Source organism: Macrobrachium rosenbergii, chromosome 44, assembly GCF_040412425.1.
Source record: "Macrobrachium rosenbergii isolate ZJJX-2024 chromosome 44, ASM4041242v1, whole genome shotgun sequence".
Taxonomy (NCBI): domain Eukaryota; kingdom Metazoa; phylum Arthropoda; class Malacostraca; order Decapoda; family Palaemonidae; genus Macrobrachium; species Macrobrachium rosenbergii.
The window spans coordinates 28,455,980-28,528,068 of record NC_089784.1 but is presented as its reverse complement, the minus strand read 5'-3'; the positions used below and the strand labels follow the sequence as shown (position 1 = coordinate 28,528,068).

General features: G+C 37.4%; 2 protein-coding genes across 7 annotated transcripts in view; both read right to left on the bottom strand.

Annotated features, from left to right (window-relative positions):
• Positions 1-19,073: 19,073 nt before the first annotated feature.
• LOC136829468 (protein starmaker-like) lies at positions 19,074-46,574 on the bottom strand. Of its 6 annotated transcripts, none has more exons than XM_067088174.1 (4): positions 46,473-46,574; positions 38,733-40,061; positions 26,406-26,727; positions 19,074-21,188 (listed from the first exon to the last, which is right to left on the bottom strand). In XM_067088174.1, exons 1-4 carry the CDS (start codon positions 46,479-46,481, stop codon positions 20,749-20,751), a joined length of 2,100 nt encoding a protein of 699 aa, XP_066944275.1. In that variant the 5' UTR covers positions 46,482-46,574; the 3' UTR covers positions 19,074-20,748. The 6 variants fall into 6 exon arrangements, with proteins under 6 accessions (XP_066944275.1, XP_066944276.1, XP_066944277.1 ...); XM_067088175.1 differs by having other exon boundaries at positions 26,406-26,709; positions 46,473-46,573; XM_067088176.1 differs by having other exon boundaries at positions 46,252-46,553.
• Positions 46,575-55,610: 9,036 nt separating this feature from the next.
• The window catches only part of LOC136829467 (uncharacterized), a 19,746-nt gene continuing 3,267 nt past the window's right edge, over positions 55,611-72,089 (bottom strand). The window contains exons 2-7 of the mRNA XM_067088173.1: positions 65,227-65,697; positions 63,642-63,914; positions 62,281-62,457; positions 59,403-59,535; positions 56,891-57,960; positions 55,611-56,802 (exon numbers count right to left, since the gene is read on the bottom strand). Of these exons, the coding sequence (XP_066944274.1) occupies positions 57,831-57,960; positions 59,403-59,535; positions 62,281-62,457; positions 63,642-63,914; positions 65,227-65,461 (948 nt within the window). The 5' untranslated portion in view covers positions 65,462-65,697 and the 3' untranslated portion in view covers positions 55,611-56,802; positions 56,891-57,830. The remainder of the gene's footprint in view (positions 56,803-56,890; positions 57,961-59,402; positions 59,536-62,280; positions 62,458-63,641; positions 63,915-65,226; positions 65,698-72,089) is intronic.

Below are 72,089 nucleotides of genomic sequence, written 5' to 3'. Positions count from 1 at the left end.
GCTTTATTGTCAAGTGCCAACTGCTGCATCGTTTTTATTGCTGTTAAAGTCCTGTATAGTCCTGCCTATTTTCTTTTACGTTTCTTCGTCGAAGCTTCCCTTATGAACGAACTTAGCGTTTGTTGTTGCCTATCTATTTGTGCCTACCAATCTGTCTCTCTGTTCAGTTTTCATGTACAGGAATTCTATTCACTGGACTCTTGTTTGATAAGTTAATGGTCTTTTGGAATATGTAAGGGAAAAATAATTATGAATGTTAAGAGAAGGTTAATTAACAACCAAGTGGTTCTTACAGCTTCAAAGTTAGAAAAATGTTTGGGGTCAAATGGAAACTAAGAATGACTTGTAAACGTTAGTTTGGATGACCGAAATATGAAGGCCGATTTGGTAGTAAATGAAATGCATAAGCGCAAACGGCCCACTCAATTCAAGTCTCTATAACAAATTAAAACTGATGCGAATGACTCTTCTCCAGAGACAATATTTGCCGAACATTTCAATGAACTGCAATGTTCTAATCGTACTCTCAACAACAATAAACAAGTAAAAAATGCGCCTTAGTTTCTTCGGCGCAATCGAGTTTTCTGAGATCTATCTTTCGGTGGTTTCGGTATAATGCTGTATGAGCGGCGGCCCATGAAACTTTAACCATGGGCCGGTGGTGGCTTGTCCGGTAACGTTGCCAGATGCACGATTATGGCTGAATTTGACCTAAAAAAAATAAAAACCAATAAGGCTAGATGGCTGCAATTTGGTATGTTTGATGATTGGAGGGTGGATGATCAACATACCAATTTGCAGCCCTCTAGCCTCAGTAGTTTTTAAGATCTGAGGGCGAACAGAAAAAGTGCGGACGGACAGACAAAGCCGGCACAACAGTTTTCTTTTACAGAAAACTAAAATGGAATTGCATATGGGTCATTTTTCTTTAATGTGATCACTTTGTTTCTGCGATTAACTTAGGACGACGGTACGTGAAGACCACCGGGTCTCCTATAGCTGAATAAAATGGAATTACATATTCAAGTTCATACGAGAGCGATATATATATATATATAGAGAGAGAGAGAGAGACCACCAAGGTATGACTGTGTAAAGTTTGCTCCTAAAATGAGGCCCTTTTATTGACTCCGCCAGTCATTTTTTCATGACCTGAAGTGACCCACACTCATAAATCTAAAACTGTAACAAATGACTGCGTGAGAGCTGAGAAAACTAACATATATCACTTTACCGGGTGTCAAGTTTCATATCCCCAGCAGATAACTTTCTTACACATACAACTCTGAATTCGGCGGAACAAGACGACTTACAAAACGTGAACATAGATTCACGTCAGCTGTATCAAAGAAAAGAAGACACGGCAATTCGTTCAACTTTTACCTCGGGATCTGCTTATTAAAGCGAGGGAACTATAAGTGATTTGTAGCGCAACATGTACAATCAATTTCGACACGCACTTTCAGTTAGTGCTAGTTCTTCACTGGATGGGTCGATATCGTACTCGCCTAGCACTCTCCTGGGCCCGCGTTCGATTCGCCAGCCGGCCAGTGAAGGATTAGAGGAATTTATTTCTGGTGATAGAAATTCATTTCTCGGTATAATGTGGTTCGGATTCCACAATAAGCTGTAGGTCCCGTTGCTAGATAACCAATTGGTTCTTAGCCACGTAAAATAAGTCTAATCCTTCGGGCCAGCCCTACGAGAGCTGTTAATCAGCTCAGTGGTCTGGTTAAACTAAGGTATACCTTTTTTTTCAGTTAGTGCTGATATATACGAGGTCCTTGGATATCTACATACAGCGCACGAACGCTCACCAAATACTTAATATTAGGAATTGAACATAAGTACTCGTCTACCCATGTTCTTGAGGATTTCGCGGACTCTATTAAAATTGAATCTTCTCGAAAATAAAAATTTCTAATTCTATTCTATTCTATGAATGGTAGATAAATGGTAGGTGAATGGAGAATCTCCAACTGGGGGTTGCTTAGATGATAAGCTATAATACTTCAATACACAATTTCAAATCATTGCAAACACTACGGGTCAATTTCTGAAAAAATACTATTCAAGAATACAAATGATTACAGGATACACATATCATTTGGACTCTCTCAAGATTATCTGATTTCCTACCGAACTTCGATCTGCGAATATGACCTTGACCCTTACTTTCGCCATATTGTATACTGAATCCCTATCACCCAAAATTAATGCCCGAAGTCAATTACTAGATGTCTCAAGGTGATAAAGCGGGATAATAAAAAACGTTGACAGTGAAAAGATAAAGCGATGTTATTCAAGGTATAATATATTTGAGGCCAGTTTCCCAATCGAAATTTGAATTAAAAGCCTAAAGGACAAATCAGAGGCGTTTACCCAAAGTAATGAGAGGATTGAAGAAAACGTTAGAAGTACTGACGACAAGAGTAACGTATGCTGAAAGGGAAAGAAACTAGATGAATGGCTAAAAACGAACGAAAGGAAACGACTGGTTAAAATCTACAGAGATTTTAGGATACGTGATGAAGATGGAAGGCGCTGACATAAGCGGATACACTGAATACAGAATTTAGGCCAAAGGCCAAGCACTGGGACCTATGAGGCCATTCAGCGCTGAAACGGAAATTGACAGTAAAAGGCTTGAAATGTGCAACAGGAGGAAAACCTCGCAGTTGCGCTATGAATCAATTGTTAGGAGGGTGGAAAGTAAGACTGAAGAAAGAAAAATATGAAAGGAGGTACAGTAAAAGAAACGAAAGGGGTGCAGCTAGGGGCCGAGGGGACGCTGCAAAGAACCTTCAGTAATGCCTACAGGGCACAGCATGAAGTGCACTAACGGCACTACCCCCGATACGGGGGATACAGCGGATGCAGAATGCTGAAGGGGGGGGAGGGAATATAAACAAATCTGACAATGCAAGCTAACTGGCGGGGGAAAAAGACGTCGATAGGAATAGAAGTGTTGGAAGAATAAGAGCGCCCGGAAAATACAAGAAATACTTTGACTGGAAGGGTGGTAGCAAGAGTATCAACTGAAAGGGAGAACTATGACATCTGATGAAGGAAACTGATTAGACAAGATCCTTCTTATGCTTGGAGAGGCGCGAAATGTCGCAGAATGAAAAGTCCCAGTTAAGTATACCTTAGTTTTACCAGACCACTGAGCTGATTAACAGCTCTCCTACAGCTGGTCCTAGGGCTGGCCCGAAGGATTAGACTTATTTTACGTGGCTAAGAACCAACTGGTTACCTTGCAACGAGACCTACAGCTTATTGTGGAATCCGAACCACATTATAGCGAGAAATGAATATCTGTCACCAGAAATAAATTCCTCTAATTCTTCATTAGCCGGTCAGAGACTCGAACTCGGGCCTAACGAGTGCTAGCCGACAACTCTACCGACTCGCCCAACGAGGAACTGAAAAGTTCCAGTACCCTTGTTTCTTTTCCCAGCAATACCCTTACCTAGTTTTATTTGTATTCGTCTGACTTATTGTCATTTTCACTACTATATATATATTTTTTTTACTGAACATTATGGATAAAAGACACATTTAAGTACTTTGTGACATCAAGAAAAGAGAGAGGTAAAAGCCATAAGATTCCTAAACACTGGTGTGCGATGACAACAAACTCGTTTAATTAGACATCCAGCCTGTAACTAAACAGGATCATTTGAGTCCCCCACTCTTAAGTGTAGGATTCACTCAAAGAAAAGATTGCTTCTGCCAAATTACAGGACTACACAGAATACGGACTTGATGTTCATCACACTAATTCCGAACTCTCAAAAGGTGTGTGGAGAGAGAGAGAGAGAGAGAGAGAGAGAGAGAGAGAGAGAGAGAGAGAGAGAGAGAGAGAGAGAGATTCATCACACTAATTCCGATCTCTCAAAAGGTGTGTACAGAGAGAGAGAGAGAGAGAGAGAGAGAGAGAGAGAGAGAGAGAGAGAGAGAGAGAGAGAGAGATGCAATCCATATTCGACAACTGCAGTCACCTAACAACAACCAATATAAACAACCGGGAAAAGTATAAAATTTTACAAACCCAATCAAATCTGTATAAGGCTTTAGCTGGAATTACCCCATCCCGGTGAGTGCATATGGAGCTGAAATGCAATAAATCACTATACACTTTTACACGAACTCATTTCCCGGTCCTCATATCACTACCCACCTAACAAATATAGTGTAGCTTTGAAGGGACTCATATCTGTGCTTTTTTTATTATTTACAAAAATTCTCCTTTTATGCAATCTAAAATCAGAAAGTGAAACTTAATAACTGTATTTTCACAGATGGACTGAGTCGGCTCAATTCAAGAGGCACCCTTTGTTCTAGAAGCAATACTGCAACACTACAGTAAGCCCTACACTTGAAGTGTGACAAGAGCACTCACTCCCACCTTTAATTGTAGCTAATTTTTCAATTTGGACTACTTAAATATCATTTACTAACACTATGCCTTCTCACAAGATAAAACTCGAATTGGCACACCAAACACTTGAAGATCAAGTTTGGTTCATCCAAATTACTGAGAGATGCTTTCCCGGTTATCGTAGCGTATACACTCTAAGGTACAAGCAACCATATTTCCAGCTTACCTAATTTTAGTCCCAAAAATAAATTAGAAGGCACATTCGTTTTCCAGGAATTCTAAGATTCACAACATAAATAGAAGTGTCAATATTTTGACCTACAGCTATGTAATACATGGGGTGGCCCAAGATCTTCAAAATTTTAGTCTAGGCTACATGCAAAGTGCCTAAATGTTGGACTCCAAGTTAAGCTGTGATTTAACATGTATAACTGCATACATGATTTTGTCATCGTTTTATTGGCAATAAAATGTTTTGATAATATCCACTGCCGGTCCACAAGTAAAGTGGTTAGTGTCGTGGCATGCTATTCAGATGTCGCGGGTTCGCGTCTCCCCCAGGGCGATGTAAAATCACTGGCTCTGTATAATGATCAGTTACTGCTGCAGTGTGGGGACTGTGGTAGGAGGCTGAAACCAACATTCTTTGGAAGCGTGAATTTCAAGTCAATAGCCCCTGTGTGCTTGTTCCATGTGAATAGGTTTCATCTAGTGAAATAATAATAAAATAAAACTTTACCAATAGGTCGTATTGGCAAACCAACAACGTAGCCTTTTGGGTAACCTCTGTCAACACATTGCTAACATACATCATGACAAGCAGTTTTGTGTCAACACTAATGGCAAATAAATCATCAGCGAGCTGTGCTGTATCACTGTAACATAGCCTAATTAATGTACCATGCACAGCCTAATTAACTAACCGCGTCTGAAAAAGTCCCTTTTCACAACATTAGGATTGTTGTTGTTTTAGATTAAGCCACCAATATACCGGCACGGACTCTTCCTACATGCATAGCCCGTAAGCATGATTAAAATAAACAACAATGTTACGCAATTTTACCCCTCCTAGGTTACATTCCTACAATCCTAACATCGAAATCGCTTACGTAAAATTCCATAAAAATACACACAACGTTCTGCGTAATCGTAATAAATAAATAAAAAAAAAATGCATCGAATTCCGTTGCCGAATGAAACACTAAACGCGAAAGTCAAGGTTATCCATTGTACCCGCAACTCCAGAAATTCATTTAGTCAGCCAACATGTGGATGTTTAACGGCGGACGTTTGTAAGACTAACAAGCTGTTTTAAGATCGCCCATTACCGTCCGCTACAACATGTAGCTACAGCACCCCTGGGATTTCTGCACAACATCCAGTTCAAGTTCCTCCTCTATGGCAACTGGAGTCACGTGACACCCCTCTACGCTACTACCCCACCCTACCAACGCCCCTCCCCCTCCCTAACTTATCCAATCCCCAGACGCCTCACGGTTTTCCAAGCCACTACGAGCCAACGTAAGGTCGATAATCCGGTTGATATATGCGTAATCTCCACTCTCCGGCGTCGATCGCAAAGTTGCGATAGACCAGTGGGATATTTCATACTTAATTTACGGCCGCTTTATATGGTGGCTTGCGATACAAGGGATAATCATTTTTTAATCTATTAATCATTTGGTTTTTAACCCCCGCTACGTAGGCTTAATGGCATCTTGTCCTGACGAACGCGGGTGGATTCATAATGGAATAGAAACGTGCTTCTGTCAATTCAATTTTCCTAACAAAACATTATACAACTCAAGCACAATTTACATAAGAAATAATGTCTTAAGCTTGGTTTGTTAGGTTTTTTTTTTTTTTTGTTTACACCACATTTCAAATAAGTAATACATCACCATTTAACCACAGCCCTTCAATTAAATAACTCCCCAGTTGCAAAACAGGTTACTGCAATCGAAATCAAAATTAAACTTACATACCTTTTTCATAGTCTACTGTTTGTGGTTCTCCTCTAGCTTAACAGCAACAGCAGCATTCTACGAAGAAAGTGAAAAAAATATACGATAAATAGTAATCCCTCGACAAGCAACAAATCACAAAGTGCAACACCTGTCTACTCACCACGCAGCATTCCATTAGGTAAACAATCATTACCCGGTACAATGTAGACTAAAATGATGAGATAAAATATTTATATAATCGCGGCAATTATTATGAAGACACAATAAGTAACTCAAAAGCAAAGGTCCAGTCTTCATACCATTACATAACTTAAGATCTGGAAAACCAATTGGTAAATATGACAACTGGTTCTCAAAATATTGACATCTAGTTCCTTAAAACAATGATTTCTCAGAGAGTGTATTGAAATACACAAAACACACTATTTACACAGTATCTTTAAGTAAATAAACTTTTGACAGAAAACAGTACTTACATATGTTTCAAAATATACTCGGTATATTAATAAAATGCCAGTCAGAATCAGCTGAGAATTACCATTGGTATCTGAAACCGCCAAGAAATGAAGTAAAGATTAATTCAAAAAATATATATGCACAGTTCTATTCACAAACCTAGATTGTTTTCTTAAAAAATACCATTTCACTTCAGTATCAAAAAATCTCTCATAAAATACTAAAATACACCTACAACCTGTTTAAATTCTATGAACTAACTGCCATCTTTCCGGTATTTGCAAGTCTATATATCCATATATACATAAGTCGTTTCTTTCTTTTAATCGACAAACGAAAAATCAACTCACCAGTGACTGTCCCGGTTGGCGTGGAATCGTCGAATTCAGGTGCTACTGAAGATTAAGCCTCTACAAGACCATATACTCCTTTGTAGATTCAAATTATAACGAATCGTAAAATTATATTTTCAGAAAATCCTGCGAAAGTGCTTCCCTTTGGAGCACTTCAATAACGACCAAAAACTAAATTCGACTCGACCTTTCACAATCACTGCCTGAAATCAACTCGAAGGGCAGGACAAAATGAAAGATCCTTTAACTCTTCCAGATTATTGACTAACTGACTGGCTGATAGAATGATGGTATTCGGCATTGTAACATCGAAGGTCACTAATGCCGGTATCACTAATCAAAACCATTTAATTAATTTCCTTGGAACACGAGAAATATAGAGGAGTAGGACCACGACTGACTTCATTTTGAAAGGTTCACTACCCTAACCTAACCTAACTGAGCCGCCAAAGAAACCCACGAATGAACCCCATCTAGTGCATTCTCCTGAAATTCATTCAACTAGAAATTGGGCTAAAAGTAAGCTACAAGTGCTGAAGACGGGAGCCAGTATCGGTGCCTGTTGCTATGTGCATTTATGTTTTTCTGCAGTTACAAACAAATGAGAGAACAGTATTTTGCGTGTAACCTAACGCTAGGCCAATGCAGCAGACGGCATTCTTCTTACTTCCAAAACAAATATATATATTAACACTCACACTCGTGAGACTTTTCAATCATTAATTAGTAAAAGACATTAAATACCATCCGCATACCTTTCTAAGCATACAAACGATGAATATTTGTGAGCTATCAAATATAAAGAAAAAAAAATTGCTTTGCAATATTTTTAATTCGTCTTTAAGGAAAACGTTTACCAGCTATAAATAAAAGATGACACATCTTCACTATTTTCCTTTGCAAAATTTTATATATATTTTGAGACGCTCTCTCTGTCCTTTTCGAGTCAAGCGGCCATTCTAACGTAACAAAAGCAGATCGCACGCTAACTAGAAAAATCCCGCTCGTATTTCACAAAGCAAAGACAAGTATAAAGCATGCAAACAAAGCCAGCGCAACAAGCAGAAAGCCAAAGGCAGATAACAAAGCGTCCGTTAAGGAAGTAACGGCTTTTGGCAAGCGAGAATCTAACGAATTGTACAAAAGCGACGATGAAATGGTATAAAAATCATTTCAAAGCCAAGCGCAGCAATTAGCAATATGTTTTTGAACATGGCGCGGAATGTCAAGGGAAGGTCATATGTTGCAAGGAATCAAGGGAAGGTCATATGTTGCAAGGAAATCTTAGGCTTGTTTTTATCATTTTTCAATACAAAAATATGAACGCGTGCGAGGAGAATCACCTGAACAAAGAATGAGAGCCAAGCCCAAAATTCTACAGCAAAAACATTTACTAACATTTTCTTTACATCCGAGAGGATTTCATATTTATTTTGATAGCCCGCGAGACATTAAACATACTGTCAACTAATACATCAGTATAAACGTAAAGTAATAAAATAAGCAGCGTATGGAAAGTTCCACTACAATAAAAGAAAATAAATTTTTGGCTACTATGGAAACAATTTTTATTGTGGTTTTAACAGCCTTATATGAAAATTGTTACGAAAAGTCATGCAAGCAAAACATGAAGTAAATCCTAAGCACAGTAGAGTAAACGGCCCGGTCATTAGCATACTTCAGATATAGTCCCAGTCTTGGTTCAAGAGTCCTATGGATGATTCACTTACCTTTCTGGAAGGGGACCAACCTGGAAAAAAAATATAAGCATTTGAGAGAAAGAAAATTCTCTTTACCAGTTCCATACAACTTGCTGTAATCGCAGATGAAATCAAACAAATAGGCCCACTTTCGTTTAACCAACTGCTTAATTCTATGAAAATACAGTATACATGAGCAAATGCACTTTCAAATTGCATTCTCTATTGGAAATAAATTACACATACAAACATACATTTATATATATATATATATATATATATATATATATATATATATATATATATATATTAATAATTATCTGTATTTAATTTCGTGACCTTTAAAGTAGCGTAAATGTTTGTTGTTTTGGGCACGAAAAGTTCATTTTGGTTTCTTTCCACCGCGGGATATTTTTTATTTGTAATGTAATGGTACCGCACCTATGAGTTCTGTTTCCTTTTATTTTTCATGTCTGTAAATGGTTGTTTGCGAGTCATCGCCTGTTTGTGTCCTTTATCGCCTGGCTTCCCTGGCTGCATTGGGGTTTTGTGGGGACTTGACTCGCCAGTGTGTATTCAGCTTTTCTGGATTACGAAGACAGCTCTCTCTCTACGGCTTCTCTGGTGGAGTATTTATACTTTTGGAGGCACGTAGTTCCTTGTAAAGGAGCTTTATAACACCTGTGTTGCTTGGTCAACACTTGAGTGTTTTCCTTCTGTCTGTGGGGGCCTTCAACCAGAGGTCTCGTGTGTGGGACTCCTTTCTCACCTGACTGACACGTTTGTGCCTTGCGGACGGCACTCCCTGCCTTACCTCTCGGCAGCTATTGGTGCTGTTAGTCGTCTGACTCTACTATTTTGCCAGTGCCTTGCAGGAGGCACTCCTTACTCCACCTCTTCGGTCTGTGTCCTCGCGTGTGGCGCCCCATCCGTCGCCTCTGCTGCTACTGTTTGGTGTCGTATTGAGATACCTTTCTGCCCCGCCTATCTCTCTGTAGTCTTCTGCTTACACCAGCCGTGCTGTCTTCAGAGTCGTTACTCTGTCTGCTCATTATCCTATTGCTGGTAAGGACCTACTAACTTTCCCATTTTTATGTGGACGTCGCTGGCGCGTCAGCTCTGGAAGCGTACCAGCGCATCAGGCTTTTACTTGTTGACTCGTCAGTAATCTCGTGCTGCTACTGGACAGCCTGTCATTCCTTAAAATTTTTGCTATTTGTTACGGGTGACGGATTTTTGTACTAATTTCTACACTTCAAGTGTTATGTTAAGTGTAATTATCATTGTATTTTTTTTTATTAGGTTTAAGTGTATTGGGATAGATGTTTAGGTATACCTAAGTGTCCATATTTTTGGCAAGAATTAACTTTTCGGGGAGCTTCATCTTGCAGTATTTGTAATATATTAATTTTGAAACTTTAGTGTATTTTTACACCCCTTGGTATACTTTGGTATACTATTTGGGTCGGAGATTGTTTCACATATGGTTCCACTTTCTGCATTGAGGTTCCAGCCACTTTACAGAGGATAAAAGGATCTTAAAGATAATTAAAGGTAATGACAAAAGTAGTCGCTACCATATAATGCTTACACTTTCATATTTTTCATAACCTAAATAAGCCTTGGGAGCATCTTCCTCTTCTCCCCTGGTCTCTTCATACTCCACTAAGTACTCTTATTCGAGCTCCACCAATTCATTGGTGATTCGCCTGTTATGATTATATAACAACTTGGCAACTTCCTCTTCAACCACCTCCTCAAATCTGACCATTTTTCAACAGCCTCATGATATCCTTGCAAATTATCTCAAAAGGAGGGAAACTTCAAATCTTGGACAAATACCGTCTATCAGATAGAGTTCGACATAGAGACTGAACTTTACAAATTATCTCAAAAGGAGGGAAACTTCAAATCTTGGACAAATACCGTCTATCAGATAGAGTTCGACATAAAGACTGAACTTTATTCTAAGTATCAATGATGAAGGATAATTCATCCTCAACACTGAAGTTCCTCCAGTAATTCATAACTGTACTATCGGGGCAAACATTAAGAAACTAGTCCAAACTCTTCATCATACACCACTCTTGAGGGCCTTAGACATCATAATATCCCTTGCGCCCCGTGGGCTACAAGAGATAGGAAATGTTGGGAGGCAAAGTCAACGCTTCAGTGCTGAGGCACCAGTCTTCCATGGTTCTGAATTGAGTCAGATCATTATCTATATATAAGGTTGTGGTACCATACTGGATATTGTTCCACTTGGCATACAGCGCAAGGGCTGATGAAACATAACTAACGATGTAGCTATGATTGATTGCTGCTGTCAACCAAGCCTTCTTGCAGAATTCCTTCAATGACCAAAGGTTCTTTGGAGTGGTAAATGGAGAGAACTACCAGTTTCAGATTTCCCGCAGATCAGGATATGTGCAATACTCTTATCTCAGATGACTATAGTCTTGTTAGATCCTCTTTTACTAAAAGCCTATCATTTTAACTATCAGCATTATGACCAATGCTTCAGATCTCCAGCAATATCTTCACAGCCTCTTTGTCAGCACTGACAGTTTTTTCAACGTCATGACAGAAAGAACATAAGCTCATTTCCTATAAGCCCTCTTGCCACCTATAACTCACAACAAATGATATAGCTTTAAATATCATCTGGTAGGATGCATAGGCCCACCTCCATTTCATATCCCTAATGCTCTTGAACAGGAGTCTGTCCATCTCTCCATAACAGGGTCATGTGACCTTGGCAACAGACACCTTCTTACCTGTTGCAACAATGGGATCTTCTTATGAAGAACTGTCAATGCTGTTGATTGCATGAGTGCCTTCACAATGGTGTTGGCACCTTACATTTGATGCTACAATGCAAAATGTCCTATTTTTGCCTCAAAAGCCCATCCCTTGTACACTTTCTTAGGCCTGGAAGCTTCACCATAGAAACTTGCATTTAGCTTAGGAGATGTGTCCAAAACATTAACAATTCTAACAATTTAATACAAATTCAGTGGTCATTTATATACTGTAGTGCGAAACTATACTGTATTCAGAATCTACAGTTCTGTGAAGAAACACACACACAGCTCAGTTGCATATCACCTACAAACAGATAATGTGAACTCTGTTGTTTATAACAATTCAGTCTCTCCCATAATGCCTGGCAAGTAATGTTTTCATATGTTGCAATTGTGGAGATCTTTACAGCAAATTATATTTATAGAGCATTTAATTTTTAACAGTTTTTCCCATGAAGCAAAGGTGTATAGGTAAAAATGTGCATAAACATGAGTACAGTGCTTTTGAAAATTGAGTAACCCTTAACACCTGGACATGGTCAAATCAGGGAACAACCCATTTTAGAAGTCTCTAAGAGAGGCAGTCTTAACACTTCTGTACTGTAATTTATTACCTAATGACCTTATCCTTGTTAAAATGCAGCTGTGAACAGATAATCCCAGAATCACGGTGCACTTAGAAAAACTTATTTCAATATCACCTAATTTCATACTGTTCTGATAAAACAGAATAAGAAGTTTAAGGAGGATGCCTGTTATAATAATGAAATACAAGTACTGTACTATGAAGCCATTTAGTAAATATCTTCAATATGAGCTCCAAATATATCCAATAAGCAACAGTGGCTTAACACATGACTGTCACTGCACATCCACACCTGCCTGAAGGTGGGGGTATTGCATTTACTGTACGTCTCCCCTGATAGGTCAAAAATCAAATTTTTTATTCTGACAATGGTGAAATACCCATTCATCATTTTTAAGAAAATTACTGGGAATGTTTATGCAAAAAGTGCTGAATATTTTTTAAAACTATTCATCCCATTGTGGAAATTCCTATACTAATGCATTGGGTAAATAGCAAAAATGTTTTGATGTGTTTATTCATAATTCATTATTTTTAGTGTGCTGAGCAGAATTAAGCATTGAATTAAGTTTCACTCAACTTTTCATTGAAATTCACAAAAATTTTCAGTTAGATGAACCTCCAATTTCATTCCAATTTCATTGTCTCGCAAGAAGTGAGTCCAGCAATCTTCCCTACTTTTGCAGGTAGGTGCCATAAAGTACACTTGTATCAGAAGTTCCAGTATTTTGACACTTTTAGGCTTGTCAGATTTATTTATACTGTATCTGCATATTATCATAAAAATGTATTAGATTTGAGGCTTCATTGTAAGAGTCCTCAAATTGGAAAAAAAAATATTACATTTAGTTAAGCCACATATCCCTATACTGAACATTTTTGTTTTAATATACTTATTCTACTCGTGCCTATATTTTTATTATACCATTGGTATGTAGTCTAACCCCCTCCTATAATTCATCTTGTATTCTTCCAGTAAGTACATATATACCTATCAACTGCCTATTTTGTCAGTTATGGAGAGCAGTAAAGGTGCAATCTTGGATCACTGTACTCAATGTACTGGATGTGTGCTACAACTGCTTCTATCAGCTTTAAAAAGAAATTATAGCACTGTCAGAACTTGGGGCATATGCCAAAAAAAATACAATGTCTCAATGTAGACAGGGTGCCTTTAAAATTAAAGTAAAAACTGCACTCCAACACTGGAAGACTATCAACACTTTCTATTGCACATTTATAAGTTTAAAATAATATCCTTACATGAGTTTTAATTTGTACATGACAACTCACATAGAAAGGTAATCATGCTCCAAAAACCTTTAAAGAATGCAATAAACAGTATGTATAAGGTATATGGGTGGTGGTGGTGAGGGGGGGACCCTCTGGGCCAGCAAAGGCATGGTGCCCTTGGTTAAGACAAACTGGGGAATTTATGTTAGGTTGTATACCTATAAGCACTACTGGCATAACATTAAAACTAGGTTAAGGAGGGCTGGGAGGGTGAAGCCCTAATGGTCAGGTAGGACAGTGCAACCAAGGTTAGGCTAGGCATGAGAGAGTTAGATGTATCCCTTTAAACATGGTAAGCGATGTTTTATGCAAGATTAAAAGGAGTCCAGAAGGCTAACCCCTAGGCAGATGGGTTGCTGCACCTTACAGCTTAGGCTAAGTTAGTAAGTATTGGTTACTTTAAACCAATGCTAAGATAGTTTAACATGTTTATCATTAAATGCAAAATCCCATAAGCTCAGGTAAACTATCTAGTTCACAAAATTACAGAAGTAGAGAATACAATAGATGAGAGACAAATAAAATAAAGAAAATAAATAGGTTAATTAAGTATTTCTAACAATTCTTCACTTTTCGTCTAAACCATTCACTACAAACGATTAGTAACCACGACACTTGAAGGGTGGGGTGTCTTCCACCACACCTAAATCACCAGTTCCCACTGTGGTTCTGGTTCCCCATAATCGTGGGGTGGGGTCAAGTATCTCAAACAACTAATTTGCTAATGAAATAAGCATCACAATCATTCAAAGTACACATAATAGGAAAATCACATTTTCAACTTTGGAATGTGATTATAGTTTATTAAAGTACAAATTAACCATTTGCAGCTCACCCAACCCAGCACCACACATTCCCATGTCTCCCAATTTGAATGGAGATAAAAAAAACAAATAGTCTGGCTGCAAGTCAAAATCTTAAAATCAGAGTAGGTTGGAGGAGCTAGGGGCTACACAAGTAACTAAGGTGTGTAGTCCAACAATGTTCCTTTATGATTAATGGCACCCTAGGTTACGACTGGTTGGGATGTCTTCGTATCCCGATAGGACATGATCTTGCACCCTAAACAGGGTTAGCCCAGGTCAGGTGAAGATACATTCCTGATAATCACTCATGATTTACAGTACTTGACCGTACACCACGTAGGCTAACGTCTTTGGGTACATCCCTGAAATTCACTGAATTTCGTTTTCTGAACACAAAACGGTGTCAAAAACTAGCCTACCCGGAAAAATGAATCGTTTAATCTTAGTACATTTGAAATACTGACATGAGCAATCGGCTCACAAAAATGTCTATTTCCCAAATTATCACTAAAAAAAACTATGGAGAAAGATATATCTCGTACTTTTATCATAAACACAAACAAAAGCAAATTCCCAACAAAGGCCTATGCAAACAGCCGTGAGAACATTTTGTTGGTGCCAATAATCATTACCAGGCCTAATTAAACTAATTTTTCTTATTATATAGACCGGAGTAAGCTAAATAAAAAGCATATTTTCATGCCAATTACTGTATTAGCAATAACCGAACCTGACAAGGTAACAATAACATGCTGTTACGTTTGAGGATGGTGATAAAATATCAAGCTTGCAATTTACCTTCCAAGGACGATAAAGTTGTTCGGTCTGTTCCACTTGCCATGATAATTTATCTGTCGCCTAAACTTCGCTTCGATATTAACAAACTTCAAGTCTACTTCCACACACTTAATACCCCAAACGTAACCTGTTTACCGAATCACACTTCACAAAATACGGAAACTGAATACACTACAATTAACGTACAGATCGATGGGACCTTTATTAAAAGACGGATGTTACGCGAACTTCCAGTATCACATAGCTAGTCATAACTCATAAGCGCAAATTTATCAGACCGCCACTAGATGGCTCTGCGACGATAGGTAGAGCCATAGAGTTCGCTATAGCAATCTCCTTTATTATACCTGAATTAACAGTATCTTTCTTTCACCTTACTTTCCACCCTCTAGCAATTATTTCATGAAGTGCAACTGCGAAGTTTTCCTCCTGTTGTACCTTTAAAACATTTTTACTCTCAATTTCCCCTTCAGCGATGAATGATGTTGCCAGTGCTTGGCATTTGGCCTAAATTTGAAATTCGTTTCATTTCTAGCTACATGAATCGAAATTTATTGATTTAATAAAGGTTTAGAGGCAGATTACTATACAATTTCAAAGTATTTCACTTTGTCTGAAAACCTTAAGGATGAAAATTTAATTTCATATTGACCTTTTTTCAAGCGTTACCAGCTAACGTAAGGTAATTCGTTTTTATTTTGTAAAAATGCAATTGCACCATTTATAAATTGTCAATTTAAACACAGGAAAATGACATACAAATTCAAATAGGGTTTGCAACCTCTTAATGAAGCAAAGTTGATGTGTTCCAGAACAAATTTTATTTCATTCAATATGGAAGCCCGGCGGTAAGTATCAAATGGCAAGTGTGGGTCAAGGTATCTAGGCCTAATAAAGCAACAAACGGGCATTGGTAGTTTTCGAAATAGATCGATTTTTTCGCGATGTAACCAGGATAGCTTTAAACATACTTTGAAGATATGTCGCCTAATATAAAAAAAAAATGTTCAAAATGAGCGTTAAACAAGTTTACTATCAGCAATAAAACATTGAAAACGAGTATGGCATCAGATGAAAGATATCACTGAAAAGTTCCCAATATAATTTTCACATTCATATAATGTAATCAGAAAATAAAAATACGAGCAATTTGGGCTATGCGATACTGGATCTTAATGTCAGCATTCAGAATTAAAGGATAAAGCTAAGACGAACGGCATACATATTGAACATTGCTTTGAATTTTATAAATATGAAACAAGTTACGAAATCTATGGTTATCATTCACTCATTGGTTAAAAGCTAAATCAATTTTAATACAAATTACAGAATTTGCAGAGCAGCTATTTGCCATTTTACATGGGCCATTCTTCCTGTATGTAGCCTAATGTCATGAAGCATTAAAACCCATTTACCTTATATAGTCAACTTTTTTTTTTTTTGGCGTTTTATAATGTGGAAGTCACAGCTACTCTTCGATTATCATCCTTTTCCGTAAGCATTACGTTTAATCACATTGAGAGTGTTACCCATAGATGTTACCACTGTCTTTATCCGTTCTTTTCTATTGCTATCGGCGATATAAAAGAAAACGAATCCATCTTGAGCAGTCGGGTTTAACTAAAAAAAAAAAGTAGTCTGCCTTTTCTTACAAATTATATCCCATTTGTTGAAATTTCATGCGTGCATTTCTCTTCTACTTTACTACTAGCCATTCGAAAACAACTGCAGTTCTACAGAAAAGGTCCGCGGGACGCCATGTTTAACACCAGTGCTTCGAGATTGAAGTAAAAATATAACCAATAGACGGTAAATCTCACCTGTACATCATATAAACCCTTTTCTATCATTAATAAACTTTATCTCCGTGCAGAGATCTTTCGTAGATTTTTCAAAACACGACTTTTCTAAGCAGGCACTACTACACAGTTATAATGAGTCTAATTAGTTATCCGAATGTTGAACGGTGGTGTGACAAGGTTTGTCGTATAGCCTAGGGTGGTATGGCATCAAAAGAATCACATTTATTTAATGTAAATATAATTTAAGTTGAATTATATAGTGGCTTGTGTATTTATATCATTTATTTCCTTTGAATAAATATTGTAAAGGTGCTCATTTTGAAATATTTCATTCCACTATCACCGGCCACACCCCCTAAGTTAAGTATACCTTAGCTTTACCAGACCACCGAGCTGATTAACAGCTCTCCTAGGGCTGGCCCGAAGGATTAGACTTATCAAAACCACTATTATTAATAATATTGAAGGATGAAGAAAGCATTATGAATATTGACATGGCTTCTTCAGGAATTATAGTCCACCACTATCCCTGATGCAAACTAGTGAAAACACAGTTCTTTGTAGCAACTCGTCAGCTCTAGAATAGAATAGAATAAAGGCTTAAAGTTGTAACAGGAGGAAAACCTTGCAGTTGCACTACGAAACAATTGCTGGGAGAGGGTGGATAGCAAGACGGAAGAGAGAGAAAATGAACAGAGGTACAGTAAAAAGAATGAAAGTGGTTGCAGCTAGTGGCCAAAAGGATGCTGCAAAACACCCTAAGTAGTGCCTACAGTGCACCATGTGAGGTGCACTGACGGTACTACCCCCATACAGGGAAACTTGCCAGCTTCAGCAGCCCTGCATTCTGCCTTGTACTTTTTGTTCATTCCCTTTTCTCTCTCCACCCCTACCTATCACCTTCCAGTTTTACCTTTCTCCGATTTTCAGTTCTCATTTAAGAACATATCCTTTAGAAATGCTGTTATATGATTTTATTAGATTCACAATAATAAATACTGTATATTGTCCAACCTACCATTGCTCGTGCAGTTAAATGTTCTTTTAATTATCAACTTCATATGCAAGATAACAGAGCTCTTGTGAATGAATTGTGATGTAGGCCCTCAACTACAAGTTAGTCCTGGTCTTCCTATATTCCTCATTGACTTATCAGTGTTTTCCCTTTTCTAATTATCAATGTAAATATAACCTGAGTGTATAAGCAATTTATTATGTAGTATTTAGTTCAGGATATTGATTCACATAGTAGTTATACATGGCATAAAAGCAGCTGCCCAAGTATGAATGCACGAAATATGGGCCGTATGGGCCAAGGGTAGTGGGGCCATTCAGCACCTGTGCATGTGCATTGTGCAACACTGTCATTAATATTTGTGGAGCATCACTATCATGTTAAAGTTTGTGGAGCATCTTCTTCAGACAAACCCCGCCCCTTTCTTTTTTTTAAATTTTCATGATCCTTTAAATGTAACTGCCCAATTTCCTAAGAATAACACCTGCAAGTCAGCCATAAATCTCCATAAATATGACTCAAAGTTATGGCTAAATTACTTTAAAATAAAAACCATAACAGCTATAGAGGATTGTAACTACCAAAAATGCACTTTGCCATTCCAGACTAAAATCAACTGTTTTGAATTAAGTTATTAAAGCAATATCCCGACTAAAAATAATTGTGTTAACTAAAACAACCAGCACTGCATAGCTCCATGCCAACCACAGGCTTGCTATGGTCTCATCTTGGGACCTGCATGTACACTGCAATTCTAGACTTGCACAATATTAAGTTCCACAATAAAATATTTAGTGCACTTAATTCACACTGAGCTTTTCAAGCCTAACAGTAGAAAATACTAATAACCAAACTGTACTTACCCCTCAACAATATTATCTTTAGTATATCATAGGCTGCCAGATTTTGCACTTAAATCATTTACCTAATTCCTTTCTCTTCAAGATCAACTGGGGCAGAAGAAATACTGTACACCTAAATAAATGCTCCTGCTATCATCAGAATCACCAACATGACAGGTAACATGTAAGAGGACATTTACTCAATAACACTTGATAACATACGGCAGCTGGCAGATTAATAAAAATGGAAGAGGTTTCAAATTATTATTTCTTTATCTTACAAATATCATATCTTTTATTTAAACAGTGGTTAACAACTTAATGCTAGTAATGAACATCCAAGGGTGATGTCATCACCAAAATTAAATTGCATCATTCTCAGAATATATAGCTGCCAGCTATATACAAAAGTAAAAAGAAAAAATGCAAGAAATAAGCATGGTAATTCATCTTTAAAAATCAGAGTCGGCTTAATACAGACATGAAAAAACTTCATCAGCATCGAAAGTTGAAAATAAGAAATACCTTTAATCCTGAGATAATCTCCATAGATATCAAACTCTCATGACAGTACATATTGCTGGATCACGTAAGTTACATTTGGACAATGGAACAAACCTCAACATAAATATGGAATGTCAGCTATGTACATGTTATGAAATGCACAGGACTTTAAATGGCAATGATAAATCTATACCTGTAATGACAATTTGTTTGTGCATACTTTATAAATTATCAAGTTATCCTGAACATGTTTGAGAGGCATCTACATGCAACACATCACACTCAGGACATAATACTAATATTTTTGGAAGGTATTATTACTGTACATATATTTACAAAGAAATCATTATCTGGCATGAAAGTCACCATTAAGGTAAAGACAGATTTTACCGGAAGGTGCTATTACTACTGTTCAGTATCACCAAGAATTAGACTATGCAGACTCCAGCAGGGAAACTATTCAGTACACAAATCACCACAGAGCTAAGCCTATCTATGTATTAACATTTAAAAAATAATTTCTGCCAATCTACAATGTTTTCAGAGGTATAAAAAAACAAGAGTCAACCCCAAAAATACCAAATGACTGCAATCTTCATCTACTACTTATTTGCGTAACATCTTGAAATGAAGTTTAGAAATACTTGACTTCAAATGTTTACTAACAGAAAAAACAAAAAATTTTTGCAAGGCAATGTTTATGAAATTCTCATTAACTTCAACATTCTGGAAGTAACAATTGCTGTCAAATATAAACTTATGATTGACTGAACTGCAGGTAATCTTATGTAGCCTAACCTTTAGCAATGTCTCCCCCATAACTATCCTGGCAATCAGGCAATTAAAAGTGTAGCAGATACATGCCTTGGAAAACAATATCAATAGATTGTAAAAAACCTTTCAACACCACTACAACCGACACTAGATTAAAATACTATTCTGTTACTTTTGTTCTCAAAGAATAAAGCCTTTCCGTAGTTCTGAATACCAATAGCAAAAGTCTGAACTTTTTCAAGCACATTGGCACAATTCTCAACACATCTGACAGTTATAGTGTCTTTCATCTTGCCTTGCCTCTTTACTCAAACTTTTGTATATCAATTATTAGTTTTTATTTGCATATACTTAAATACTACCTGCAGCATGGAAACAAATGGACGATGAAGTTTTCTTTATTAATTTCACTCCACTTAAACAAATTACAAACAACCACCATGAACGAATTCACTAATTAGGAAGAAGCCTTATCTTCTCTTTTGTGTTCACTATAGGTTTACTGTAAGGTACTTGAAAAGAATATCAACTTTTCACTTATAACCACTGGCAGTTTGCGCTCCAATAATCTGGCCAACTCTTCATCTATGACACTTGATGGGTTGGATTCTTATAAATCTAATTAAATTAGATTTCACTATGTACAACATAAAATAGAACAAAACTAAATGAATAAAGGGTGATACTGCTTTTTTGTTAGCCTTTTACGACATACAGGACACTGCTTACGCTGCTTCACCACCTCTTTTATGCACGCAGAGCAAAACACATGTCCACACACTGTTGAGCACAGACTGCGAGACGAACTGTTTATAGTAGCAACAGAGTCTAAACACACTAAACAGGTAATGGTAGGCTGTTCCATATGTGGAGGACTAGCAGGTGGTCTTGGAGGTGGAATCTGAGCTATCCTGTGGTGATGTCCCTGGGCAACCAAGTGATTAGCATCTAATGGCAGCTGGTTTGGGGCCTCCATTGGTAAAGCCCAGTCATCATCAGGCATAATGTGATTGATCGCATGCACAAGATTGGCTATGTGAGGCTGATTAACTTCTACATCCATTGCAAATAAGACTGGTGATCTGGATCTACTACGGAGCTGACCTACGGACAACAAATACTCAAGGAATTAAATTCAACCAATCAGGAAGATAACATTATCTTGTATATAAATACTGAGTTTATATAAAAAAAACCTTGCCATGTATTATAAAAACTCAGTTTATCATAATCCCATCAATCATAATTGGCACATACTTAAATGGAATTTTGTTAGGAGGCCAAGGTAGGGCCCAGCTTATTCACAAAAGTACTGTATGAAGGGCCTAGGAGTGCACTTACCAAACTGTGGGGAGTGGAAAACTCACAAAATGAAAAGTGCTTGCAAAAAACTGTATGCAGTGGAAAACCCTCAACTTACAATTCATGTGAGACACAGATGCTAATAACCTCAGAAGATTACAATTCTTGTATGGCATGAATGAGAGGATGAGTACTATGTTAAGAGGTAGATGATGAGGAAGTCCCAATATTTTCCCTCAAAGGCAAAACTAAACTTGCTGCAACTACTGCTTCTGATGAGTACATATCCAACCAACTGTGCCTAACACCTCAAGGATAAATTTCAGCAAAACTTGATTAAGTACTGTACTATCAAGAACCTGAAAGGTATACCTGCATTATACTATAAACAAACTGATGGTTTGATAGCCCTAATCTTAACTGGCTAGCTTTGTCATACATTATTATTATTATTATTATTATTATTATTATTATTATTATTATTATTATTATTATCATCATATTATTCAGCAGATGAAACCTATTCATATGGAACAAGCCCACAGGGGCCATTAACTTGAAATTCAAGTTTCCGAAGAATATGGTGTTCATTAGGAAGAAGTAAGAGGAAGAAAAGGGAAATACAAAAAGAAGAGATCACTTATAAAAAAAATTAATAAATCAATAAAAAGATAAAAATGTATTAAAATCCAAGGAGAACAGTATTAGGGGAGTACTGCATTGCATCTCCACTTGAAGTTCTGAAGCTCCAACTGCATGACATCCTCTGGGAGGCTGTTCCCCAGTCCAACAGTGTGAGGAATAAAAGGCCTCTGGAACTGAGAAGTTCAACAGCGTAGCACATTTACTGCATACTGGTGCTGCTGTTCAGCGAATTCGGTTGCTCTTGGCAGATAAAGGGGATCAGGGATCAATTGTGAGTGCGAAAGATCTCTGTTGAAATACAACTTATGAAAAAGTGACAAACAAGAGACCATCCATCCATGGTCCAAGTCACAACTGCTTCTATTAGGACCTACCACCATGAACAAATGCTACCACCAGGAATCTCTGGCACAGCAGACCACCACACCAGAGAACATTATTCTAGTTAAGGAAGGACAAATGACCTAAAACAGGCTGCACTGATTTTATCACTGTCATAAATATATCAAGACTTATGAACAATACCTAATATTCTTGCGGCATTTGCTGAAACTTTCATTAGATGTTTCTCAAAAGTAAATTAGATGCGAGTGAAAAGTTACACCTAGAATAGTTAAAGCTTCAGACTCATTCAGCAAAGTTCCATCCAAATGGGGTTGGAAATCTGTACGAGATCTGCTATTCGTGTTTTCGTTTTACTGGAGTTCAGCATCATACCCCACCAACTACACCATTCCCTCATCCTGTCCATGTCCCGATTAAGGCTGAGGGAAGCTTCATTTCTCATAAGTGGAGACTTTACTACACCCACAAGTGTGCAGTATCGGCATACTGAAAAATCCTGTTTTCCAGGCCAACAACCATATCACTTGTATACACTAAAAATAACAGTGGACCAAGAGCACTGCCCTGTTGAATTCCAGACACAATAGGTCTTGGTTCACCAAATATCCCATCCACAGCTACTCGCTGCTGCTTACCTGCAAAGAAATTTTGAAGTAATCCTAAAACATATCCACCCACTCCAAGATTCTGAAGTTTATAAAAAAGTGCCTTGTGATTTACTAAATGAAAGCAGCACTAAAATCTATTTGAATTACTCTGCACTCAAAACCCCTATCACAGTTCCCTTGCAAATGGCATGTCAAGTCTAAAAGAGCATCGCAGGTACCTAACTGCTTCCTTTATGCGTACTGACTATCAGCTAACAATCCTTTAGATTCCACATACTTTAGTTATATAGTGGCTTAACACTAAGTTTTTCAGCACCTTTGGAGAGCACAGGGAGAATAGAGATTGGCCTGTAGTTACTGCAGTCTGCAGATATGCCACTCTTTGGAACAGGTACTGTATTAATAAGCTTGTGCTCACACACAAAGATACTACGTCAACATTAAAACTTATAGAATCTACTAATCTTGGGAGATAACACATGAGAAACTTTTTTAAAAAACAAGGGAAGGAACCATCAGGCTCTTTTCCACCCCAGCTGTCAAGATTATCCAGAATTTTCTTAACATCCCTAGAGCGAAATGCAAGTTTTGTACAACAGGTGCAGGATGACAAGTATCAGGGAGAGGGACATCCTCAGCTGATTACTTAGCTTCAAAAGCTTGATGAAGCAGTTCAGCCTTTTCCCTAGGGCCAGTAACGACCATACCTACTCTAAAGATGACTTGCTTCAACCAAAACAAAACGTTAATCCTCGATAATTGTTTCATAAAATAGTCTGTACCCATAAGTAGTGACAAATGGCCTTCACTGCACAGAAGGGTCCAGCAAAAGCAGAAGTCATGCAATCATCACTTGGGCATGAAATTTGGGGCAACCAACATGGTGAGGTCCAACAACAAAGTCTTAAAAAGCTTCATACTATCATGGGAAGAGAAGACTTGTGCTAGAGATTAATCCCACTTCAGAAGTGTAACCTTCCTCAAAAAGTGCTAAATTGACTTCACTTCAAATGATGCATCCGCATCTAGGCCTAGAGGTTGAAACTCTTCTGACAGGGCTGGCCTATAAGCCTTAATTGTGGATACAGACAACTTTCCATAGCAATGGATGAAAATAAGTCTGATTTCACAGGACGATAAGGAGTTGATCAGATTAATACCCCTTTCACTACATCAATCAAAAAGTATGCTTAACTTAAATCTTGTACAGGCTGTGGGTTGAGGTCCAGTAAGGCTCAGCAAAGGTTATGGTTGCCTCATATGAAAATCCTCTAGCTTTGATACTCTGCCCAATGACCCCATAAATAGAGCTAAAACATCTTGGAGGAGGAATCCGAACCTACTCCTTTTTCATCATTTCTCTCATCTTCTTCCTCCACTTTCCAAATCAGGGTTCCGAAGGTGGAACAAAGGATCAGACGGCAAACTGAGAATCCTAGGGATGAAGGGAACACTGACTTCTCTTGAAGGTGCATCAACCATGCCTCAGAAATCTTGGTGCAGATGCAGCCAGAGACAGACACCTTGCTCTCCAGAGTATAGAGCCCCAAATCAACCAGACACTGAAGGATGATAGAACTAATTAAAACATGGTAGGACTGAAGAGTCTGTTGGGAAACCTTCCAACCAGCTGTAAAAAGGGAGGGTGCTGGGGCAAGAGAGAAGAGAGGGGTTGAAAAAACAATGCGACAATTAAAACCCTGAGGTTTTTCAGAGCTGGTCAGGCTCCTCCATGACTAACCATGATCCTGAGGTCTCGTGTGTCTTAAATCCCAATAAATATGATTCTCCAAGAATCAGCAAACAATCAGGATGGTTCCTCTATACAGCAAGAGTAGTTAGTAACAGAAAAAAAAATTAAGCTCATATCCTAGCACTGTAATCACTTCTGTAAAGGGACTGTCAGAATTTGGCAAAAAAAAAAAAAAAAAAAAAGGACCATGGGAACACATCTTAGTGCAAAACACAAGGGGAATCAGCAGTCACCTTCCTAAAAGGTGAGTCAACAACCAGAACAGGAACCCACTGCAAGTACAACAGACCCTGCTAAAAAAAATGCAACATTATGGTCAACACCAATCATTAGTAACAACCAAGTCTAGTTCTGTGACTACAGCAGCAAAAGAAATTTCTTAACTTATTTCACAGGCTAAAGAACAGGGGCAGGGTTGACAGTCAAGTGAGCAGACATTAATCTCACCCTCAATTTCCCGTAATTATCTAATCATACCAGATACTAAGAAACTACAAATTTTCATTCTATCAGCCCTTCACTTGCATGGTTAATATGTTTATAGAAGACATGAAAACTGAAAAACCTACACACATAAGCAATCAGGTGAAAACCACTCAACAAGTTACATTCAAGTTAATCTGTTTGCAAGTTACAGTTACAAAAAAAAATTTTAGCAGCTGAGTATGTTACATTTTTACATTTTCCATTCAAGTGTTTTCTTTTGTATAATCTCAATTTCAAGACTTTCTTTTAATTCACTTCTCTATATAACTGACTTTAAAGTTCAATTAATATCAAAATGATTTCATCACTACACTTTAATTTTTGTATTGTCAAAAATAACACCATACTAATGATACAGTGTACATTATAGTATGCAATACAAATAAATATTTGCACAGTACGTTTTCAATGTCTTCACTCATTTTCATGGTATGAATAAATGATGATACACGGTTATCACTACAACAGATTATTTCCATTGTAATACTGTATATATTTTATTAACATTCTAATATGACATATATTAGCAACAAGCAGCTATTCATGGGGGTCTGGGATCTAACTTATACACAAAAGAGGGACTACTGTGTTCATCAGAGAAAGATTTATCAAAGATCATCAAAGAACAGCAGAATTAAGGAACAGGTCACTGGACCTGCACAATGAGCTAGGAACCAAACATACACATGTATGCTCGGCACCTAAGCCCCTCTTCACACCTGTGAGACCTGTGTAAACAAGGGAATGGACAGCGATATTTCAGCAAGCAGACCTATGCACTATTTGAAACTCCCCCATCAGGGCAATAACATTGTGAGTCAATGAAAATCTACCAGACCAGAGCAGGCTTTGAACTAAGAACATCAGCAAAAAGGAAATCCCTTAGTAAGCTTTCAACAAAAGAAGGAATCAAAATCTACAACAGAACCTAGCATAATAAAAACCAAATAAAAATCAATAGTCAAAAACACTTGTTTTTTAACATACTAACCACTGACAGCCTGCAACAGTTAATGACACAATATCAAAGTGTTCTTAATATATTCTACATTTTGATATCGATGAAGGTTGAAATAGGCATTATCATTTGATTAAATCTAATTAAGACAAATTACATGATCTGCAAATTCAAAATTCACATAAAATGGTTTGGAACAGTTACAACAAAATTTTAATACATACGTCTTGATCTACGAAGTTCCCTGATCGGCCTGCGAACTTGTGGTGATCTTGGTGGTTGTACTTGGTTATCATCAACTGTCTCAACATGGGCCTGCTCCAGAAGACTTCCAAATGTCAGATTCGGGTTCTGTAGGTCTATTTCTGGGGAGTTCAAAACTCCCCAAAGGTCTTCATTTCTATCATTCACTGCATTATTATTTGTGTCATCATTAACAATGTCACTATGGTCAGCGTTTATCCCTCCAAAGTCATCGGGATCTGCCACTTGAGGAGCTTGTGATGCACGTCTCCTGCTTCTTCTCCGCTGTTCAGTACCAATAAACTAAAAATATTACCAACAATTACGATACAGTTTGTTGCCACTGAAAAAGCATTAAACTTTTTTAATAGTGAACTTTCAATGGGGCTCCCTACACACTGCAAAAGGTACTAAAGGTTCACTGCAGCATTTCCTCAATTGCATTTGGTCTCTTTCTACCTAACTGTCAAAACTACTTTTTACCAAGATTACCCTAAAAGCAGTATATTTATTATAACCAGTCTCTTAACATATAAAATCAATATACAGTACTGTAATCTTTCACCTGTAAAATATAAATTTTCATAATAAAAGTTATTTTTTGGATACTTACCTACTGTTAAAGATAGCTTATGTCTCTGCACTGATAGGCAAGATGGCATTCAAAGAAAAGAGAAGATCAAATGGCTGCCTGGATGACTGTCCAGTACACCTGTTCTCCACCAGGTGTGTTTTTAAGGTTTTAGCTCTTGTTAGAATTCTCCTTGACAGCCCACTAAGCAGTGGAGAGGTTGGGCAGGGTCTACTTTAACAGAAGTGAAGTATCCAAACAATATATCTTATTATGAAAATTTATATTACAGTCACAACCTGACTTATGAACAAGTTATGTTCCGGACAGCCATTCATATCTTGAATTGTTCATAAGTTGGTTTTTAATATGCAGTGCATAATTTTTGTTGATGTTTACATTCCCGAGAATTACTTTGGATGTTAGAAAGGTACAAAGATGATAAAATGTTGATTCATGCAACATTCAAAATTTGGTATATTTTTTCAATGCTTTGAAAGTTATGAACTTGGAGAGAATTTCACAAGAGTAGTGTCTGACATTGGAAGTTCACAAACTAAACAATCTATTGACAAAAATACGTACTAAACTTCTCCTATGGGGAGAGGAAATATCGAAAATAGGAATTTATCAAAGAATGATGCAATCGGGAAGACAGAAATAAGTAGGAATATTTTACGAGTATAAATGAATGAGTATTCTAATGATTGTAAGAAAAATACATGGTACAGTAGTTAATCACAAGAATACTCAGGATAATCAGAGAAGGGGTTAAAGGAATAGATTCTTTTTCCTCATGTTTTCTGCTCTTTGCAAAAAATTCTTACTAGCAGAATAAGCATGCAGAGAAAAATTTGAACTTATGGGTGGCAAAAGGGGTGCTCCAAACACAATTTTAACGTGTGACCCTGTCTATTCGTATCTGAATGTTCATAACATGAAAGTTTGCAAGTAGGGTGGTGCCTCTTTGGGATGAATCTTTACCTACTGCTGTTAAAGATAGCCAATTCCCACATTGAGAAGAGGATGGTGGGTAGTGCAGCTAGACAAAATGTGCTCGGCCAATAGAGTTAAAGGTTTCTTGTACAAAACCTGAAACATCCTTACCTGATCTGGAATACTTTCTGGATCTAACTGCCACCAGAAGCTGGATTCCATTCAGGGAGCAAGGCTCTTGTATGTATACAGCAAAGAACAGCCTTGCAGAGAAAACCACTTCAATTCAGCCAGAATGAAACAGAAACGGCATGAGGGAACCCCTGTGCCTAGGTCTCAAAAGCCCAAAAATATGAGTCAACTAAAATTAAATACCTTTATGATATACAGGCACACTCCTATACAATATGTGTACCTTCATGCTCCCCAAAATATCAAAACCCAGGATTTGAAACAAATAACTTAAAAGATTGCTCTTTCTTCAGTTCAGGAAAAGACTTTAGCTGCTACTAGTAGAGACTAAGGTTTTACTGTTTTTTGACACAATTCTGCATTCTTAAAAGGTAGTGTGCAGCAAAAACTAATTTGCACTTCTACTGCATCATCAAGCAACAAATTTGTCATAAAACTAAATGAACTAATTTGCACTTCTACTGCATCATCAAGCAACAAATTTGTCATAAAACTAAATGAAGTTGCAACCACTCTTACACTGTGAATGATTACCTTCAATAAAGGTAAAAAGTATGGAGCTCATTCTCATGCGCTAGCCTAACCAAATACATCAGAGAACATCTTGATCTTTGACAAAGACATTTTAGGTTTCTAAAGCTACAAAACAAAAGGTTAACTTTGCCTCTTCCAGGCATAACCTTTGATAAAAGACATTCTAGGTTTTCTAAAACTAAAAAACAAAAGGTTAACTTTGCCTCCTCCTGGCTTAATCACTGACAGACATTCCTGGTTTTCTAAAATCACAAAATAAAAGGTTAACTTAGCCTCTTCTAGGCTTAAGCTTTGGCAAAGACACACTAGGTTTTCCAGGCTTAACCTATTGATAAGTCCGTGAGAAGAGAATGACCCGTTGCATGGTGTCTTTATTGAGTAATAAAAAGCAGGTACACACAGTATGGAGGCAGGTATTTAACTGACTCGTAAAGCCAAATGACTTTGGCCAGGTTGACACTAAACAACAAGCAACCAGCTGTTAAGAAGGCAACAACAATACACAAAACTCCTCCGCACGAACATAAAAAGCACAGAAAGCTTCCATAGCTTGCAACACCATAGTAAAATGAAATACAACACACAGTTTACAATAAGTAAAAAACATCATTCAAGAACTTGTAATTCTATGATAAAAACCTCAAGTATGCGTTAGGAATTTTATTTCTTACATAAATACAAAACGCTTTTTTTTTACAGCATAACTTAAAATAACAGTATCAAGAATACATAAGTCTGTCCGGTGGAAGATGTTCTCTTACTGGGTAATGTCTCTCTCCGGTGATGTCATGAGTTAAAGTTACATGAGCATCCAAAGTCAAAGGCAATGACTCACTTCCTCTCTTGGATGAACTGTCAGAACTGGATTTACTCAACTCCTCAGTTACAGGTCCTTCCAGCAGTGAATGTTTATCTAAACAATAATCTTAAGAAAATTTGTTTTCATATATTTCCTCTGAGCTTAAGCAAGAGTCATCTGTAATGAAACCGTCAGAACTCCTAAATTCAGGAACAGCAGCAAGCTGGTCGATGTGTCGATGCCATACTTTTCCCCAATTCTTATTGTGTGTGAAACTGGACCAGTCTGTTCGCAAATAACACCATTCTCCCACTTACGTGATCCCCGAGCAAAACTTTATGCCTGAACTCGTTGACCACATTTCAGAGTTCTTAATTTATGGTTGGTATCCGAAACCAGTGTGTCACACTTCCTTTTCATTTCAGCTTCTTTATCAGGCTTAAGCAAATCCAATCTCGTTTTGATATGGCATTTTAAAAAAAGCTCAGCTGAAGTATTGCATTAAAAAATGACAAAGCTTCAATTTTAAATTCTCATTCCTTTTACCTTTTTTAAGATTTTGCTTAAAAGTCTGCAATGCCCTCTCGGCTTCTCCATTAGTTGATGGTTTGTATGGCACAGAAAAAATATGAAGTATCCCATAACTTTGGTAAAAATGTTAAACTCTGATGAAGTAAAGGCAGTTCTCTTATCCAAAACTGTTATATCAGGAAAGCCATAGGAAGCAGACTTTTCTCTTAAAACACTAATTATTTTTAAACTACTCATAGAGCTATTGACCTCTACCTCCATCCACTTTGAATAAGCATCAATGATAATAAGATAAAAATTTCCCAAAAAGGGACCTGCAAAATCCAGACGAATTGTTTGCCACTCCCATGGATGAAGAGAAGCAGGACAAGGTTTATTTCTAAGACTTTGACAAGCTGTGCAACCCAGCACCAAGCTCTCCATGTCTTTGTCCATTCCAGGCCACCATACATGCAATCAAGCCAAGGATTTTGTTTTAATAATACCTTGATGTCCAGAATGTAATTCTCTTAAAACTGCCTTACGACATGACAAGGGTACCACTACTCTTCAGCCCCACAGTACCAAACCATCGTCAGGTGTTAATTCCAATTCTTTACTCTTGAATAGCTTCAGCTCTTCCTCAACTAGGTGAGGCCAACCAGATATAACATTCATAAACCTCAGACAAAATAGGTCACTTCTCGTTGCAGAGCATATGTCTCAAGAGTTGACAGGGATTTTATCTAGTTGCTCAATACTGAATACTAAAGACTACTCCTTGACATCCGACCTCCCTGAGTTATTGCAGAGTCTAGACAAGGCGTCTGCATTTGCATGCTTTTGGAATACCTGAAACTCCAGTTCATAAGTGTATGCTGATAAAATAATGGCATAACGTTGCAATCAAGCAGCTGCTAGAGTTGGGAGTCCAACCTTAGGACTCAGTATTGCCAACAAAGGCATATGATCAGTAACCAAGGTAAAATTCCTACCATACAAATACTGTTAAAATATACGACACCATAAACAAGAGAAAGGGGCTCCTTCTGACTAGGAAATATTAACCCAATCAATCAGAATTACAGTTAACCAGTCCCGGCCAAATAAAGATACATTAGAATTAGTAACAATAATTGGCAAAGTACCACAATACTGAACTTGAACTTCCGCTTCTCCAACAACTGCAACACAGCTGCCAGTGTAGGTAGTGAAGGTAGTCACACATGGCCAAATCGTGATACCTGGAAGTATCCCTAGTTCATTTACAGGAAGAATAGAAACTGCTGCTCCATTATCCAACTCCATGCAGATTTTGACATCGTTAATAACAGGGAATAATCTAATGGGTGGTGGAGACACCCTATTTATACAAGCAACATGTAGGACCCCCACATCCAAATTAGCTGTATCCTTAAGGTTGAATTCTGTTGCTGTTGACTGATCAACATCCTTGACACAGTTTTCTGAAACAACATTTACCTTCCTGTCTTGGTCCCCAATTCCATCTGAAGAACTGCAACAGGATGTTCTTGTATGTCCTATGTGACCACATGAAAAGTACTTCAAATGTCTGAACTCATAGTGATTAAGCTTGTGAGAACCTCTGTTGCATTGCCTACACTTAGTTTTGACTTTATATACATTGATTCTCAGCAATTCCCTGCTGCATATTTCTCAAGTGAAGTTCAGCCATCTCCATACTGCATGCAATACCAGCTGCTCTCGTAAAATTCAAATAATTTTCAGACAACAATTTAACTCTAATTTTCTCTGAAGAGATCCCAACAACAAACTGGTCACAAAGCGCTTCTTCCAAGTAACTGCCAAATTCACAACTCCTGGCTCCTTTCTTCAATTCAGCAACATATGCAGCTATATTTTCCCCCTCCTTCTGATAGCGCTAGTGAAATTTGAACCTTTCAGCAGACTTGTTTTTCTTCAGTTCAAAATGGTTAGTCAAAATTTCTTTCAATTGATGATAGCTCTTGGCAGTAGGCACCTCTGGGGATACAAGGTCATGGATGAGGTTATAAGACGACTTCCCAACCAAAGTCAGAAATCTTGTTCAAGTGCAGGAAGCAGTCAAAACGCTCACACCATGCAATAAAGTCTTCTCCCTCTTCAAAAGGTTCAATGTTGCCAATGTGGTTAGTAGCCATCCTCATCGCCAGTGATAAGTCCATGAGAAGAGAAACGACCCATTACATGGTGTCTTTATTGAGTAATAAAAAGCAGGTAAACAAAGATTGGAGGCTGGTATTTAACTGACTCGTAAAGCCAAGTGACTTCAGCCAGGTTGACACTAAACAACAAGCAAACAGCTGTTATGAAGGCAACAACAATACACAACAATTTCAATTGCCACCAACTGGACAGAGAAGTGTTCCCTCTTCTTCCCCACCAGAGATTAAATTTGGAATTCTTATAATTCTCAAAAAACTTAGCCTTAACATCATTTTCAGTTCTAAAGCAAAAAGATAAAATAGCATTCCCTTTACAACAGCCTTAAGGAGAATGCTTGCAATAAAATTATTCTTTTAACTGGTGATAGTGCTAACATAATGAGTTTCATAGTAAATACTTTAATGGAACTCATCCCGGAGACTCAAAAGGATCTGCAGATAAAATTTTAGAACTGCGTATAAATTCCAGAGAGAATGATACTGAGAGTAGGGCTTCAATCTCAACTGATCTTAACACCTTAAGGTGCTTATCATTAGTCAGATCCAATTTCACATGAAGCAATACAAAGGAAAGCATGGAACTATAACCTTGAAAGTAGACAGCAAAAATTTCTTACTATATCTTAGACAACAAAAATCTCACTATATCTAAGATAGCGGAGAAACTTTGATGTCTACAAGGGTACAGGTGCTGAAAATCCTTCTAGAACAGCACCAAGAACAATTCACAAACCACTGCTTCTGATATAAGGTCATGGTTGTTCCCTACTTGATTAAGAATAGACTCCATGATACCACTGAAAATCCCCTTATTGGGAGGAGACGGTTGAGCATCTCCAAGTGGTTAAGTGTGGGATGCGGAAGTTAGTGGAACCGCATGGAATTCAGTAGTTTGAGTCAATTTCGAATGAGAGCGCTAGAAAGTCAGAAAATCATTCCCTGAGCCTTCTTGGGCTCTATGTGAGTGATTGAACAACTCTCATACTCTAAATTTGTCCAATACTTTCCTTAGAGTAGATAAAAGGAGAAGGCAAATGAGTTTCAATCAGGCCAAACTTGAAGAAACGTATCCATCACTCAAGCCTGAGGGCCCTCAAAGGAGAAGTAGTAGACTGGTCATACCTGTTCATCTGCATGCTAATAAGTCCACATTTGAGCACTCTTCCAATCCCACAGCGATTGCCACTCACGGATGTAATGACCACTCTGTAGGCAAGTTTGTCCTTCCTGAAACTTCAGTCACCAAAAACACTGGTCTTCCGCAGAATGAACTAGTAAACCAATATTATGTTGTTCATTTTTGCACACACAAGCAGTCTTTCCACTAAGACTCAGTTTCTGACCTGGTGTTTGCATTGTAGAAACTCATCCATCTAGCCAAGAGTTCTAGCTCTCAGGGATAACCCTACCAAGAATCTTCAAAGGTCTTTCCACCCCCATGACGTCTCTGTAAGGTTTCCCGGGTGTAGTGTTGACCTTCTATGGTGTACTATAGGTCAGTGTAACGACACTTGTCACAACTCTTCACTTTGTATTACAAGACAGAGGGAAAAACCAAACCTCGATGTAGGGTTAAGAATAAGCCTGTTAGCTTGTAGTTTCGGTGTTTCTCCTACAAAACCTGACAACAATGATAGTCCTGAATTTACTTTAAAGTTAAATGAAAATTTGCTGTAAGTTACAATCTGTTATGCCAAGACTGCACAGTAACTATGCCTGATTATTCTGACAAATTCTTCAGTGGGGCCATGTTCCTAACAAAGAAAGCCATTATATACCACACAGGAAGCTTCTTTAAAGGCTAAAATTCTTCAAAAAACAAGAAGTGTTTATTTGTCTTCCGACAGAAAAGCCTGCAAATTGCAAAACTATACCCTACCCTCATCACCAGATAAGAATAGACTGAGGAGGACTTAGGGAAGTCGACTGAAAAGTATAATGCGCAAGACTGAGCCAGGTGAAACAAAAGATCCTTGGCCTTCTGAATGCCACCAACAGAGTTGGCTAACTTGAACCAGTCAACTCAGTAGAAAAGAATCATTGCTCCTATAAGACAACACCATCCACCTATTAGCAACAAACAAATTCCTTGGGAATGCTTGAGGCACTGTACACGAGCCAAAAGAAAGCACCTTGAACAGCAATACCTTCCCTGCATATGCACAACAAAGGAACTTGTGGGACTGAGGATGTACTGGTATGAGGAAAAAGCATCCTGCACGTCCACCAAAATATCCAATTATTCTTTTGGCAAGTCACTAAAACCATCTGGAAAAAACCACCAGGAATGGGGACAGACACAAAGTTGTTCAGTCTCAATACATCCAACACTGGGCACCAATCTCCAGTTGCTTATAGCTCAAGGAAAAAGTCAGATGCAAAATCCCAGTGAATTACTGACACCTACTCCACTGCATTCTCTCTACAATAAAATCCCCCATATTTGAGGGGGATGTGTACCACACCACCCCTGCGAATAGCCAGAGCCAGTGAATACTTAGAACCCTTCTAAAAACACTTAGAACTGCCTATTTTGATAGTTCACACACAAAAAAATCTAAAAATGCTTATACAGGTATTATCCTACTTACAATGGGGTTAGGTTCCAAAAAACCCATTGTTTGTTGGAATAAACATATCTCGATTATAGCCTAGCCTAAACTAGGGCATTTGGTACCATATATACATGTATATGGTAGCCTAGCCTACGCTACAAAGTATACTCTATACATACACAATATAGTAATTATTAATATCAGCTAATTCTGGAGGTTCATGCAGAGTGATTTATGATAATTCAGTACAAATAATTGTATAACAAATAAGAATTAGCTTAGCCTACACTATGGCATATTGTAGGCAAATATGGTAACCTAGCCTACATTATACTGTACTGTATATTCACATATTATAAAAAACATCAACGAATATCCATCTTTTCCATGGATCTTTTAAAATGTTAATTCACTGTATCCAATAATATTGTATACTGTATATTCTTATATTATATTATTCTTGTATTATAAATTGCGATAATAGTGATCAATGCTTTGGTTTGGAAATGTTTACGAGGTGTTTATTTTGCCGCATTCAACTCAGTTCAGAGTGCTTTTCTTGCTTCTAGTTAGTGTAAATGAATCTCTAGATACTTTATTTATATGGGGCAAGGTTATTTTTTGTTATACTGTACGAAGTGTTTTCAAGTTGAAATATAACTTAAACATGTCTCCTTGTGAAAATAATTTAGCTATATTTTTTTGTTAATAGATGACATTGGCTGTTTGGGGGTGTTTGTTTTATGTCAAAAATCAAGATTTCATTCGCTATTTTCACTTGATTTCATCATAATACAAGATTTACGTATTTATCGTTTATCGGCGTAAAAAGAGCAGTACACGTAATGCGTTCTTTCATGCCCAGTAGTTTTGATTAAAATACTTTCTCTCTACTTTTTAATTACGGTCAAGTTTCATCCATGTTGCCAATGCATGATAACTTATAGTCATTAGCAGCTTGAACATTGCTTTCTCAGCTTCAGCTACAACTTGCAGCATAAATTTAGCAGTATATTTCCTTGCCGATCCTTTATCCATACCAAATAAGGGTATAATGTATGTAAAAATATATCAGTCCTATTCTACTTAACGTCATTTGTACTATAACCTATGGTAATTGTGTATTACCGTACGATGGTTGAAATACAAGCGAAAGGGCTGTTGCTATCCTATTCGGTGATAAACAAAACAACAGTTTCTCAGTCGGTTGTTTATGGCTGTACGCATTTACACAAGAGTATAACGGTACTAACAATATTTTATCATTCTCTGTTACTTTTTTAACTAGAAGATGGGATAAAGAGTTGGAGGAAAAGAAGCTGGACTATTGTAATTTGGTCTCTCTTGCTGCCTGATTGTACGCTGCTGCCTGCGCCCGCACGAAATTTAAAAATATTTTATAAATATTGTTGTATCGGTATTAATTGCTTACCCCACTGCAAAATCAAATTATCATAAGGTGAACTTAATAGTTTAATAGTTTTATTACAAAAAGTGCATTTAGTCATGAAAATGAGATGAAAATACAGTAATTAGTGATTATTTCTCAGTGAAAAATACCGTGAATGGGAGGATTTTCAGCGAATAATGGGTATGTTTGCTCCACAGAGAAATCCGCGAATAGGTGAGTCTGCAAATCGTGAGACTGCGAATACGGGGGTTTACTGTAATTATAACTTCTCCTGAAGAATGAGATACTTCTGCTTGAGAAGACACAAAGGAACAGCTATAGGAGACTAACCCAGTGCAACTGGCCTCATACTGGAACCTGAGAGCTGAACAGATCCCTGAAAGGTAAAAAATACCTGTACAAAAGAGGTATGACATGTATCAATACATTCTCCTTTATTGCCTTAAGAGTTAACTTAGAAGGTGACCAGATGGAGAAACCTAAACAGCTTCCAATTACGAGAGATATGAGCATAAATGTTCTCATTTCTTCAAAAGAGAGCTAGTATAAGCTTGAGAACATTTGCCTGCAGCGTCAGAAATGGTTTTGACCACAAAAGTCAACAACTCTAACACTCTTCCTCCCTAAAATCCCACTGTTGCCATAAACTCCCTATGCTGGTGCCACAAACACACTAAGCTGGTGCCACAAACACACTAAGCTGGTGCCACAAACTCACTAAGCTGGTGCCTCAACCTCTCTAAGCTGGCACAGAGAAGAAACATCATACTGAGAAAAAGTTCAGTGAACAATAAAACTTCAACAATCTACAAAAGAGGTGTAGACAACTAACTCCGTCTCAGAATGTCCAAAGCTCTTGTCAGTCTTGTGCATGTCTCTTCAACGGAATGAGACAGACAAAGAAAACTGAATCTTCAACCAAAGACATTTTAAACATTGGTAAAGCACCTGTATCATAAGAGGTGGTTCTTTGCAACTTCAAAAAACCAGGAAGACAAGCACTGGCAGATTTAAAAGAAGCTTTATACACCAGAGTACGAGAAAAGTTACAAAACACGCTCTGATTAAAGGAGAAAGCGGGGCTTGTCACCTACACAAAGCAATAGAAGCGCTACCGCGAGTTTTGAATTTTTAGGCTGCCGTGGTTGAAAACCTAGAGCCATGTAATTACTTGGTAAGTTACTTATATGAAAAGAAACATTAATAGAGACAGAAGCAAGACATGTGCCGTTAGCCAAAGAAACAGCATATAATGTACCAACAAGTGCATTTCAAGGAGAAAGAGGAATAAGGAAGCAGACAAGAATTTAGAAATGAGAAGTAGATGTAGAAGAAATAGGCTTATCAATCGATTGAGGTCAACGTAGTACCTGTGTCAGAATAAGTAAAAATCACTAAAAGAGACATTACATTAATAACACCGTCTATAGCTAAATAATTAATCCTCTCGGTGCTAACAATTTCATACTAGATGGCAATGGTGGTAGAAGTCAAATATGTTGTGAAGATTAATGTTTACCATAATGGTCTTTCAGCCAAAGCATTAAACGAGACTCAGAGCATAAAAAATGAGAGGCAGGTGCCGGAGGGCACAGAACCACATCACCCCAAAAACCAACCCAATTCCCTGGCAGCAGACTCTTCCAACTGTTGCAAGGCAGTACCAGGCCTGAGCTACATACAGGCAAGGGCACCAACAACTTATCTCTTACAGGGGAATGCAAAAATGACTGAACACTATGGGGGAATCAGGAACAGTTTCCTAACTTAAATTCAAACAAACCTTTTACTGAACAAAATAAGGTTTAAGTCCTGTTCTAATTTCTCAAAATGCTTTCTCTGAACTGAAGGGGAGTGAAAGGCAGAGCTAAAGAGGAAGTTTCATTACTAGCTAAAGCATTAGCAGAGGAAAAAGCTACAGACTGAGTACGGATGAAGGACCTGGAGATTGGGAAGAAATGACAGGTTTATGACCTGACCTAACTATCTGCTTTTATAATCTACCTGCTTCGCTACTCTTCCTATACTAACAAACTTAAGCAGAAAGCCCTTTGAAAATCCCTACTTTCCTTACATCCACTCTCAAGATCACACTTATACATCCGCAGCCAGCAAAAACATTCTCTAACTACCTAAAAAATCAACATCCTGCTAACACAGTAAACATTTCTACAGAACCTGATGTTCTTAGCCTTCATTTCAGTGGAAGGCATCCTAGGAAAAATACATGTACAGTACTATGAAAGCAGCAGAGAGACAAAACCATGAAATACAAACGAGCACCTATACGCAATGCCAACAAAAAGAATTCTGCCATGAGCAAAAACATTCAAAACACACCTGGTGGAGAACAGATTTACTAGACAGTCATCCAGTCAGCCATTAGATTTTTTCTTTTGTTTGAATGCCTACTCATCTATCGGCACAGACATAAGCTATACTTAACAGTAGGTAAGATTCATCTCAAATAAATACAAACACAATACTGTATCATGTATGATACAACATATTGTAGTTAACTAACATTCCATGATTATGCAAAACTAAAACTGCACAGTCCCTGCTGAATCATATGAATGAAAACTCAGACATAAAAGAAAAATTTCATACTTACTATGACAGGTTCCACAACAGCTACAACATCAACATCATCTTCTTCCTCACATGTTAAATCCACAACACAGGGCTGATATGATTCCACATCAACCACTTCTTGCTCTGGGGAGTCGGGTGTGTTAGTAGACATATTGCCCTCTGTGGTAGCTGTAACATTAATGATTTCTTCAGTTTCTGCCTCACTTACATTTATTACATCTGTGGATTCATCTGCACGCAATTCCATGTCACTAACTGAAGTGACAGTGTCATTACTTCCACTTAAGTTGCTTGCGTGATTCACATGCCTGACAACATCATTATCTACTGGAGTACATACAGGATTGCTAGAAACTTCTAAATTACTGGAAACATTTCTGCCGGGACTTGTAACATTCAAGTGACCATTTTCAGTGTTATTTTCAGCTGCTTCACAATTTCCTGGATTATCATATTCATCACTTGTTTCAATTTCTGTCTTCACTGACAAAGCACTAACATTTTCTGGTCCAGCTGATGCACTATCTTCAATTTCAACCTTAACAGAAGCATTAGTAATACCTGCACTTAGAGAGCAACCAGGTTCTTCATCTTGACTAAAAGGAGGCTGGTTACTATTTTTATTTTGAGACTTTGAAGATAAATTCAAAACAATCTTTTCGTTACAGGAAGTATGATGCATTGTTTTACTACCCTCACCTTCACCCACAAGTCTGTCACTACCTTCGTCTCCATCCACAGCTCTGTTGCTACCCTCATCTTCATCCATAGCTCTGTTATTACTATCCTCATCTTCATCCAAAGCTCTATTACTGTCCTCATCTTCATCCAAAGCTCTATTACTGTCCTCATCTTCATCCAAAGCTCTATTACTTTCCTCATCTTCATCCAAAGCTCTATTACTTTCCTCATCTTCATCCAAAGCTCTATTACTATCCTCATCTTCATCCAAAGCTCTATTACTATCCTCATCTTCATCCAAAGCTCTGTTACTACCCTTATCTAGATTCACAGCTCTATTACTGTCCTGATCTTCATCCATTGCTCTGTTACTACCCTCATCTTCATCCACAGCTTTATTATAATCACAACCTGATGATTCGCTCATAAAGCCATCTTCATGAGACTGTTTTACATTCCAGTCACTTCTATGCATAGGAATGTCAAGTGTGCAATTATTGGTGTCCTCCTCTTTCATGGGGGAACTATTTTCAGAAACATTCCATGTATCAGAAATTTCCTTCATCATTACTGAGTTCTCGTTCTCGGCAGATTGGTGCAGTCCACAACTCTGAAAAAGAATGGGGCTTCTTGGAGGTTCTGATGGCTCCAACTTCGAGATTACAGTCTGAAATGAAAATAAAGTATTAATTTTACTTGAAACAAAGTAATACACAAAATTCTATGTAAATGGAAGGGTCTATGCCTTTTTCTAAATGACTTGATAAACTTTATGCAACTTTCATATCTACTTCTTGTAAATGGAAAGTAAAAAAATAACCTACTGTGTCAGTGTTACAAACCCATTTGTTATTTTTACAATACCAAAGTTTTCCAATTTCTTGAGAGGTATCTTATGGGTGCAGTGCTTTGTGTATGTGTATGATGCAGTACAGTATATATCGTCAATGACTGAAGGGTCTAAATGGAGTTAATGAACAAATATAACAATCAAGTAATAATGTGTTTCTTGATACTTTTCAAGCTATCCTTTCACAATAGCATCAACATTGCTAGGTGAGCTATAAATGATAATTGTCAGGAATGCAATCATTTAAAAAGAAACAAATCTAAAATAGTATTTATATGTATGGCATGATAAAAAAAAAACTCCATTTACCAAAAAATGCAATTATTTTTAAATAAATTATTTTTTTCACACAAATCCTTTACATTAGGTGTCCACTTTATGTCTTGAAATGTCCCACACAAAAATCCTCTATACGAAGAGAACTGCTGCAGTGTAGGTATACTGAACATGCCTCATATTTTGTCTTGTTGCATATCTGACAGCAAGAATGTGAAAAAACTACATTTGTTTTACAAAATTGGGGGAATCAGATGGGTTATCCGAACATAAGGATGACAGATTCAATTACCTAGAACCCTACACAGAAAAAGGGACACCTTGTCCTGCTGTTGCTACATGGCTAATGAATAAGAATCTAACAATTTTAGGATAATATCCTTAGGAAAATTTGTGGATGTTGTTTTGCACTTCCACAAGCCTCGCCTTTACGACCACGTTCATATCAAGATAACACTTAAGAGATAAAAGATGTGGAGAAAGAGCTAATCTTTTGCACACTCAACTTCTTACATGAAAGGACCTAACTCACCATCTATCGCATTATCACATGCTTCTAAAATAAAGCTCCTGAATTAACATGATGTACCTTATCTGGAGTTTTAGTACTGTGGAGGTACAGGAGACTTTGTTACTCTGATCATAGCTTAAAACTGATAGTATTCATGATGCTTCATTGCAGCTCCTCATTCATTAATAATGAATATATCTGGAAAATGGAAACTGGACCTCTATATGAGATACATACAGTACAGTATATAGGCCATTAAATTAAACTACTGTACTAGTCTGTTGTACTTGAAGGATTTTTTTTTTTATCAGATCAGATATTATTAGCTAAATAAATGACAATAATCCCCAAGTACGCAGACAAAAGTCAAAAGGATAAAAAATCACTCTTAAATGCTACAACATATGGCTAATGAAAACTTACTTTACACAAAACTGATTTTCCACAACTTCTATTTCATAACTGACTCTGGCTTTAGATCTGAATATTAATATATACACAAAACTACAGCAAATATCAAAGTACAGTAATACATTACCATAAACAGGTCACCTTTTTGAGGGTCTCCTGACACCAATAAAATTCAAATCATTGGTGTTTTATATGTTTCAAACAAAACACCTGTATAAGAATATAGTGACTTACCACAGATATCACTTTTTAGCATTGTTTTGTGTTTTTTCAGGACTTAGGAGAATTTGTCTTGCATTGTAAAATGCAACTGATATATTTTAGTATTAAGGATATTTCAAGTATAGGCTTATAAATGGAGCTGGTGGGTAACCAACAGGTTAAACATCACAGGTTGAGATTATATAATTAAAGTGTCTGGTATGACTGATGGTTTACTACTCATAACTAGGCTGATATAGGCCTGAATGGTAGGCTATCTATTAAAATTTATTTCAAGTAAATCAAAACCTTTAATTTCTGCGTTATCTAGCAGCAGCTGGCTGGAGTTTAATTTTTACTATCAGCAACTTTTGATGTGCAAAACATCAATTCCCAGAACATAAAAATACTTAGTAGACTGCCCTATGTTAACGTTCATAACGCACATCAATATTTAATCTGATAATGAGATGCTGATCTACTGATTAGTATCAATTGTCTCCTAACGTACATATTGCTGTATAGGTGTTTCATAATGTTTCACCTGGAATACATAAAAAGCCAGCTTTCTGGAAGTTTCAACGCGCTGTACCAAGACCTCGATTTCGTATGGCACACAGACATTTCTGGGATTCCCACAATTAAATCTGAAATCCACCACGGTAATTCTAAGGAAGAGCTCCACATGGAGATATTGTTTATTAATGAAATTTTTTGACTGAACAGTATAACAAATGGTGTACTATATGATGCAGTACAGATGAGATGACTCGAAAATTTTACAAAAATATGAGAAACTTACTGCCTTTTGTTCATGTTTCTACAAAGAAAAGCTTCACAGGACACCACATTTAGTACCAGGCTCCCAGGGATGAGCATAAAAACATAAACAAAAGACAGTAAATTTCTCACACTATTCAGTTACATTTCTCAAGTTATCTCACCTGCACTGCATCTTAAGTACCCTTCTCCATACTGTTCAGTCAAAGAATTTCATTAACAAACCATACCTCTGTGCAGGGATCTTCCTTAGAATTACCACCACTGCAACATGAGGAGCTAATTAAAATGCCCTCTAAAACTGCAATGGGATGGTTGGTTGGCACTTAGGAAGGTTTTGTATCAGTGACATGAGGTGGTGGAAAGTGATATGCTAAACCTAAGGCTACTACTGCTCCCCTCCAATTCGGTAACAACTGTTTACATGCAAAATGGGCACTATGTTTAGTACCAGCCCCTTGGGGATGAACGTAAACATATAAAAAAATTGTAAATGTCATAAACATAAACAAAAGACACAAGCATTAAAAAAAAACAAAAAGCGTTAAATACTCGAAATGGCGACTGGAAGGAGCCAGGCCACATTAGTAGTCTTTAGTTTTACTGAAAGTTTGTATTTCTCTGCTAGTCATATGGCAATATGTTTAACTTGTTCCTGGATTCTTATCAGCGCTTTGCTTTACCCCTATATCTATCAATTTGGGATGGATTTTTGTATGAAACAGGGGTAATCCTACAGTTTAGGGTTCCAAATTCACTGCAATATGTAGTCAAGATCAGCAGACATATTTATAAAATATTTATTGAATCATGGAAAACAATAAAAAAAATGAGTAGTTTATTTGCATACAGAAGCAGTGTAAAAAAAAGGGGGAATAAAGGGTGAATGTAAATCAATAAAAACAAGTCTTAGGGGATACAGAGCCACAGAATTTTGAGAAAATCGTAAATCTCTGCTTCTGTAAGGAGATAAACTACCCATTTTTTCAGATTTATCAAAAAATGGCTGCTGAAGAGCACGAGCCTGTGCCAGGTTCCTAAGCCCTCACTCCACACAGTTGTGGGCACACTACACTACTCGCGTGAGGTGCAGAGCCTTATTCCCTTTCCTTTTTTTTACAAGCTCTGCTTCTGTAAGCAGATAAACTGCTCATTTTTTACCAAATATACTTCTGCTTGCAGAATGTCATAAGAAGAAATTGAAAATAAGAAAGAAAACTTAAACACATACAAATGAGCAATGAATTTGGACCCCTAAACTGTAGGATTGCTGAAACGGGATTTTTGGATATCTCCGGTGAATAATCTAGTCAATGGTGTCAACAGTAATGGAATATAGAGTTTAGGCCAAAGGCCAAGCACTGGGACCTATGAGGTCATTCAGCGCTGGAAAGGAAATTGAGAGCAGGTAGATTTGAAAGGTGGGTTTAGTTGCACGGCCTGATTCCTGCCAGTCGCCACCCGGGACAGGTTATGTATGAGGAACCTTTCCCGGTCGAAGACTGGCGGAAATCAGGCTGCGCAAGTAAAGTAAAGGGTAGATCTAAGTAGTGGCTCCGCGGCGGCAATTTCCTTCTAACTTGACTTTTTCTAGTTTTTTGGTTGCTAATTATGGATTTACCTTCAATTTTTGTCGCACGAATGTAATTAACCTGTAATTAACCTCTGAAGTCCATCCAACAATGGGTTTTCATACGCGATCTTCATAAGACAGAGCACAGGTATATACGTCTCTCTGGAACAGTTCATATCCCATCCGGCAAGTGCAATAACTTAACATATGGGTACTGGGTTTTCATACGCGATCTTCACAAGACAGAGCACGGGTATATACGTCTCTTTGGGACAGTTCATATCCCGTCCGGCAAGTGCAATAACTTAAAGTATGGGTACCGGCCCCCCACCCCCCGGCCCAGTACTAAACACGGCGAAGGGACATTCCATTTGGCCGACAAAACAAATGCACCACCAGTATCAGAAGCCCTAAAAGTATAGAAAAAACCAGTTTCCAAGGCAAAAACAGGCGCAGAGCTAATACCTAGGTAGATCTAAGCCGGCTGTCCACGGCGAGCTAGGGTATGGCAGTTGACATTTTTCTACAGAACTTTACCTCCTGAACAAGAATTTAAAGTAATATTTTGTTGCTCGGCTGTAATTACACTGTAAATTATCTTAGAACTGGTGTGGTTAAACCCTTTTGAGAATAGCTAACAGTAAAGGAGACCTGTTGGGAATTTGGGTTTTTTGGTGGGGTAAATAACTTGGGAAAAGGTTTCAGTACCTTATTGTTGTATTTCCTGTTCTATATGTCATTTGGAACACGAAAAACAAGCGTAAAAAGAAGGGCAAATAAATCGATAGTGGGAGCCGTTCCAAAGGCACTTTTCATTCATTACTAGTACTACTGATTCTAAGCCTTAATACCATGCGCGAGCTTTTGGTTCACCAATCACCAGTTGCTGGTTTTCTGCACTTAGCGAGAACTGCGAGAGACTGGCAATTGACGTTTTCCTATGTTATTTTACTTGCTGAACAAGAATTTAAAGTAATTACCCCTTGCCAGAACATACGAGCTTGCAGAAATCTTTAAAAATGCAGATAAGGCGCGCAGCACCGTTCTGCTACGGCGACCTATAGAGGCCACCCAAGTTGAAAGCGGAAATGGTAATGTTTTGTTTCCCGTCAATGAGAGCTTCGAATAGTGTGTAGTAGAGCTATACTATGGCAATTGACGTTTTTCTATGTTATTTTACTTGCTTTACAGGAGTTTAAGATAATATTTTGCCGGTCGGCTGCTGCTGAACTGTAACTTAACCTTGAGCTGTGTGCGACCCACTGGTGGTTCTCTCTGCCCACTGGTACAGACGTGCAGTTTTCAAGGGTCAATTACATTTTAGTTAAAGCCGACCGACAAAATATTATTCTAAATTCTTGTTCAGCAGGTAAAATAACATAGGAAGACATCAATTGTCATAGGCTAGCTCACCGCAGAAAGCCGGCTTATAATTACCAATACTTAGAATTACCAAGTAAAGTTTTACTGAAAGGCGTAACAGGAAGTAAACCTAGCAGCTGCACTATAAAATAATAGCCTAGTTAGGAGAGGGCGCCTAGCAAGATGGAAGAAAGATATGAATGGAGGTACAGTAAAAGGAAGAGAATGGGTTGCTGCTAGGGGTCGAAAGGACGCTGCAAAAGAACCTTTAGTGATGCCTACAGTGCAGCCCATGAGGTGCACTGACGGCACTAACCCCAGACTGTCACTCGATGGGCCGGAGTTCAATTCCCGTAGCCGGCTGATGAAGAGTTAGAGGAATATATTTCTGGTGATAGAAATTAATTTCTCGCTATAATGTGGTTCAGATTCCACAATAAGCTGTAGGTCCTGTTGCTAAGTAACCAATTGGTTCTTAGCCACGTAAAATAAGGCTAATCCTTCGGGCCAGCCCTAGGAGAGCTGTTAATCAGCTCAGTGGTCTGGTAAAACTAAGGTATACTTAACTTAACCTACAGGATCAATAATTCGGCTGAAGAGTCAGGCTGAGTGTTTGGGAAATTTCAAGTCAAGTTTAAGCAGGTTGAAATCTTACATCAGCGTCTATCCGTATTATACGACAAAAAGACACCATCATCGGAAACACGACATATATACGTCATGCATGTCTGGTAAAAGGTATCTGGACCAGGGCTATTGGCCTAGGATATCTACGGATCACCTACTTATCTACCCTGTACAAAATGGCTTTAAACAAATGTATATGTTAACTAGGTGAACAAAATATAAGTTCTCTTATTTCTATCATAACTGAGGTCTAATGTAGTATTTACAGCGATCTGAAGACAATGCAGTACCAGATACTCTGGTCAATTAGCGTTTGTCAATTGCAAACGCTTCCATAGCCTACGACCCTTCAGGCCATGGCCGATGGCATCACAAGCTTATTTAAATAACCTTCCACTTATTCACATGACTTCTCCCACGGAGAGTACGCTTTAAGTGTACAACGTTACTTAAAGGTTCTGGCGGATGTAAACTCCGTGATATTTACCGTACTCATAGTTCGAGTGACGTTACTGACGTATTACATCGAAAACAGCATTAACGTATCTGACAACAGCTGATTGAATACGATGTTGACATAACCTCGACTAGGAGGGCCATTTCAATGTTTTTTATTTTCAATTTTGAAACATATCCTCTTTCTGTTAATCATATGATGGAAATCTATCTAAAATATTATGTTATAAAATATATTCATAGGTAAATTTACTTTGCTTTCAAAAATCCTTCGCAAAAGTCGTAGTTTTGTGTGATGCCAATAAGGATAGGATACTATAAACAAAACAGTGTGGTCTAGTGACGTCACGAATGTAAATATTCAAAGGTAAAACATTAATTCTGTTCTCCCCATAAATGAACACATTCCAGTACTTCAAGCATTGGTCACATGTGTAAAAAACCAGGTATTTATCAAATTAACGGGTATTTTACACAAAAATAAATGTAGATTTCACCTGTAGCTCTTGATGGACTTGTTACCTCTAATTTTCTCATTTTTTACCCCGAGTAGTGCGGCAAACGCAAAAAATTATAAATACTCCCAACAGTTTTGTGGATCATATTTAGAATGACATTAAAAATATAAACAGATCGAAACGTCTCCGCCATAAGCTGTGAAAACAAGCTAAAACTTCTGTTAGAATTTGAAGATTTTCTCATTTCTCTCTTTGAAATTAACAGCTTGGATACTTGAAGTTGTTTGAAAGTTGAGAATAGCTACTACAGAACAATTAATACTTTATCTGTAATGTAATATATATATATATATATATATATATATATATATATATATATATATATATATATATATATCAAATGGGAAGGTAGAGAGGAATACTCTTGAATAGTCATTTGATTACATGTTTATTCCCAACGTTTCATAATCCATGATTACATCATCAGGGGTTCTAGAATTAAAAAAAAACAAAAAGCATTGACAATAAAAATTACAGAAAAAATATATAGGCCTATATGTGTCACACTGACAGGTTGGCTCCATACCCTTAGTCACTTTTATTTGTTTATCTATTTGTTTTCTTAATGTGATTTTAAATTTTAGTGTTTTAAAACATAAATATTTTAAATATGATTATTTTTTACTTCTTTTATACATTCTATTTGTTTTAATTAATTTATCGGTGTTTTGCCTGTTCCTCGGTGTCCTTTGTGTAAAAAATTTCCTTTTTAAGTCGATTGTTTTTTTTTTATGTTCTGACTTTGCCTTTGTACATTTTTTCTGTAATTTTTAATGTCAATGCTTTTTGTTTTTTTAATTCTAGAACCCCTGATGATGTAATCATGGATTATGAAATGTTGGGAGTAAACATGTAATCAAATGACTATTCAAGAGTATTCTTGTCCGCCTTCCCGTTTAATGTCTATATTTGGGCATTCCTGTCCCTTGCTCATTGATACATATATTTTATATATATATATATATATATATATATATATATATATATATATATATATATATACACTGTATAGTGCAGGAGTAGAACTGAGTACATAACATGTACCTTCAAATTCCAGTAGCTGTAGAAACAAGTTATGTACTATTTGTGTACTGGGAATGTGTGTGTGTGTGTGTGTGAAGAGTTAAAGATCAATGGGGGAACTGTAGGAATTATTGGTATACTTTATATACCAGGAAGGTATACAGAGGATTTTGAATGAGAAAGTAAGACGTGTTAACAAGACTGATAAAGCATTGTGGATTTAGAAAATGAAGAGAATGTGTGGGACAATTTTTGAAACACTTCCGTGAGAAGTTTGAAAGTAGTGAAAAAACTTTATAATCTCACAGGTAATGTGGAGCATCTTGTGGATATAATAATATATATTGCATGGACCAAGGCCAAGAGAGACAAGGTCTACCCAGTTGGATGGGGTCGCCTCCCACCTGAGGTAACTACGTAGGCGATGACGTATCTTAGAGGTACAGTACCAGCTCATTACGGCAATTCACCTGCTGACGCAATAAGGAGGTAGACAAAACTCCGCCTGTATGGGGATTTGGGCAGGGCTGCCATGCATACGATAATTATTGTGCATGTACGATTGAACTGCCTCTGGTATGGTACCTTCTCCAACTACGTACGTTTTATACGATAATTCTGGGATTTAAGCTTTTTTAAGACTATTGATCAAAAAGCATTTTCATCATGATTAAATGTTTTCTACTGATAATGATTATCTACAAAACGAGAAGTCATAATTTTCAGTCTTATAAAACAATGATCACAGTGGTGCACGACAAAGTATGCATGCTTTATAGGAAAAGAAAGTGCATCATAAATGCAGATCTTGAACAGTTTGATCCTTCTAGGCAAGTTAAGTGGCTTAGGGGTAGTGAGATGTATCTTGGACTCGGGTACGTAAAGAACTTGACAAGATAAATCCAAATGAAAATAAATCTTAAGCGACTGATTTTTATAAACGCTGTAGGGACCTTCTTAGTAGTAAATGTGAGGAGATCAAGAAAAGCTTTGATTTTAAGGACAGTGTGATCTCCAATCTGTGCTGCCTGACTCCTGAAAATGCCCTGTCTAATTTTTTTTGGGGGGGGAAATCAACCCCCTTTTCATACTCTCTCATATAACTCCCTTTAATTGCGTCACCAGAGAATTGTTCACTAACACAAAAAATTGATCAGTGGTGAATTTTGCCAGTGCTCAGAAATGCACTGAATATTGACGATGAATTGCCAGCAGATAAATTCTGGGTAGAAGTTTTACAGAGTAGGGATAACTTGGTTGAACGAGCAAACTTTGCTGTGTGTGGTCAGTCTTCCCCATTCTAATGCTGAATGTGAAAGTGTTTAGCAAAATCAATCTGTTTAAGACAAAAATAAGAAGTAGCTTAAACACAGATACTGTTAATGGGGCTTTGCTGGCTTCTGAGTGTATTAAATCCCATATGTCTTGTGTTAAGTTTACACCGTCCAAAGACATGCTCGACCGTTTAAAAAACAGTTCACAGCTGTATGACAATGAATGTAGCCTATAGTTGGATGAAGTAGCAATGTAGAAAACTATTCCTTTAGTCTCGGTATATCTTTGTACTATGCACAGTGTAGGGTTTCAGTTTCCGTTTCATGTCTTTTTTTCCTGCAGAATGTTACATTTTTTATTTTCATAATGAGAAAAGAACAGTTAAGTTCAAACTATTTTTTGCTTCATCATAATAAATGTATAAAAGATGCACATATATTTATTTTGATACCAAGAAATGTTGTGTTGATAAAGATTCCGCCATTTATTATATACCACCATGATATTACTGTAGAGCATAGTGTAAGGGTAAAATATACGATAATTTTCACAAGAATACGATAATTTTGGTAGAGAAACAATAATTATGAAGTATCAGTACGATAACTTAGTCAGAAAATCTGGCAGCCCTGGATTGTGGGGGGAGTGAGCAGACTTTGTCTTTCTCTTGGCCTTGGCTCAGAGTAAAGGGTGAGCAAGATTACAGTGAGTCCAAGAAACCATAAAGACGGAATAATGAATATTGATATGCAAGGCGGAAGACTTCAGCAGTTCATTTGGTTATGTATTCTGAATGGTACTGAGTCGTGGAGCAGGTAAGGCAGCAGTATGCAAGCCAAAGATGGGAAGATGTGGGGCCTAAGGAAGCCAAGGTTGAGATGCATGAAGTAACCGTCAAGCTTCACTTTGCTGTGTGCTAGTCATATATTTTCATTATATTGATGGGTTTATACATTTCAGATTTCAGTAGGGTGTCGGAATATTTAAGGGAAGAGATGAAAAGCCAAGACTGATGTTTTACCTTGATGAATATTGTTTAACTACTGAAATAAATGAACTCCGTGTGTACAAAACTTTCACAATAAAAGCTGCTTCATACACTTACACAGAAGGCTCATTAGGTGTGCGGTGAATTCTCCTATGCACTATACCATACCCCTCTGTCTCTACTACTGTCTCACGCCTCCTGATATTAAAGGCTGTTCCTCTCCCCTCCTTGGATTTCCGAACTATACACCATTCTCTCAGACCTGTCCTACTCCATTCTTTCCAGATGACTGAACCATCTCAAGTTATTGATCCATCATTTTTACCACTTCTGTGTATCTCTTAATTTCTCACCCTTATCATTTTTCTTCTACCACATATGCTGTGCTGACGATTCGTCGCAACAGCATTAACCTTGTTTTTCCTTTTATTTACATTCAACAACCACACGTCACTTATGAAAATGAAGTGTGGATGTTGATTTTAAATAAAAAGAAGAACAAGGTTAATGTGATGAAAGGAAAATTGAACAGGTGTGAAGTTTGGATATACATAAAAGAAGAGGTAAAAAGGCGAGAGTCTGTCAAACGATGGCTCACTGTGTTGAGCTGGTTCAGTAATGTGGAAAGAGTCGGGTGGAATAGGTTGGCTAAAAGATCGTAGAATTCGGAACGGTCAGAAGGAATGGGAAACAGAAACAGCCTTTATACCAAGAAGTGTGATACAGCAGGGATGAAAGAAGGGTATGGCACTGACACTGTATTTAAGAACTCCATGTACTGCAAATGGACCTTCTTCCGAGGTGTATGAAGCGGCGATTGCTGTGGAAGTTTTGTACACAGGGAGTTCATAAACTTCTGCTGTTAGACAATAGTCAACAAGACATGACATAATTCTTAGAGTTTTATTTCTTGACTTACCATATTCTGGCAGTCAATCGAAATGTATCAACCCAACAATATAGCGAAAACATTTGACAACCACAAAGCAAAGTAATCGATGGCAGGTGTGTTTCAGTCTGTCAATTCTACTGTTTTATTTCAAGTTGCCTCATCTTTCTAATTTCCCCAATTCACTTTTAGCAGACAACGTTTAACTTTACACGAAAGGATGGAATTGCATGAAGCATCAACATCAGGACGTCAAAATGAGTGGTTTGCAGACCTATTCAAACGTGACAGGATCTATACCCGTCAGGGGTGCTGAAAATGTTGCAGGCTGGTTCGTTAACTAAGGGCGCCTCCACACTACGGTAAAACAAGTTATAAACACATGTAGGCAACTATCGCACACTCTGAGTGAGTCGGAGGGCCCTGCTCATCCAGCATTTGTTAAAGATTCGTTCTCTATTTGTTTTTAACCTGTTTGTGATATGCATGCAGTAGGTTTCGACCTGTGTTAATAACAAGTTTTACTGTTGTTTGGATACACAAATGAATCGGAATTGTTGGATGCTGCTGAGTCTATGCAGTCTTATAGAAGTTGAGGCAGCATAGCGAAGTCCCCTGTCACACAATCTGTGAACTTCATTTGATGATTATTCTGTTTGTATAATGTAACGTAATTTTATCGTTCTTTTAACACTTCCGGCAGATGGGGACAAAATATGAGAATTAACAAATGGGGAAAAAATATAGGAATTAACAGATGGGGACAAAATATAAGAATTAACAGATGGGGACAAAATATGAGAATTAACAGATGGGGACAAAATATAGGAATTAACAGATGGGGATAAAATATACGAATTGACAGATGGGGACAAATAAGAGAATTAACAGATGGGGACAAAATATAAGAATTAACAGATGGGGACAAAATATAAGAATTAACAGATGGGGCCAAAATATGAGAATTAACAGATGGGGACAAAATATAGGAATTAATAGATGGGGACAAAATATAGGAATTAGCAGATGGGGGACAAAATATAAGAATTAACAGATGGGGACAAAATAAGAGAATTAACAGATGGGGACAAAATATAAGAATTAACAGATGGGGACAAAATATAAGAATTGGCAGATGGGGACAAAATATAAGAATTAACAAATGGAGGCAAAATATAAGAATTAGCAGATGGGGACAAGATAAGAGAATTTACAGATGGAGACAAAATATAAGAATTAACAGATTGGGACAAAATATAAGAATTAACAGCTTGGGACAAAACATGAGAATTAACAGATGGGGACGAAATATAGGATTTAACAGATGGGGACAAAATATAAGAATTAAAATCCTCCTGAATTATGTTCGCGTTTCGAATTTCAAGGGCATCTTTGAAAATAATGCTACTATGTGGAGTTGGAAGCTTCCAGTCTTACGATTTATGGCATACATTCATCGACGGGTAAACGAAGGCCGGTAGACAGAAACTTGTAATTTTTTATAGTGGTGATTTTAGATTCCCTAGTCAGCGTACAAAGGGCAGACCTTTATAAATGAAGTCTAAATACCTTAAATGGAATACAACATCAATGAAATATATTTTTGAACGTTCATAAGTTTTCCCGTAATAAGGGAAAAACAGCTCAACAGGCACTGTCGAGTTCACATTTTAACTGCTGAATCGTTGACGAACTCCCAAGAGCAGATAACATCATTACCTTATTCTTCCTCACATTACTCTCAACCATACACCTACCAATCTCTGAGATGTTGGGTCTCAAATCTCTTTCTGCCAGTTCCCAAATCTCATTTCTCTAAGTTGAGGTCTCTCCACTCATATCTGATTAGCCCTTTATTTACTGAATGTGCAAAACTGGCCGGTGTATTGTCTAAGAAAAGCTGTGCTCTTGCAACTTGAGGTCTCTCCGCCAATATTTGATTACCCATTTATTTGCTGAATGTGCAAAACTGGTCAGTGTATTGCCTCAGGAAAGCTGTGCTCTTGTAAAAGTGATGATAGCTTTTAAGAACTGTTTTAATTCTCACAAGAGGCAAAAAATTCAGAAAGCTGTCCCCACAGATGTGGTGAATAGCTGCGGGTTTCCAGACAGTGAAAGGTCGTGAACTGAGCTTCTCTCCAACTGAATATAGATTATAGAATTTAGGCCAAAGGCAAAGCAATGGGACCTATGAGGTCATTCAGCGCTGAAACGGAAATTGCCAGTAAAAGGTTTAAAAGGTGTAACAGGAGGAAAACCTCGCAGTTGTACTATGAATCAATTGTTAGGAGAGGGTGGAAAGTACGGTGGAAGAAAGAGAATATGAAAGGAGGTACAGTAAAAGGAACGAAAGGGGTTGCAGCTAAGGGCCGAAGGCACGCTGCAAAGAACTTTAAGTAATGCCTACATTGCACCGCATGAGGTGCACTGACGGCACTAACCCCCTTTTACTTCAATGCCTGCTTCAAGGCCCTATCTCCGAAGTTCTTCTCTCCGAATAAGAATGGTATCCCAATCGTTGATTAATTATACAAACCAGTATTGAACTTCTACAATCAATTTGCAGGGCAGCAAATGACTCATCTTGAGCAAGAATATTGTTATACCCACCAGCAGCTGCCCACCTTTATTAAGTAAGTTACCCTCTGAGTAACATGTTAGGGCGTAAATGGAATGGATTCACTTCGAGTACTGGGAATTAAATCACCCACTGCCCCCTTTTCTGCATATATTACAATATTAAGCGCAGTTATTTTACAGAAATAATTAACATCTCTTATTGTCTTGTCAAAGGTAAATCTATTCTAAAGTACATCCTTGATTAACCTTAAAATTTATTAGGTGAAAATATTTGCATTTAATCTTCAGGAGTCAACAATAAGTTTCCCGTAAGAGTGAAAGATTCTAAACATCTCAAGGCTGTCCACCCTTGTTCCACTGAGACAGTGAAATCCTTAGCCTTCTTGTTAGGTAGAGCACTTTGTCTCTGGATAAAGGAAAGAACAACCAAACTTTTGTCTCCCTTTACTGAAAAGCAACTGATAGGACTTATTTTACTCCCCACTGGCGGTATTTTCACCAAATTATTTATTGGTACGTTAGGATGATCGGTTTCTGACTGTCCAATACACAGCAGAGACCACAGGCATCAGTGCTAGCTCGCTGCATATATATAAAATGACTTACAACAGAACCGAAGTTAACTTCAGTGAAAACTTCCCGGACACTTTTGACTCCGACAGTTTATACAAGAGAATTAGTGGGGCAGGATGAAACATGGGCTCACAGCTTTCAACCTGAATAAAAATGTCTAAGGAGACCATGGAAACCACGAAAGTTTTTCCCACGACCCAGATAATTAAATCAAGAGAAGGCTGTCAGCAAGGTGTTGGTCTCAGTGCTGTGAGATTTTCAGGGTTTTATCATAACCAGGGTTTTATCATAACTGACAGTTTGGATTCACTTTCGAACTATAGTACAGTTTTCATTTCCTCTTTCGTTAGAATTGGTCTTTGGAAGTATCTTTATCCAGATGCTCCTAAGAGGCTGAACAAGGGTGCGTCCACACTGCAGTAAAACATTTCATAAACACACGTTGGCAACTTATCGCATATGTATCGCCAGGTTGGAAACAAGTCAACAACTGTCAGTGGAAAACAAAGCTTCGGCAAATACTGGCTAGTAGTATGAAGCAATGGTTTGAACTATAAGTCGTTGAACTGTATACAACCAGTTTGTGATGCGTGTGCAATGAGTTGGCGAAGTGTTCATTGCATGCTTTACTGTAGCGTGGACGCACCCTAAGACTACAGAAATACTGTTTAAAACACAATTGTTGCACTTGTGCTTCATGATTTCTAGGTTCAGCCTGACAGTCGATAAACAAAATCTACGAATAATCTGAGAAAATACAATATTTTTGAATGAAAAGACCGGCATGAAAAATCATACACACAGCAATGAGATACTTCATAAAAAAATATACATATTCTAAAATTCATCTAGATAAAAGCTGACAGTTGTCAACAAATTTTAAACAAACAATTTTGGATCATGTCAAGTATTAGCGAACCCACTCACAGCAAGGTTCGCTATTCTTTACAAGAAGATTATTGGGTTCGTTATTCTTTACATGGGAATAGTCGGGTTCGCTGTTCTGGATATGAGCACTTCGCTACCAGACATTTGATCCCACAAGGGCTAGTACTAAACAAACGAAATACATTTGACACTCGCTGGGTCTAGTACTAAACACGGCGAAACAGTGTAGATGAATCAGTTTCGCCGTGTTTAGTACTAGCCCTCGTGTGGAATTGGAGTTCGGACCGGAAAGGGTTGGCCATTCTTTACATGGGGATTATTGGGTTCGCTGTTCTTGACATGCAGATGTTGGGTTCGCTAATCTTGACATGATACCAAATTTTACTTCGAAAAGCGCACCTTCTAACATAATTGGGTAGTAACTGATTCCGACAATTTAATCATTAAAATTTTTATTTTTTCCTTAGTATTACGAAGTAATGCCTTAATACTCATAAAGATTGCGTGAGACTACTAAAAATCTACATGATGATACACAGACGGATACACATGAAATAAAGAAAAATACATTTTGTTCCGTATATACACTTACAACCACTGGCTTGCTTAAGAATCTATGGGAGCCTTATGCAACACTTAACAGTACAAGTAGGGTTTCTAGGCACACTAGGCTACGAAGAACGTAGCCTTGTCTCACTGAGTAAGTCGACATAAAACACATACATGGCAACAGAATTATTATAATGTACAAGTGGAAGAGCTACACAAAGTGACATATACAACTCACAGTGTATTAACGCTTTAATCATGAAAGCTGTCCTGTGTTTTCTGGGGCCTGATGACGTCACGTGGTTGACACGCTATCTAACAATGGCTCATAGGTAAACAAAAAAGGGAAAATTACCTTCTGCGTTCACAATCTATGGCCTAGCTTCTTTGAACTTGATGAAAATGGTGAGCTAGTTCTAGAATAACACCACAGACAGGATACTGGTTAAAAATAATGGTCACTAAACATGCCGACGTTCCTCTTATGAACGGCAGACGCGGACTGGTTCCCTTCCCCTAGGCGTAGACTTATATTCAAGGAAAATTCAAAATAATTTACAAGAACGTTACCGACCAAGCCCATTCAAATTACTGTTCGAGAACGTATTTCATGACATTTTAATTTTGCATTTAGCTCTCCTTCAGCATTTAATCAGCAGTATTTATGATTTCCTCGCTGAAATATAACGCTAAATGACGGCAGGGAAACAATGATAATCTAGTGTTACGGTTAATTTTTTAGATGATTTTTACAGGCCCTTATTAAGCGTTCACACATTCGCAAATCCCATTAAGTCTTTACAAATGCACACACAAATTAGCAAAATATTTGCAGGACTTACAGCTTTCTTAACATACCTTAAAATACGTAAATTATATACAATATGCACCATCGTCATGTAACAAACATTGATACCAACCACGACATGTCTGCAGAGGAGTTTATTGGTCAGAGGAAACATGTATTGAAAGGGGTTGGAAACTACGTAATCCTTTTCATATTTAGAAAATAAACAGAGCTTAGGGGGAAAATGTGTTCTCTCTGTGGTGATAAATTAATTATCTTTTTATCATATATGTGTATATATATAATATATATATATATATATATATATATATATATATATATATATATATATATAATATATATATATATATAGGTGTATATATATTATATATATGTATAATTTGAAGATCACCTTTTAAAAAATAATCATCTTTTAATGAATTTTATACAGCAAAAGATTGCTGCAGCTAAACTGAAAAATGCTTGTAACAGCTGAATCATTAGAGAGAGAGAGAGAGAGAGAGAGAGAGAGAGAGAGAGAGAGAGAGAGAGAGAGAGAGAGAGAGAGAGAGAGAGAGTACATTCACGTCGTGTTAGTTTGAAAACGCCCTCTTACGGGAAATTTCCTTCATAAATACGCACCATAAACGCTGTTCCTGAAGAAATAATAAAGAAATGGATACTAGGTGGGAAGACCATTAAGTCTTTCTGCTTCTTCAGACCCAGAATGCTTATGATAAGATGTTTTGATACGAAACACATTGAAAAAATTAGCATAAGGAAATACTTAGAAGAGTTATGTGGTATATTTATAAGTTCACATTAATATTACAAGGTTATGTACATGGCACTTTGCACCTAATGAAAAGGGGCAAAGGTATCAAAGTCGTCTGGAAAGTGAGTCTTCGCGAAGATAAGTTATACTTTCTTCTCATTTCTTTTAATTATTATTTATCTGGCAGCTTGTGCCGTCATCTTTCTTGTTTAATACTCCTGTTTGTTAATTCTCTAACTTCTGGTAATATTTATATCATTAACAAGACATACTGACGAAAACAAATATGTTTGTGGATACTATACGTATAGACACAGCATTCTACAACAGTTGAAACTAAAAGTAAACAAAATTAACCACAGACAACTGGCAAACGCAATGATTTCCCGCCACAATACGATTCTAGTCGCACTTCCATCTCTCGTGTTTATCTGAGTTTAGTGTTGTTTCTCTTTCAGCATCCTCTGGAGTCTTGTATTGTTTCTCTTTCCACCATCACAGGCTTTCCTTCCCTTCGGTGTACTTCTCTTGGCAAGTTCTTGATTTAATATAACATGAGGTTGACAGACTTTTCTTCCGGTTTCCGAACTTCCTCTTTGGCCTTTCGCTCGTAAGTCCCGACAAATATGATGACGATATTAGCTATATGGACGATTATAGCGACTACCACCAACCTGCAAAACAAGCGGGAATATGTAAACTATGTCAGTGAAAGATTTCACTTAAAACATACACCTAGAACCTTTCAGATCATCAGTGGAACTATTTAAAATAAACACCCAGAATCTTTCAGATTAACAAGAAAACCCTCAAAATATCTGTAAATTTAAAAATAAAATTTATTGTAAGCCAGGTGACGAATATGAAATAAATAAAGAAATCTTCAATCAAATATAAAAGAACATTTGAAAAATTTTTGTTTATCAGATAAAATACCTGACAGCAGTTGTGTACTTCCCAACAGGTACAAAGAACTATCTATACGAATGTTGAAGACATTAACATTATACAGTTGAAGGACTTGTAAGCTGAAAGATTGAAAGCTGGATCAAGTGTGCTTATGGGTCTGCTCCAGCCTGACTCCTCTCCCACTTAATTTCATCTTCAAAGTCTCTCTAAGATTCTCAAATACTTTCTTAACACTTCACGTTAAGTTAAGTATACCTCAGTTTAACCAGACCACTGAGCTGATTAACAGCTCTCCTAGGGCTGGCCCGAAGGATCAGATTTATTTTACGTGGCTAAGAACCAATTGGTTGCCTAGCAACGGGACCTACAGCTTATTGTGGAATCCGAACCACATTATAGCGAGAAATGAATTTCTATCACCAGAAATAAATTCCTCTAATTCTTCATTGGCCGGTCGGAGATTCGAACTCGCGGCCAGCAGAGTGCTAGCTGAGAACGGAACCCACTCGCCCAACGAAGAACTACTTTTCCTCTATACCATCCCAGCTAGGTTAATCTAGCCAAGCATAGTAAGAGTGTATTAAGGAAACTGCAATTCACAGTAGTGATTATATTTTTATGGTTTATGGCAATACAATAAAAACATCAAGTCTTGATACGATAATATTCTCCAACCTGAGAGATGAACTCAGACGAAGGAAGTTAAATACATTTCAATGAACATACTTAAAACATGACTTAAAAAGAGAGAGAGAGAGAGAGAGAGAGAGAGAGAGAGAGAGAGAGAGAGAGAGAGAGAGAGAGAGAGAGATCGTTCTTCACGACAGAAAAGTTATATGTAAAATTTGCTTTGTGATTTTTTATTAATTTTGTTTAAGAGAGAGAGAGAGAGAGAGAGAGAGAGAGAGAGAGAGAGAGAGAGAGAGAGAGAGAGAGAGAGAGAGATTGGAGATTGTTCTTCACGACAGAATAGTTGTAAATATGTAAAATTTGCCTTGTGATTTTTTATTAATTTTTTTTTAAGAGAGAGAGAGAGAGAGAGAGAGAGAGAGAGAGAGAGAGAGAGAGAGAGAGAGATCGTTCTTCACGACAGAATAGTTGTAAATACGTAAAATTTGCCTTGTGATTCTTTATTAATTTTGTTTTATGAGAGAGAGAGAGAGAGAGAGAGAGAGAGAGAGAGAGAGAGAGAGAGAGAGAGAGTTACCAGTAAGAGTATCCGAAGACTTCCATGCCCTTCGTCGTCCATCCTGCGTCAGCATCGTAGAGGAGGACGTTCTTCGTCAGGTGCTGATGGAATTGCACTGCCCACAGTATGACGCAAATCAGGTTGAACAGAGCTGTAAATATGAAGGGAATGAGAATGAGAGTATGTAAATGGAAGCATAAATACTGAAAAAGCTGTGAGAAACAGCGGCTAGCATGTAATAAAACGTATTTATCAAAGAAACAGTTCACAAACTTGTGAATACGGTAACCCACTGTACTGATGGAGGATAAGTTTATCTTACAGCGTACAAGAGATACAACATGATTCATAAAGAAGAAACCAATTATTTTAAACGGAAAATGTCGCCGTTTCTTAAACAGCTTCTGGCAGAAAAATAATTCTCATATCTTCTAAAATCAATTGATCACCCCTATACAATTTTCACTGCAATTTGTAAATATTATTCAAAGAGCCTCAACAATGCTGGAAAAGTTTCTTTTTCTACAGGAAAGCGAATTTTGAGGATGAAACGTACCATTGTACTACAACATGCAGCTCACTTCTAATCTCCCTTCCCCAAAAAAGGAATTAAAACTCCCTCTTTCCCAAAACAAGGAACCAAAAATCTCCCTCACCCAAAAAAAACCTAAAATCTCCCTTACCTAAGAAAAAATCTCTTTCCCAAAAAAGGAACCAAAAATCTCCCTTATCGAAAAAAGAACCAAAAATCTCCCTTTCCCCAAAAATAGGAACCAAAAACCTCCCTTCCCCAAAAAAGGAACCAAAAGTCTCCCTTTTCCAAAAAAGGAACCAAAAATCTCCCTTACCCAAAAAAGGAACCAAAAATCTCCTTTTCCCAAAAAAGGGAACCAAAAATCTCCCTTCCCAACAAAGGAACCAAAAATCTCCCTTTCCCCTCAAAAAAACAAAAATCTCCCTTTCCCCAAAAAAGGAACCAGAAATCTCCCTTTCCAAAAAAAGGAACCAAAAATGTCCCTTTCCCGAAAAGAAACCAAAATTCTCCCTTTCCCCCAAAACAGGAACCAAATATCTCCCTTTCCTCAAAAATAGGAACCTAAAATCTCCCTTCCCCAAAAAAGAAACCAAAACTCTCTCCCTTTCCCAAAAAAGGAACCAAAAATATTCCTTTCCTCAAAAACGGAACCAAATATCTCCCTTTCCCAAATAATGAATGAAATAATCTCCCTTTCCCCAAAAAATTAACCAAGAATCTCCCTTTTCCCCCCAAAAGGAACCAAATATCTCCTTTTTCCAAAAAAGGAAGCAAAATCTAGAGGATTGTTAGCTGACAGTCAATGCACACAGGAAGCAGTTAGGTACCTGCGATGCTCTTTTAGACTTGACATGCCATCTACAAGGGAACCTTGATAGGGGTTTTGAGTGCAGAGTAATTCAAATAGATTTTAGTACTGCTTTCGATCTAGTATATCATAAGGCACTTATTTATAAACTTCAGAATCTTGGAGTGGGTGGATATGTTTTAGGATTACTTCAAGATTTCCTTGCAGGTAGGCAGCAGCCAGTTGCTGTGGACGGGATCTTTAGTGAACCAAGACCTATGGTGTCTGGAGTTCCACAGGGTAGTGTTCTTGGACCACTTATTTTTGGTATATACAAGTGATATGGTTGTTGGCCTGGAAAATAAGATTGTTCAGTATGCCGATGATGCAACTCTTGTAGGTGTAGTAAAGTCTCCACTTATGAGAAATGAAGCTGCCCTCAGCCTTAATCGGGACATGGACGGGATCAGGGAATGGAGTAGTCGATGGGGTATGAGACTGAACTCCAGTAAAACGAAAACACTATTGATTAGCAGATCTCGTACAGATTTCCCACCCCATCCTCCCCTTCAGGTGGGTGGAACTTTGCTGAATGAGCCTGAAGCTTTAACTATTCTAGGTGTAACTTTTGACTCACTTTTGAGAAATGTCTAATGAAAGTTTCAGGAAATGCCGCAAGAAAGTTAGATACTGTTTGCGGGGCTTCATATATTTATAACAGTGATAAACTCAATGCAGCTTGCTTTCGGTCATTTGTCCTTCCTTTACTGGAATACTGTTCTCCGGTGTGGATGTCTGCTCCTGCCAGGGATTCATCTCTTTTAGATAGAGTGGTTCGTGGTGGTAGGTTTCTGTTTCCTAATATTAACAATTATGACTTGGACCATGGATGGATGGTCTCTCGTTTGTCAGTTTTTCACAAGTCGTATTTCAACAGAGATCTTTCACATTCACAATTGATCCCTGATCCTCTTTTCCTGCCGAGAGCGACAAGATTTGCTGAACAGCAGCGCCAATATGCAGTAAACGTGCCTCGCTGTCGAACTTCTAAGTTCCAAAAGTCCGTTATTCCTCACACCGTTGGACTGCGGATCAGTCCTGAGGATATTGTGCAATGGAACCTCAAAAGCTCAAGCAAAGATGCAATGCATTACTATCCTAAAAAAATTTTTTGTATTCTACTTACGTTTTATCTATTAATTTATTAATTTGCTTAATTATTTATTCTTTTCTAATAACTGATCTCTTCTTTCGGTAATTCCTGTTACCTTCTGTTAGTTCTTTCTAATGAACACCATATTCATTGAACGCTTGAATTTCAAGTCATTGACCCCTGTGGGCTTGTTCCATATGAATAGGGTTCATTCTCTGAATAATAATAATAATAATAATAATAATAATAATAATAATAATAATAATAATAATAATAATAATAATAATAATCAAGAACTAAATTAAAAGATTAAATAAATGTTTTAAATGGCAAAGAATTTGAAAAAAGCTAAGGATGAATTAGAAGTTAAATTTTTATAAAAACTAACAAACCGACGCCTCAGATGAAGGCAAAATCTAACCTGCCATGCTGTTCCATATGTACAGGCCCGGTACGCCCGTGATGAACTCCACGGGCGTCGTCGCCGTATTGATGACGGCGAAGAGGGCGCCCACGACGGCGAACACCATGCCGATCGCCAGGCAGGAGATAGTGCCAACCCATAATCCGTAGCTCATGAATTCGGGGCTGGTGGGCACTGTGGGGGCAAAGGAATGAAAACTATAATTCATATCCATAATTTTTCATTATAATGATGATGATAAGACCAGGATAATAATAATAATAATAATAATAATAATAATAATAATAATAATAATAATAATAATAATAATAATAATAATAATAATAAAACACGATAATCGATTTTATCATTACCAACAGCACAAGAATGATAAAATAACTAAAAATGCACATGAAAAGTCTTCGTACTTTATCTACTTCATGAATGTACAAACGACTTTGAAAAGCAACATTCAGAGAATCAGATGAGGAAGAAAAACAGGTTAATCAAACACACAAACAGAAGAAAACATAAATATAAAATCACAAACAGTTTTTGAGTTTATATTTATTCATTTTTTTGCAGTTATGAGAATGAAAATTCGCAGTCTGCAAAAAGTTAATAGTGGCCATAAATAAATAACTATATAAATAAAGCATCTGCGAATGCTCAAAATATAAATATACAAAAAAAGAACGTAAACAAAAAACAAAATTGTCACATCAAACAAAAGAAAAAAATTTAAATTCAAGATAACTGTTCTTAAGGCACCACAAAAATGACAGATATCCCGACTTAAAAAAAAAAAAAAAAAAAAAAGCAAAAATGTCGGTGGCCACCGAAGAACAGACAAGAGTGAAACTGGCGCCAATATTATTCACAAGACAAACAAATTCAAATCAGATAATGCCCACCAAAGCCAAGAGAAAGAGGAGTCTGCTCACTTCCCCCCAAAATCCCCCATGTAGGCGGAGCTTCGTCTACCTCCTTATTGCGTCAACAGGTGAATTGCCGTAATGATGCCAACGAAAAACAGCGAACTTGAATGCGCACTTACCTCTACCTACTAGACCATAGGATTTTCTTTGTTATTTGGAACACATTCATTTTTAAAGGACATTAAGCCCAATAATGTGCTCCACATAAAATGACTATATACAAAACTGAAAACAAGTCCCAATAAAGGCGTACACACGAAAAAAAAGCAAAACCTTTTCCATATAAAAAGGTTCGTTGGGAATAGCCTCCTCTTAGCAGTCTGCGACAGTTTTTACAGTATTAAGGTGCAAGGTATCAAACACAAAACGCCGATGGATAACAGAATAAGCACAGCTGCTCCGTTTTATTCATCTTAGCAAACCCAATTTTTTAAAGTTTACCCTCTTGTGTGGTCGAACTACTCCCGGATTCGGAAGCGAGGAGATCACTTTCCTCTCCTTCCTCTAAAGCTCGTCCACTCAACGTCATGAGGGGAAGCGCCGCCGCCGCAGGGACCTGCGCCCTCAGAGCCCTGTTTGAATCTCCACCGATGACGTCACAGTTCACGGAGACGAAACCATCGGCTGTTCCTTCCTTGACGCGTTTCAGGTGCTCTCGCCGAAGGTCGGCGGTGCGCGCGCAGCTGAACATGCAGTCGCCCCCATCGCAGACGACTGAAATGAAGCGACTTCCGTGTTAATTCGACGTGGACAACATGGCACCCTTGCTTTAGTGCCAGTGGTGGCTGTGTACTCAGGTGTCCAGTAAAGAGGTAAATATATAAATGCACCACAGAACACCTTATCCCACTTGCCTAAGACTCTCTCTCTCTCTCTCTCTCTCTCTCTCTCTCTCTCTCTCTCTCTCTCTCTCTCTCTCTCTCTCTCTCAAGTATAATTTGCTCCACAGCTGAGATTTGCTAGATTTACTAAAATATTTTTCAACATTCACCAGAGAAGGCTATAAATAATTAAACAAAAATCCAGTTAGAACTTGAATAAATTGTCTTAGACTTCACTCGGTAAATGACAGAATATCGTATATTGCATTACTATGGCACTCTGGTGAAGGTCTCTGATGAGATATATACAGTATATACATATGTATATATACAGTATATATATATATATATATATATATATATATATATATATATATATATATATATATATTAAATATATAATATATATATATGAATATAGTGTATGTATATGTATATATATATATATATATATATATATATATATATATATATATATATATATATATATATATGTGTGTGTGTGTGTATACATTCAATTGAGCTACATACCTGCAGTTTCTTCACCTGCCAATTCATTTTATGTCCCATATACTTCACAAACACTTCCTCTCAACAGCTCAGCAGCTTTAGCAATTTTTCTCACATTTCGCATTCAGCATCCACACTTTACTTCCGTAAAGAAGAATTGGCTCAACAATCCCATCTACCGTTTCTGCTACTATTATCCTGTGACTCACCTATACTCTCAACCTACTATACGTATTTCCCCAACATCCACACTAGCGTTCACTGCTTCATTTTACTGGCTTCTATTTACAATAATTACCTTACTCTTGCTCACATTTACTCTCAACTTATCGTTTTTTTTAAGCATCTTTAAACGCTCTTACTGCTTTCTGCAGTATCTCTTTACCATCCCCAATCAACACAGTAACATCCGCAAACATCAGCCATTCTACTATGCTACGTTTCTGGCTTTTCAATAGATAAACCATGCATGCAATAAAATAACAGCAAGCTAAGAAATTCACAACCTCGTGAAAAACAATCTGTGTAATAAAAATCCACATTTATTTATCAAACTATATTACTATGTAAAATATACACCAGACTTTCGATTCCTCATCAGCGTTAACGTTAAAATGAGTATGCATCTCGAAAGCAACGGTTAAAAAAAAAAACTATTTCACTGGCAAGCACAGAAACCGAAGAGAGGAACTTACTCTTCGTGTAGTACTGGGTGGAGCTGAGTTTCGAGAGCGAAGTCTTGCCGGCGAAGAGCCCGAAGTAGACCTGGCTCTTAGAGCTCACCTCCTCTCCGAGTTTGCATCCGGACTGGAACCAGAACTGCGTGGCTATGGACGAGATCATGAGCGAGGTCCCCAGGCAGCACATGATGAAGGAGGCGAAGATGCTGAAGGTCTTGCGCGACCGGTTTTGCGATTTGCCGAAGTCCATCTTCGTCCCTTGGAAAGCGGCGACTTCGTTTCCTCTTTCCTTCTTCTTCTTCTTCTTGTCTGTTTTCCTTTTTCTTAGTTTTATTTCACTTCTTCACTCAAGGTTTCCTATCTGTTTTTGATGAGTCTCTGTAACCCTTTCAAATTGCACTTTGTTTTATATTACTTCTTGTGCTGTTCGCACTGCCCTATTTTCTTGTTCTATAATTGCTAATCTCCTTCGTTTATGCTTACCCTCTTATCAAAATAAAAGACCAAAAACTTAAAAAACAGATAACTCAAAATTACAAGATCCATTGGTGGAAATAAATAGCTTCCAAAGAGTATACCAGAATAGGATTTTGACTGAGAAAGTAAGACAGATAACAGAAGGTTTGACAGGTGACGAACAGTGTGGGTTTCGACTAGGAAAATGGTAGGTGGATCAAGTGCTTCATATAAAACAGTTATGTGAGAAGATGCTATGTAGTTTACATGGACCTATAAAATTTTTAGGATAGAAATGGCAAAGATGAAAGTGGAGGGTGTTGAGGATATGTGGTGTATTAGGTAAATCGTTGGTTTGATTAAAAGTTTCAAAGTTATGAGATAAAACAAGGACAGGGGGGGGAGGTTGTGGAATGGCTGAAGTTAGCACATAATGCAGTACTAATTGGGGGTAGTTGTGAGAAACTGCAAAAGCCAGCAAATAGGTGTGAAAGTGTTAGCAACAGGAGAAAACTGAAGAAAGTAAAATTGAAGGTTAATGTGAGCAAAAGTTAGGTTACTGGATAAAAGAACATAATAATTATTATATAAGATGGAGCAATGAATATTAACGTGACAGTGACAGAAAGGGGAAAATAAACCACACATTCTTCTTATATCTTGACTCCCCCTCCTTTCCAGTAGTGATATTCCAGCAGTCCATCTCACCATCCGAGATGAAGATGGTGGGATGGATTGCTGGAATATCACTACTGGAAAGGAGGGAGAGCCAAGACATAAGAAGAATGCGTGGTATATGTAATGACAAGGAGAAGGCTAAGGAAGCTCGTCTGAAATACTATGGCCATGTAATAAGAGGAGAGGAGGTGGAACCAATCAAGAGAGCCAAGAACATGCCAGTGATGGGGAGGAGGAGGAGGAGGAGGAGTGTGGGGCGTCAGCGAATCAGATGGATGGATGTGCTGAGGAGGGATACGGGTGAGGTGGGACTGAGGGAAGAAGATGCAAGGAATAGAAATAGATGGAGAAAGTTAACTCGAGCGGCCGACCCTGTTATACAGTAGGAATAATAAGGCCGAAAGAAGAAGAATTGACAAAAAGGGGAAAAAGTCGCTCCTCATGAGTATTTAGGGGTAACTGTAGCAAGAGATGAAGAAGCAAGTGACAAGATGAGTCGCTGATTATGAAAACCAAGGAAGGAAGCAGGGTGGATACAAAAGACATGGAACAAAAGAGAAGTCTCCATTGACGTCAAATTTGGAATATGTGAAGGAATTGTTGAGCCACCTATCCTTTACGTTAAATTAATCTAAAAAATTCTAAGCTACTGAAATGCGGAGTAAAAAGGTTTGAAAGGCTGAAAAAGGTGGATAATGCGATAGAATAGGTAAAAAGGTAATAAACTAGGACAAAATGGACAAGAGTGCTTGAGTTGGTTCAGTCATGTGGAAGGAACAACAATTATTGAAAGAGCACCTCAAAATCCCATGATAAAGAACAACACTGCACCTCATGTGGTTCACTGTAGGCGTTACTTAAGGGACTTTGCAGCGTCCCTTCAGCCTCCAGCTGCAACCTCTCTCATTTCTCATACTGTACTTCCGTTCATATTCTCGTTTTTCCTTCTGACTTTCCATCTTCTCTAACAATTGTTTCTTAATGCAACTGCGAGGTTTTCCTCCTGTTACCAATTTCAGACCTTCCTACTGTCAATTTCCCTTTCAGCGCTTAATGACCTCATAGCTCCCAGCGCTTGGCCTTTGACCTTAATTCTATATTCTTTTCTAAAGGCTTGCGTAGGAATACTGACTGATGCCGATGGGTCTGCTGTAGGTAATCTAAGCAGCATATGTGGAAGTTTTATGCACACAGGGTTCATCTTCGATTTCGTAGTTGAAGTACGCAAGTAACAATGACAATTATCTTGCCTTCTCACTTTAGAGCAACTCCCTGGTACGGGAAAAGTATACCTTAGTTTTACCAGACCACTGAGCTGATTAACAGCTCTCCTAGGGCTGGCCCGAAGGATTAGACTTATTTTACGTGGCTAAGAACCAATTGGTTACTTAGCAACGGGACCTACAGCTTATTGTGGAATCCGAACCACATTATAAAATTCATATATATATATATATATATATATATATATATATATATATATATATATATATTTAAACTACTTATTTTAGGAAGGAAACTAACTACATTGGAAATGAATGTTACCGTCTCTTTGTGAATTACAAAATCTGCGAGCTGAATCTTTGTATAAATGCAGATATTTACACACGCATGCATACATACATACACATACACACAGACACACATACATATATATATATATTGTGTGTATGTGTTTTTGAGTGCTCGTGTAGGTATGTGGGTATGAACGGGCGCGCGCGCGTGTGTGTGTGTGCGTGTACGTACATATTTGCACTAATATAAAGATACAGCTCGAAGTAATTTTAATCATCAACGAAATGCTGACTCAGTTTTTTAATGCAGTTAGTTCCCTTTCTAAAATAAGCAGTTTAAAGAGAGTAAATTATATCACATCACATTTACAGTGTCAATTAGTATGAGAGCTTAGAGGAATTCGAAAGTGAGAAGAAAGTAATTGAGAGAGAGCGAGTGTAAATACCACGTACAGAAAACCAAAATAAGTGAAATGATAATGAGACCAGATAACCAAAGAAAAAGATTCATCATCATAATCATCAGTAATGAAAATATTAGTATCTCAGTGCTCTATTAGCAGTAATATCACATAATACTAAAACAGCAATAGAAATAATGAATTGAATATAGAACTGACTATACAGAATTTAGGCCAAAGGCCAAGCACTGGGACCTATGAGGTCATTCAGCGCTGAGACGGAAATTTGACGAAAAAAGGTTTGAAAGGCAGCTGCAATATGAATCATTTGTTAGGAGAGGGTGGAAAGTCAGATGGGAGAGAGAATATGAAAGGAGGTACAGCAAAAGGAATGAAAGGGGTTGCAGCTGGGGCCGAAGGCACACGCTGCAAAGAACTTTAAGTAACACCTACAGTGCACCGCATGAGTTGCACTGATGGCACTAACGCCCCACGGGGGACAGAAATAACGCCTCAAACTATTATTCGTCAAGCAGCAAAAATCGTGCGGCGCTGGCATTGAAATCGAAGTGAAAACAGCTCTGCCGCACCGAAGACATTTCTACGAGAACTTTCTAATCGTGAAACGATTCAAAGACTCCCACAGACTGCAGAGGTGAATGGAAGGTGATTAAAAAGTAAAAATAAATAAATAAATAAATAAATAAGTAAGTAAGTAAATAAATAAATAGACAAATAAAATTTGGATAGGAGAAAAGAAAAAGATGTAAACAAGAAAAAGAAAAAGAAGATAATATAAAAAGAAATAGCTACGTCAGTCTCCGTCAACATTCTCCTTCCCCATGGCACCCTCCGCACCTCTCTCTCTCTCTCTCTCTCTCTCTCTCTCTCTCTCTCTCTCTCTCTCTCTCTCTCTCTCATAAAAGGACATTTTAACCAACGGTAAAAAAATGTCCATTTCTCTAATAACAAAATAATTAAAGGAGAAAATGAGAAATATTTTTAATAACAATTTAGGGTGAGGGTAGAGAACAAAAGCCGACTGAACACGGGACATGTAACGGAAGCACATGCTTACTAAGTAATCTATTTTTAACATTTTTCTGCCATTAGCGTCAGGCGAGTGCCAGTCAGCAAATGTTTAGTTAATATATATATATATATATATATATATATATATATATATATATATATATATATATATATATATATATATATATATATATATATATATATATAGATAGATAGATAGATAGATAGATAGGTAAGTAAACAGATAACAGATATATATTTATATATATATATATATATATATATATATATATATATATATATATATACTGTGTACACACACACACACATATATATGTGTATATATGTGTATATATATATATATATATATATATATATATATATATATATATATATATATATATAACCTTCATATATTCCTGAGAAAAAGGAGCGTCACAACCATGCGTATGTTGATCTTCTTTATTATTATTATTATTATTATTATTATTATTATTATTATTATTAATAATAATGATAATAATAATAATAATTTCTCTTACTAGAAACAAGTACAATTTTAACGTTCAGTTAGGAAAAACAAGACCATGTGCTCTCTTTTGCTTAATCCACTTCAAAATGCGCGCGCCTCCGTCATACGCTCGGATTCCAGGCGAACTAGAGAGCAGTAAAAGGACTCTATCTCTTCTCCCAACGACAGTTGGTTCGACTGACACCTGCTGCGGTTTCGCCTGACATTCAGACTCCTAAAATTCTAGGAACTGGAATATAATTCTAGGAATTGGAATAAAAAATTTAGGCCAAAGGCAAAGCGCTGGGAACTATGATGTGGTCATTCAGCGCTGAAACGGAAATTGACAGTAAAGGGTTTCAAAGGCGTAACAGGAGGAAAACCTCGCAGTTGCACTATGAATCAAGTTTTAGGAGAGGGTGGAAAGTAAGACGGAACAAAGAGAATATGAAAGGAAGTACAGTAAAAGGCACGAAAGGGGTTGCAGCTAGGGGCCAAAGGGACGCTGCAAAGAACCTAAAGAAATGGCCTACAGTGCACCGCGTGAGGGGCACTGACGGCACTACCCCCCATAGGGATTTAAATTCTAGGTTGTTGAGACCTCTCTTTTGGCAGAAAATGTAAACATTTCCCGACGGAGGTTTTCCATCCCAAATAATTATGTTTTCTACTTTAGATTTTGGAACACATATACCGGAGGAATTAAGACTTAAGGAGGCGCAAAAGGATCGATTTACAAAACAATTTCAAGACAATGTCAAATAAAGAAAGTTCTGCTGAAGTATTTAACTAAATTAACGCTCTATTTTTCAACAACCTAAACTGACACCTGTCATTTCTGTAAACAGTATTTCTTCGGGGTACGACAATCTTCTCGGAGTGAGTGGCAGCCCCAACCAGCCAATTTCGTCACCTATTTGCCAACACTAAAGGGTATAAGTGGCCTCAAAATATTATACAAAGGTAAGTTGAAAGTGATGTAAGTATGGGAATATCTGTGCCAATTAAGATACAATATCCAGACCTGAATATGGACAAGTTTCCCCTAGCACTTAAGCATACAATTTGAAGGACTTTCTACCACACAAACTACGCATTGATGAAATAGCCAGCACACAAACTGTCTCCGAAAAGCAGAGATATTATGACATCAGCCAAATATCATACAACGCTCCATGCATGCATGAGACCTATCTATAAGCCATCTAAACCCGAACCTATCAATACTCCAACGAAAGTGCAGAGGCGACATAATCTCAGCAGATAATCTGCCGTGACATCATGGCAAAGCTGAAGAGTAAAGTAGACTTGGTACAAACGATGACGCCTCAATATTCTCTCCACTCTAGACGGGGGAGAAAGCTGAAAGGCCAAACTACAGGCTGAGGTTTCAGAGATCAAAATGCACGAATTCAAATGATGTGATGGAGAGGTGAAAGTGGGTACGTGACGAGGTATGCCCGTAAAAATGTCTCATGTATGTATATATATATATGTATATATTATATATATATATATATATATATATATATATATATATATATATATATATATGTTATATGTATGTATATATATATATGTATATATTATATATATATATATATATATATATATATATATATATATATATATATTTATTATTGACTTTCTCTCCACAGTGCGATATAAAGGAAAATATCATTTCACAATTGGTCCATACTGATGGGGCGACGTTAATGTTACTAGCACGCACTTACGATAAGTGCTCGTTAGGACACTGTATGTGTAGTGTACAATCAAATGTCAATATACACGCAGTGCATATGGGAAATTTTGCGTACCCGTTCATTGTAAGTATAATGAAGGAGGAGGCCGAGGATGTGAGAGAGAGAGAGAGAGAGAGAGAGAGAGAGAGAGAGAGAGAGAGAGAGAGAGAGAGAGAGACAGACAGACAGACAGACAGACAGAGAGAGCATTGTATTTTTACTACTAAGATTATTAATAATGAAACTATGATTCTACATGGATTTCATACTCTCAGCCGTAAATACCAGACTTTAATAATAGATTTTAATAACTTTTTTTTAAAGGAATAATTAATGATGGAACAATATCAATTTCAGACACGATTCGGTTATAGATTCGTGTTTGGTTTTCAACGAATCATCGTCATTATAAGATGAAGATCAATTTAATCTGACTCCATAAATTATCCCCGAAAATGAATTGCATATCTGGGATCCACGACAGAAGTCATAATATAATTCAGTGAGACAACTGGTGAGTGATTAATCATATTATCACTTG

Bases quoted from the DNA above. Each gene is read 5' to 3' on its own strand.
- LOC136829468 (XM_067088174.1), bottom strand. The intron at 26,728-38,732 runs GTAAGTATGAAA...TAATATTTTTAG, and splicing joins CTGTTGTGGAACCTGTCATA to TTTATTGGTACTGAACAGCG. The intron at 21,189-26,405 runs GTATGTATTAAA...TGTTGTCCGTAG, and splicing joins GGAACTTCGTAGATCAAGAC to GTCAGCTCCGTAGTAGATCC.